This window comes from Ixodes scapularis, unplaced genomic scaffold, assembly GCF_016920785.2.
Source record: "Ixodes scapularis isolate PalLabHiFi unplaced genomic scaffold, ASM1692078v2 PGA_scaffold1__304_contigs__length_218370807, whole genome shotgun sequence".
NCBI lineage: Eukaryota > Metazoa > Arthropoda > Arachnida > Ixodida > Ixodidae > Ixodes > Ixodes scapularis.
This window is the reverse complement of record NW_024609846.1, coordinates 62,962,478-63,034,566: the sequence shown is the minus strand read 5'-3', so window position 1 is coordinate 63,034,566 and position 72,089 is coordinate 62,962,478. Positions and strand designations below refer to the sequence as shown.

The 72,089-nt window shown below is 45.0% G+C and overlaps 2 protein-coding genes across 2 annotated transcripts in view; both read left to right on the top strand.

The window, feature by feature from the left end:
- The window catches only part of LOC8025044 (monocarboxylate transporter 13-like), a 5,040-nt gene extending 2,741 nt beyond the window's left edge, over positions 1-2,299 (top strand). Inside the window, exons 4-5 of the mRNA XM_002407825.5 lie at positions 886-1,460; positions 2,075-2,299. Coding sequence (XP_002407869.3) covers positions 886-1,460; positions 2,075-2,292 — 793 coding nt within the window. The 3' untranslated portion in view covers positions 2,293-2,299. The remainder of the gene's footprint in view (positions 1-885; positions 1,461-2,074) is intronic.
- Positions 2,300-38,105: 35,806 nt separating this feature from the next.
- Positions 38,106-48,299, top strand: LOC115309976. Its single transcript, XM_029968245.2, has 5 exons — positions 38,106-38,343; positions 41,488-41,631; positions 42,337-42,562; positions 44,077-44,651; positions 48,082-48,299. The coding sequence occupies exons 1-5, from the start codon at positions 38,106-38,108 to the stop codon at positions 48,297-48,299; spliced, it is 1,401 nt and encodes a 466-aa protein (XP_029824105.2).
- The last annotated feature ends 23,790 nt before the right edge of the window (positions 48,300-72,089 follow it).

Sequence of the window (72,089 nt, the reverse complement as noted above, 5' to 3'; positions counted from 1 at the left end):
TTCGGTTCGTTCGCTAACCGCCAGCGCTTTATGTCAAAATAAATTTAGTCACGAATGTTAGATAACTGTATCAAATAGGATTTGTAGGGGGTTTTCCCTGGACGTCAATTTTGCGAGTACTTTTCGCAGCGCCTGGTCACAAGCACCTCGCATTCAATGTCTACAATGAATAACACTTGATTGGGTGGAATTTACGTACATCGAAGTTCAAGCTCTCTTCAAACCAATCAAGATTGTTCTTGGCTGAGAAAGTTAGTTCTTCTGGAAAATGGTGCAACGAATGTACTCGAGAATGTCGTTCAGTAACTACTACCTACTAAATCCAGATATATGAACAGGAATCTCAAGAAATGTAATCCTGATTAAAATTATTGTTTTTTTTTTGCTCATTGTGAAGTCGCAATGTTCTTCCGTCGGCGAGATATTCTAAAAAAACATCAACGTGCTTCATAAAAGATCTCTATAGCATGTTCCAACGCAAGAAGTTCAGGATAAGCTTCGTCTCCAAATTCACAGAGATGAAAGTTTTTTTATGCAAACCAGCAAAGCCACAAAATGTGCCAAAAACACGCAACGGGAGGAGCACAATTAAAATAAGAGCACCGACTTGACACAACAGAAAAAAAAGCATTTTTAGACGCTTAGCCTGGGTCAACAGCGACCCTTCTTGCAAGGTTGGTGTCCACGAAAACAAAGTGCCTCCCAATCCCGAAACCACCAGGCACATGCATCAGGAGCCTGAGAACAAATGCATGCTGCTGCATTGCTAAATTTAGGAATTGAGGTTTCGAAGGAGAGGGAGACGGGGGGGGGGGGGGGGGGGGGGGGCGGAGTGTGTTAGACTTCGACATGTTTTTTTATTCTGTTGCTTCGTGACTCCCACAGAAAACCGGCAAATCCCAAGATCAACAACACCATGTGCACGACTACATCCCCGAAGGTGTTCACAATAGACCAACCAAGTTCAAGTTCTTCATGCAGCAACCTTCGTTCCGGAGAGAAGTCCATGTTCAAAATGCCCATGTTTTACTTCACGGCAATATCGCACCTCGTGTTCTTCTACATTATCAACTTGCATTCAAGCATTGTGGTCGACACCATACTTAGCAAAGGAGTTCCGGTAGTGGAAGCGATCACCGTCGCTCCAGTGGTGACGATCTTCGACTGGATTGGTCGGGTGATCATACCTCTAAGTACAGAGAAAGGCTACACAAGCCGGACAACCCTGGTGATGATCGACTACCTCGTTGTGGGCGTCGGGCTCTTCGTGCTACCCTACGCCAACAACTACGGCACAGTGTTAGCTACGTGCGTCAGCTTTGGTGCGTTCAGTGGGCACGCAATAACAGTGCACAACCCACTGATGGCGCAGTACGTCGGGTTCAACCGGGTCAATGTTGCCAACGTCATTGTCACATGCTTTGCCGCCGCCACGTTTTTCACGAAGCCATACGTCATTGGTGAGTTCCACATTGATCCGATCAATATTTATTTGAAAGCCAGGGCCCTTTTAGCGGATATCATAACTCACGAACACAAAGACTTCATATCACACGAATATCTACTGAGGACCGCTGCAAAGGTGACTGGATAGGACGGTTCGTGCCTGATAATGTCAGAACAAGAATTGACCTTCGGCAGGACAATGCCGGCCCCGGCTTGATACCGGGTTGGCACGAGATAGTTTCTGTATTCCTTGACCGGGATTAAGTGGTTCTTTGGCGGTGGAACAATTAGGTCGTTTATATTTATCTACCCAATATATTAAGGGGTTTGAAATGCTGTATTGTTTAAAGAACACATTTTACCTTATACTAAACTCAACAAAGTACACAAAAAGCCTAAAAACCCTGCCACCAAAATTAATAGAACTCAGGTATAGAATTGATAAGGCAGTACGGATTATGGTATTTGTCTAGTGACTTAATATTGTTTGAGAAGGTTCTTAGAATACAAGCTGAGGTGCCATACCGTTCCACGAACAAAAAATTAAAGTGTGCGAAAACGACTTCAACCCTCGATATACTTCATTATAAATGAATGAATTGTATATATTTTTTCTGCTTTCTTGCAGGGTATTTCAGAGATCATCTAGGTTCATACGACGACCTGTATCGTATAATGGGCATTGTGACATTCTCCAACGCGGCAGCCTGGTTAGTCGTCAACTCCATAATGCGACATCGAAAAACAAGAACGTGGACGACGAGTAACTCCCAGCTAAAATTGTGTGATGAACCCGTGCTCATCAACTACCAGTCAATCTTCCTGACCTCAATGATGGCCGAGTAGAAAGTCGAACGTTGTAGTACGCAAGCCCTCGAAGAGTTGTTTTACGTGTGACTGCGCGCGTGCGTGTGTGAGTAGAAGTGACCTTCTGTCTGGGGGAGGGTCAGAATGAAAGACAAGCTAGCTGTGATGGGACGTTACGAGGGGTTAGATTTTTTAGGAATATAAACTGAAGGCAATGTATAAAAATAACTACATTCATTAACATATTTATTGCTCTCCATTAGGTCTGGAGTGTATCAGCGAAAATGAGAACTCATTACGTTGACTGTAAACAGCGTACACGCAGTTTAGTATTTCTTCAATTCAATGCTCCATTAGTACAATTATATAAAACGGTCTTTTGTTATTTTGTTAGCGCTTGTCCTGTCTACATGTTCTGTCTCTTGTCCTTTGTCTAACCTTTGCGCTATTTAATTTTTATTGCATGCATATCCCACTAGCCCACCCCAATATTTTAGTAGGCGTTTTGTTCCCCACTACTTTTGAAAAAAAAGAACATAATATAACTAGTAACAAGCCATCTCAAAATATGTTATTCTAAAGGGAAAATTTTAGCCTCTAACTTATCGGTTAATACTGCATATTGAACGAGTTGGTAATTGCTTCATCCACGTACCAGTGCCCAGTAAAAAAATCCCAAAAACAAAACAAAAAACACTAACATAGCGCTTCTTTGTGTGTTTGGATTTTTGAGTGAGCGTCTGCCTGGTGCGCTGGTACGTGAAACTTAATAGTGTCTATCTTTTGTTCCTATGTACTTCGAGTGATTTAAGCTGTATTTGTAAAATGAGAAAGCTCATGATATTTTTAAGAAAGGTCTGCTGGCAGATTGTTGCAAAAAGAAAAAAAAAACGAATGGAGATTTTAATGTTTATTTTTTAACAAAATAAAAAAAACATTTCGCAATTAAAATTCTGTTTTTTTAAATATAGAAGTCCTGCTGTACAGCACATAAAGCATCGAGTGAGACACAACAACGTGCTTCAACACACATATTTTGTTCGTCATCACGTTTGAAACCCTCTCTAAGCATCTGTGCAGTCATTAGAAAATAGAAGTTTTAGTAAATTAACCTACGGTATCGAACAATGAAGCGCTTATTCTCCAGCTGGGTAGTATTAATGTTTGGCATTGCGAGATGCTGTTCTGTTATCTGGAGCCTGATGTAGACCAATTTAAACTAGGACACTGTAAATCCCATGATTCACTCGTCTTCCAATAGGTAAATATGGCCACGTTAATTGCGTACTCATTATCGGTCTTAGCGTTTGTCCGTCTAGATTTTTCGGGGTGCCATATTACATTGACGTCTTCAATGAGCGTGTGGGACTGAATAAATAATGACGCTAAAGCATGCTTATTTCAACCGTATTAAATTTTACTTAAGTGATATTTTACTGTTTAGTCTCAATATGAGAACACTAACTATTATATAACCAAACTTCTAAGAAATGTAAAACATGCTCTATGATATAAAACCTGAACATCTTGGGAAGAAACAGCGGCGAAGAAACTTGGACAAGAGTAAGGGAACAAACACGACAGGACGGCGCTGAACTAACCACTATCGTTTATTACACAAAAATGGAAGGAAGAAAACAGGAATTATCTTAATCGAATAAAAATATAAAGACACACACAAACGTGCCAACCAAGCCTCATATTATGTCGACATAGGCCCAACCAGTGGCTACGTAATGCTCGTTATAGTCGATCGCATGTACTAGGACTCTTTGTCAGATAACGCCACTGACGGTTTGCTGACGCATCTCCCGCCAAGTTCCGAGGTAAAAAAGGTCTCGATAATTTTCGTTGCCACCCTGTCTCTATGTCTGTCCAAAACAGTGTCTTCACTAAAATTAGGCTGGCACATGCAGTCCCTGCAGTGTAAGGGCAGCAACCCACCCGACTGTAGCCCTGAGTGAATACGAATGCTCCCTAAGTCTATCATTTAGACAGCGGCCCATGTTTCCAACGTACACCTTGCCACAAGACAAGGGGATCTAATAGGCCGCGCCAGACACAAAGGCCACAAACGGCACTGCGTGCTTTTTGGAGCATTTGTTTTTTTAGCGCTTTTTGGCAATAGCACCCACCTTTGCACATATCTGACCAATTTTATGTGGGGCAGAGAACACAACCGGGACATCATAGTCACCTCCGACTTGTTTCAGGTTATGAGAAACCTTATGAAGATAGGGGACGACCACCATTTGTTTTGTCGAATTCAGTCTTTCTCTTCCTCCCTTTAGCTTTTTTTCAACAGAGAGCTAGACACCTTGGTCAAAAGGGCTGATGGAAATCTTGATAGTTTTAATCTGTTAACCTCGCCGTTCAAGCTATCCTTCATTAAGTGGACGCAGGACTTTTTTAGGGCGGACTCAAGACAAGAGATTGCTATACTCCTCTTCACCAATTTAGAGTGGCATGCATGACCTAGAATCCAGAATGACCTTTTTGTGCGTGGACTAAACGACCAACAAACACGTTTTTCTTCAAAGTGCCACTCTAAATTGGTAAAGAGGAGCACAGCGCTCTCTTGTCTCGAGTACGTCCTCAAAACGTCCTGCGTCCACTTGATCAAGGAAAGCTTCAACGGCCAGGTTAACAGATTAACACTGTCAGGATTTACATCATCCCTTTTGACCAAGCTGGTCAAAAGAGCTGGCACTGTAGGGACTGCATGTGACAGCCTAATTTTAGTGTAGCCACTGTTTTGGAAAGACATAGAGACAGGGTGACAAGAAAAATTATCGAGGCCTTTTTTATCTCAGAACTTTGCTGGACAGCGTCAGCAAAACCGTCAGTGGCGTTATCGGAGAAAGAGTTTGGGTACCTGTGGTCGACTATGACGGGCATTACGTAGCCACTGATTGGGCCTATCGCAACATGATATGCTGCTTGCTTGGCACGTTTGTGTGTGTCTATATATTTTATCTGATTAAAACGCTTCTTGTTTTCTTCCTTCCAATTTTGTGTAACAAACAACAATTGTTAGTTCAGCGCCGTCCTATCGTGTTTTTTCCTTTACGCTTGTCCACATTTCTTTGCCGCTGTTTCTTCCCAAGATGTTCACCTCAAACCAACTAGCCCAACGCGTCACATTGTTGATATAAAAACCCATTGCTAGGGAGGTGCTACAACGATGGCATAAAATCAGTGGCTTAACATGCTCTACAACTAGGGGTAGCTGAAAGCATACCGATATCTTGTAATGAATCGTGTAAGGTCTAAACACTGGCCGCATAATATTACTTTATTTACTTGTATTAACTATGCAAACGCACTGAAAAATGCCCTTGTGCTTAATCTTGTTCGTCATTTAATGAACATATTTTATGCCGTCCTGCGTGAACTCAAGTACAAATTACCAGAACAAACTGGTCAGAACTCGCTTTACTCGTATTGAGTATAACAGCACTGGGCAGTGTGCGTAAGCGTCGTTTCAGAGCATTATGTTGTGGCAGTTACAAAACTTCATTTTACGAGCCCTTGACGTCAACTTCCGCTCGTCGTCAGAGCGACGACAGATGTTCCTTACAATCAGTGTTCAGGGCGGGATATTCATCGGTGTTACTGACTTTTTCTAAACCTTTTCTAGATGTGTAAAGTTTAAGAATCTTAGCAAACGTGTGCTTCCATAATGGTCTGAAAGGAATAAAATCGATATCTGAAAAACAACGTAGAACCTGTCGTAATCGTCTCGTTTTTAGTGGGTCTCCAATCTGATAGCCTCATCATAGGAATCAAACACAAACCAACGAATGTAGTTATTATTTGCCCTGAAGAACTAGGTATTGTGTTCAACGACATTACGTACTGACGAACATCGTAAAAACGCATGACATCTTACCAACTGATTTTAGTATTCAGGAAGTTCTAGTAACTCTTCTAATTTTTTTAAACAACTTTACGAATTCCGTTTACTTACTTATTTGATCTGATATTTGGCACGTACAGTTATGTAACCAGCTGCTCAACTTCCAAAGTGCACTGTTCGCTCCTGCTTGCTCATGGATCCAGGTAAGAGCAGACTCAATCGGACTGACGACGCTCGTTGGCGGATTGCAAATGGTATGAAATCGCAATCGTGTAAAATGTACGGTGACCTGCAGGAACCCCAATACGCAAACTGTTTCCGACACATAAAAACAGTGATGAGTCAGAACATTTTATTTTTTGATAAGTTAAAAAGCGTATGAAAAAACTTTTTTTTTCTTTGCTGTTGTTTAAGTTTTTAGCTCCAAAAACGGCGATGTAGAAATAGCCTTACAAAAGGAGTAACTGTAATCGCTAGCAAGTGAGCAGTCGCGCAGCGTGAAATCAAAGTCGCAGAGAAGCTACGCCAAAGATAAGCAGCAGGATATTGCGCGAAAAGGGACGTCTATCTCCTACAGGCAGTTAAACGTGCCTTCCGTGAAGTATCGTATACGATAAAAAAACACCCACGGGTCGTCTTTACCGCGTGGATTTTTGCGGGAGCTTCGACAGCATGACACAAGCGGTAAGCAAACATCCTAATTATTCAGAACAAAAAAGGTCTTGTCAGTTTTATTAGTAAAAAAAGTAATGGTAGAAATATAATATTTGTGTATAGATGTTAACAGTAAGGGTTATAAAAGGGTTCTCGTTTGGTTGCTTTGCTTCGGAGGCCAATGTGCGGGCTTGAACAGGGTCGCACCTGCACATCCGTTGCCGCTGGAAGTTTTGCGCGTGGAAAATCAGGTGGCTTGTGGTTAGCAGCGTGTTTGGGAGTATGCCAACGGTAGCCATGGGTACGTTTAATAATATTTCTTTTGCATCTGCGCTCGGACTATACTTCGTTTCAGCTTCGGTCCGAGGGCGGCCAATGTTATGAGCCGAAGGGACAATCAAACACCGCAAAAATCGCAGCGTCATGTCGTGCTCTCTGCGCTTGATAAAACTAGCCGGCGGAGAAGCACACACAGAGAGACGGCGAATATCGGCTGGTCCTATCAACTGCAGAGAGCACGTCATGACGTTGTGCCTTTTTCGCTGTTTGATTGGCCCTTCGGCTCATAACATCGGCCGCGCTCGGACCGAAGCTGAAACGAAGCATAACAGTCAATGCTGAGATCACACCGTAAATGCGTGCTTTGCATCAGACTGGTTTCACCGGGAACAAAGTGAGCTTCGAAACTGTTAACATCACTCTTGTTCCTCTTTTATTAATTTTTTTGCATGGATTTTATTTGAGTGATTACATCTACACGAAGAAATTATTGGTGGCCGAGGGCAATTGTGGAATGCCTGTTGTACATTGCTCTGGAGTACTGGCTAGGGTGTCCAACGTATAAAAAATATATCTCTTGATTCTTGATAAAAAATTAAGCGTGTTCTTTCCGATAAGAGCTCTACTTTATTTCACGTCAGCTTAACTCAGATACGGTCGACTCTATGAGCTAATGAGACCAGTCTAGCAGCGTTTAAAGCGCAAGCAACTAGGCCGTTTTTGTTTGTGATTGGTATAGTGACGATAGAACACGTACAGAAACATGACGAACACCCTGTTTATTTATTTATCCAAGTTCCCTTAAAGGCCCTCATTGAGGGCATTATATAAGGAAGGGGGGGGGGGGGTACATAACACGAGAGAAAAAAACAGTAACAACGACATATGCGAACACATGGGGTGCTGCAAAGCAACGTGGCATCGCCACGAGCAAACGGCAATGCACAAATTAGTCTGGGTGCATGGGGAGCATAAGGGGATGACGCTGTCCGACTGGTCCCATCAGCTCGTAACATCGGCTGTGCCTGGACTTAAGATGAAACGAAGTAGTCCTTGCACTGTTAGTGAAACGTAGTGGTATCAGCGTTCCGTCCGCAGCCAAGGATATTGTCACGGGTGGTGACCAAAAGAAAACAGAAAATGAACAAGAAGAAATAAACGTTTAATGTGGCGAACTTGTGCCAAAAATAAAAGGGTACAAAAGAAAACAGCAGAGCGTCGCGGGCGTCGATATCGGCGAAACCGCAGGATCGAGCGCAGAGGCGAGACTGACTCGACAAGGTCGCGGGCGGCCTCTTATCTAGAGTGCGTCGCTATCTCGAAGATTCGGCGAAAGCGGTTCGAGCGTCGCGTGATCGGGGCGAGAATGAACACGCACTTTCTAGAAAACAAAAGCAGCGATAAATGATAGAAGTTACGTGCGGTACATGAATAAACGGGAACTTTCTGGAGGACCGTGACCGAGCGTTGCTTTCTCAGCCTTGCGCGCGGCATTACTCCCCCCTTTAAAAGTGCATCGCCCCGATGCAGTGTAAAACAAATCAAAAAAAAAAAAGAACGATAAATAAAGAGTCTTTTGGAGCACAAAGGGTCCACAGTCCTATCGAGCGTAGTACGGCTTCAGGCGCACGATGTGGACGACCTCAGGTCGTGGTGGGCGGCGTGACGATGTTCGTGTTCCGTCGGGCATCACCTCGTAGTTCAGCTCGCCGAGGCGACGAAGTACTTTGTAGGGTCCAAAGTATCGTTTCAGCAATTTCTCACTGAGGCCGCGGCGACGGATGGGCGTCCATACCCACACCCTATCTGCGGGCTGGAAGTGGACGTCCCTGCGACGAAGGTTGTAGCGGCCGGCGTCGACGCGTTGCTGGTCTTGAATCAGGAGTCGGGCGAGCTGGCGAACTTCTTCGGCGCGTTGAGCAACCGCCTGGGCGTCGTCGCTCTCGTTGTCAGATGGCTCATGGGGCAGCATGGCGTCCAGCATGGTTGTTACCTTCCGACCATGTACCAGCTGGAAAGGGGTGAAACCAGTGGTCTCTTGAACCGCCGTATTGTAGGCGAACGTGACGTAGGGCAGCACCTCGTCCCACGTCTTGTGCTCTACGTCGACGTACATAGAGATCATATCGGCGATTGTCTTGTTGAGTCGCTCCGTCAGCCCGTTGGTCTGCGGGTGGTACGCAGTTGTACGACGATGGCTGGTGTGACTGAGTCGGAGGATTTCTTGGGTCAGTTGTGCCATGAACGATGATCCGCGATCTGTAATCAGAACTTCTGGAGCGCCGTGCCGGAGGACGATGGACTCAATGAAAAACTTGGCAACTTCCACAGCAGTCCCCGAAGGAAGAGCTTTCGTTTCGGCGTACCGCGTGAGATAATCTGTGGCGACGATGATCCAGCGGTTCCCCGACGTCGAAGGCGGAAAAGGACCAAGTAGATCCATTCCGATCTGCTGGAAGGGTGCAGTTGGAGGAGAAATAGGCTGCAGGAGTCCGGCCGGCCTCGTCGGAGGTTTCTTGCGTCGCTGGCACTCGTGGCATGATCGTGTGTACAGGTGGACGGTCTTGGGGAGCTTGGGCCAGTAATACTTTTCACGAATACGGGCCAGTGTCCGGCTGTATCCAAGGTGTCCGGACGTCGGGTCGTCGTGACATGCTTGAAAGATCTCCTCTCGAAGGTCGGTCGGTATTACCAGCAGCCACGGCGAGTTGTTGTTCCCGAAGTTCTCTTTGTAGAGTACACCTTGCCGAATGGTGAAGGTCGGCACGGCTCGTGAGAAAACACGGGGTACGGTACCGCCGCGCCCTTCCAGGTGCTCGATTAAGGCTCGCAGCTCCGGATCGTCTCGTTGACGTCGTGCCATGTCATCGGTGTTCACTGCCCCTAGAAAGCACTCGTCATCATCGTCGTCGCTGCTGCCGGAAGGTGTTTCGACAGGGGCCCTAGACAGGCAGTCAGCGTCGCTGTGCTTGTGTCCTGACTTGTAAACCACAGTCATGTTGAACTCTTGTAGCCGGAGGCTCCATCGAGCGAGGCGTCCTGACGGGTCCTTGAGGTTCGCAAGCCAGCAGAGCGAGTGGTGGTCCGTGACTACGCGGAACGGGCTTCCGTACAAGTACGGACGAAACTTCGTGATTGCCCAGACGACCGCAAGGCATTCTTTCTCAGTCGTGGAGTAATTTCTCTCTGCCTTGGACAGTGTCCGACTTGCGTAGGCGATGACTCGTTCGGTGCCTTCTTGTACTTGAACTAGTACCGCGCCAAGTCCTGCGTTACTTGCGTCAGTGTGAATCTCGGTGTCCGCATCCTGATCGAAATGTCCAAGAACCGGAGGCGCCTGGAGTCGTCGCTTCAGCTCGTCGAATGCCTGCTGCTGTTCCTCGGCCCATTCGAACCTCTCGGCGTCCTTCGTGAGGTTTGTGAGCGGTGCGGAAATCCGTGCGAAATCCCGAACGAAGCGACGATAGTAGGCGCAAAGTCCGAGGAATCTTCGCACGGCCTTTTTGTCTGTCGGCACTGGAAATGACGCGACGGCGCGAGTCTTCTCAGGGTCTGGACGCACGCCTTTGTTGCTAACCACGTGACCTAGAAACTTCAGTTCGTCATAGGCGAACCGACACTTTGACGGCTTGAGGGTGAGTCCAGCGGTCCGTATGGCTTGAAGAACAGCTCGGAGTCGTCGCAAGTGCTCGTCGAAGTCGCTGGAAAACACCACGACGTCATCGAGGTAGACCAGACAGCTCTGCCACTTCAGTCCTGCCAGTACGGTGTCCATAACACGCTGGAAAGTTGCTGGCGCCGTACATAGTCCGAAGGGCATTACCTTGAACTCGTACAGCCCATCCGGCGTGACGAAAGCTGTCTTCTCTCGGTCCCGTTCGTCGACTTCGATCTGCCAGTAGCCGCTCTTCAGGTCCATCGATGAGAAGTATCGAGAGTGGCGCAGCCGGTCTAACGTGTCGTCGATTCGGGGGAGTGGGTAGACGTCTTTCTTCGTCACCGCGTTCAGCTGCCGGTAGTCCACGCAGAACCGAAGCGTTCCGTCCTTCTTCTTAACCAGTACGACTGGAGAGGCCCACGGACTGCTTGATGGCTGGATTATGTCGTCGTTCAGCATCTCTTGAACTTGCTCCTGGATCACCTCCCTTTCTTTAACGGAGACTCTGTACGGTGATCGATGCACAGGGCGCGCGTCGTCCTCGGTAATGATGCGGTGCTTCGCAACGGCTGTTTGGCGTACCTTCGACGACGTCGCAAAGCAGTCACGGTATTCGGCGAGGAGGTTCATCAGCTGCCGTCGTTTTGGGTCCGGAAGCTTAGGGTCGATGTCGAGTTGCGCTGGCGACGTACCGTCTTGCTGAGGCGGCAAGGATTCATCAGTAATGGCGGCGATTTCGGCGGAGTTTCGGAGATCCTCGACGTGGCCAACGGCTGCACCTTTCGTGAGGTGTTGCGTTTCATTCCGGAAGTTCGTCACGAGGACCACAGTGCGGCCATCCTGAAGTTCAGCTACTCCTCGTGCGACGCCTATTCCTCTTCCCAGGAGCAACTGGAGGTTACCTTCCAGAAGAACTTCGCTACGGGTAGCTGCATCGGTCACGACAGGTACGACAACACTTGATCGCGGCGGCAGATTCACGTGGTCGGCAGCGACTCGGACGGCGGCTGACGCAGTTTGGAGTTTCTCTGAAGGCGGAACAGGTGTTCGCAGCGTCAATCTGTTTTCTCCAAGGTCGATGACGGCGCCGTAATCACACAAAAAGTCCATGCCGAGAATGATGTCTCTGGAACAGTCTTGTAGAATGACGAATTTCACAGGACACGTCTCGCCGTGAATTTCGACGCGAGCGGTGCACCTTCCGACAGGCGTGATGAGGTGTCCTCCGGCGGTTCGTATCTGCGGTCCATCCCACGGCGTCGTGACTTTTCGAAGGTGGCGAGAGAGCCTCCCACTCAATACTGAGTAGTCTGCCCCGGTGTCAACGAGTGCCGATGCGTTTTGGCCATCGATAACAACGTTTAGGTTGTTGGACACCGTTGCAGGCGCGTCGGTGCAATGCGGGGCGTCGAGAGAGTGGGAGCGCTCCGGCGTTCTTGGAGGCTGTTTGCTTCCGTCGTTTTCGGCAACGTCACCTCCACGCGTTGCCGCACTCAGTTTTCCCGACGACGGAGGGGAGACAGGCTCTCTCGGCGGGATCGTGGCGCTGGGGAGGCTGAACGTCGTGGCGATGGGGAGCGGGCTTCACGGCGGAGTGACGACACTGGGGAGGGGGAACGTCGGAGGTACTCCTCGATGTCGTGAGGGCGTTCGCCGTACCTCGGGCGTGGGTCGTTCGGGTGGAACCCACGCAGGCCCATTTGCCGGTAGGGACAACGACGGTAGATATGGTCGGCCTCCCCGCAGTGGTAGCACAACGGGCGTCGATCGGCCGTCCTCCACACGTCGGTCTTTCGTGGAGCAGCTTGTTCTGGGCGGACGTACGCCCGATCTTCATGGCGTCGTGAATACTGCGGCGCTAGAGGTTCACGTCGAGGTGGCGCCGTATACGGGTGAGCAGGGGGCGGTGGCCGTCGGGTAGCTGCGGCATAGCTCAGCTTCGGTAGTTCAGGAGCGGCGCTGGCGAGAACTTCTGGCTGCAGCGCCTGCTGAAGTTCTTCCCGGACAATCTCGGCGACTGAGGGCGTATCCAGGCTTGTGGCAGCAGGTAGCAACTTCTTCAACTCCTCCCGGACGGCTTCACGGATAAGGTCACGGATGTCGGGGAGGGTGGTGCCCAGGTCGGATCCAGATGTCGCTAGAGTTGTTACGCCAGGGTGTCGTTGGTAGTGTCTGGCGCGGGCTAGCAAGGCCCGTTCCATATTTGTCGCCTCCGTGATGAACTCGTCGACTGTTGTTGGGGGATTCCGGATGAGACCGCCGAAAATCTCGCTTTTCACACCCCTCATCAGGTGGTGCAGCTTCTTCTCCTCGGTAGCCTGAGGATCGGCGCGGGCGCTTAGGCGGAGAACATCCTCCACGAAGCCGGTGATGCTCTCGTTGGGGCCTTGAGTCCTGGTACGCAGTAAGTCTTCGGCTCTCCCTCGGCGGTGGTGGTTGCTGAACGTAGCCTTGAGGTCGGTCTTGAAAATGTCCCACGACGTCAAAGAGGACTCATGATTCTCGTACCAGTGCTTGGCGGTACCCTCAAGCGAAAAATAGACGTTGTGAAGGCGCTGCTCGTCGGTCCAGCAATTGTGGCGGGCAACGCGTTCATACTGGTCAATCCAGTCTTCGACGTCTTCGTATTGCTCGCCGTGAAATGGAGCAGCCGTCCGTGGTGCGACGGGCAGATAAACGACGGCTGGAGCGGCCGGGGTCTCCGACTGGTTGGCCATCGTCGTCCTTTTGGTTTGCCTGGTCCTGGGTGGCAAGGGTCCTGATTCCGGGGGTAGGCCAAGGTTCCGGCGACTTAATCGGATCTCGGTCTGGTCTTCGTTGGGTTCTTGGGGGCTTGTGTTCGGACTTGCACTGCGAGAACTCGGGGGGGAGCGCTGCACGGGCATGCGGTTACCCCGCACCTCCACCATAATGTCACGGGTGGTGACCAAAAGAAAACAGAAAATGAACAAGAAGAAATAAACGTTTAATGTGGCGAACTTGTGCCAAAAATAAAAGGGTACAAAAGAAAACAGCAGAGCGTCGCGGGCGTCGATATCGGCGAAACCGCAGGATCGAGCGCAGAGGCGAGACTGACTCGACAAGGTCGCGGGCGGCCTCTTATCTAGAGTGCGTCGCTATCTCGAAGATTCGGCGAAAGCGGTTCGAGCGTCGCGTGATCGGGGCGAGAATGAACACGCACTTTCTAGAAAACAAAAGCAGCGATAAATGATAGAAGTTACGTGCGGTACATGAATAAACGGGAACTTTCTGGAGGACCGTGACCGAGCGTTGCTTTCTCAGCCTTGCGCGCGGCAGTATAGCGCATAGCGCGGCAATGGCAGCATTTTAGTATCAGCGCTATCAGTGAGGGTGCTCATAGTCATGACAGAATTTTCGGCGTTGAGGCATTAAGAATTTAGCGCGGTCGACTCATCCGCCAGCAACCCATGGCTCTACGGGTAGACGGATGGGGTGAACGCTAACTCTCGAGCAAATAAAAAAAAAAAAAGAGAAGGTAAATCCTGCGGAGAGATTATCTTGCAATTGAGCCACCAATGTTCAAGCCAGTGAGTGTGTGCAATCACCGTAATATCTTAACGCTCTGTTTCATCGGAATACGTCTTGAATTCGGTGTGTTCTGGTTGTGCAGAGGGTGGACGCTTAGAGGTAACGTCAAAATGCTGTCGGCGAGACACCGATACAACAGCTGCTACTTCTACTTGCCTGTCTGCCGAACGCGCTGCAAGGACCACATTTGTAAATACGAGGATTCGAAAGACCTAAACTACCGAATGACACCTAAATTTTACATTTTCGTGTCTATCGCTGCACACACTCAAAAGTAGAGAAGTGTCTGTGCCATTTTCGTTGACAGAATGAGTTAGCGTGCACAGCTATCATCGTCGTTCACGCACGCGCCGCCCAACATATGACTACATAAACACAAAAACTTCACTAAGCGCTTGGCGCATGCGTAAAGCCGCCATTACTTTAGTTCTCAGGAGGCAAGGTGCAGTGCCCGAGACGGCTCGTGCCGTCTCGACTCTGCACGCGCAGAGCTCCAGCAAGATTGTCGCACGTGCATAAAGACGAAAGTTCAGTCGATGCATTACGGCAACGTGCCGTAACCACTGATTTCTATTGTAGTAGGCTGGATGGCGGACCGTGGCCTCGGCAGGTGGGGCCGAGTGTCGCCACCGGCGGCCATTGATAGATGTTACCAAATGTAGAAGAGACTGTGGGAAAAACGAGAAAAAGGGCCGTCGTCCCCGTTTCTAGGTTGTTTTTGGCACTGAACCTTTGTGGTGGCTTTTCGATAAGCCCGTCAAATAGTTTTCGTACAAACATTAAAACTGACAGCCCTCGCAGCTCTTATAAAGAAAAAAATATATTGTGGTCGAAAGTGGCTCCGCTGGGTGAAAAATCTAGTGCAGCTCAATGAGGTTAGAGTTACCTAGAGTCACCGCGGAGTCGGTGGCGGTTTCGCTGAGCTGGGTTTAGCAAACGACAACCTCGAAGGCTTTGCTACGCGAAATTTGCTCACTCCCGGAAAGCGGCTCTCGAGGTGGAACTTCTTTGTCATTCATCAAATTCTGGGCTTCCCCGAGGACGGTCTTGTTGACGGCAGGTTTCGCCGTTTACTCCACTACGAGAGCGAGCTTGCCTGCTTAGCCGTAGGTGCTCCGGTACGTTTGATTCTTTTAATCAGTGTTTGAACGCTTGACAAATACCGATTAGATCCTCAAACACCCGATATAAGTATCGCGGCACGCCATGCACTCTTAAAAAAAAAGGAGTTCTACTTCGTTTTTCTTGGGGACTAAATCAATGTCACTGAGAGTGATCCCCCATAAACGGCCAAACCTCGGTTTAGTCCCTTCCTTTTCTTTTAGTCCCTTTCCAGTGATCCATTGACGTCAAACTTTTGATCCGTTAAAAGGAGTGTTCTTGACCTCTACAGCAGGGCATCAGGGACTAAGTTTAACTCTTCAGGGGATTAATTATGGTCCCTTGAGCGCCGCCGTGTCCAACGTTGGGGGAGTAACTTTGATCGCTTTGAGGATCAACAGTGGTGATTGGGGACTAACTTTCTTTTGATTGGGGACTATATTTCGTCCCTTTGGGAATTATGTTTTTCACTTAAAAGGATGATATTTATAGTGACAAGGGAGTAACTTTCGTTCCTTTCAGGATCAATTTTGACCCTTTTCGGGATGAATTTAACAGTAATGAGGGAGTAAATGTCGTGCCTTTGAGGATCAATTTGGACCCTTTGAGATTTTAATTTTATAGTAATGAGGGAGTAACTTTCGTCCTTTTGTGGACGAATTTTCACACTTTTGGAGACGAATTCGCTAGTAATGAGACCCTTCAGCTGTGAATAGGAGTGAAAGGTTTGCGGCATTGAACACCTTCCTATTCAGGAAAGGCTGGTTGTGCAACTTGTTTGAAAAGGTATCTCTTCTAAAACGTTGCACAAAGTTTCTTTTCCGAATAAGGAGGTATTCAATAGCGCAGACCCGTTACTCCTATTCACAGCTGAAAGGTGGAAATATTGCAGTGCATCTGAAAAGTCGCACACCTTTATTTGGGGAAACAACAAGCGTCCGAAGGTGCAGCCGATTAGCGAAAGAAAGCATACGACACGCAGACGAAATCTGTTGGCAGCAAAAGCACCGTCGTTATGCAGACGCATTTTTTTTTCTAACTTTAAGGTTTTGCTGTTATTGTCTGCATTTATTTTTTTTAACCAAAGGTGCATTTCAAAAAGATTATGTTCATTTTAATAAATCACGGTGGACGCGAGCCTCCGCGATAAGGAGGTAGCGCCATCTATCAATACAAACCGCCCGCCGTAGTCCCTGGGAAGTTCCTTGGCCCTATATTTTTCAGAAAGAGAGTGACGCTTTGTAATTTCACAAGGAAAGAACGACCTGTGAAATACACCTTTGACGAAAAGTTAAGATTTCTACGTGAAGGCGACGATTTTACGGTCCATTTTAGATAGAGCATGGTGACTTGGTGACCCTATAATTCTAAATTTAAAAAAAAGAACAAAAAATATGGTATGGGTTTTTGACCGTCAGGAATATATGTGCTCAAAAAAGTAAAAATAATGTTCACTTAAATGCGAATGAATTCCTTCAATGCATTACACAAGCAAAGAAAAGCGTTTTTTTTAACAGCATGTGTGGGTGGTCAGCAGCCTTGTGCCCATGCAGCCCAGCTTTGAATGTTTGAGAACTACAAGTCTCTCAAAACAAACAAATATGCGACAATATTTAACGAAGTACTGAAGGTCGAAAACCCATGCCAGGCAGAAATAAAGTGCCACAGCTTCCAGAGGGCCCTGTGTCATGGGCCTGATTTACAAAAAAACACACTGCAGCACTCTGCTGATGCCCTGGGACACAGTGCGATGGAATAGACTGGGGGGCATGTCTGAAACAGAAGTTTAGAATTAAGACAAATCATACAATCGAAGTCTTTCTACCAAAAAAAAAAATAAAAAAGGCCTACCCTTACGGCAGACGCAGGTAACTGATGATAGACTAGCTGAAACAGGTACAGCACATACTCCTATTATGTCGCAGCCCTGGTCGCCGGCATACCGACCACGAAGAAGAGATGCGTACGCCGCGAGCTTCGAACCCAAAATTTGATCTTTATCGCGATGTGGATGCTCTATATACAAAATGGCAATGTTGTCGACACAACATATTTCCTCCCTAAAAACAACAACCCAATAAACTAAATACAAGAAATAAAAGAAGGAACAGTGTAACGGATAATAAAAAACAGTAACATAGTTCATTACAAAGTCTCTCTGCCAGGCAGGCTTTCTCCTCAGCAGAGGTGTTCTCGTTGTCCTTGTACAGTGAAACCCGTTTATAACGAACAGCAGGAAACGCTACGATCAGTTCGATATAGCAAAACCCATTTACACAACCCAGCTACGACTTTCCTGACGATGAAAATCGATCTTTAAATCGCTGCAGCCACCCAGATCTTGCGGTGAAGCCCTCAACGTTCAGGAGGGATGCAGAATATCTAGCCTTGCTTCGCAACATCGGTCCGGAGACCGGCAGGTTCCGTGGACGAATGTCCAAAAACCATCGGTACAGCGCTTTTTCCACCTTGTTGTACGCCGGCTTGCGTATGCGCCTTCTGTCCGCGTTAGGCCGTTCACGGCCCTTGTCTCGGATAGCAGACTCAGCGTACTTCTGGGGATCTTGTAGGCGGCGGCAACGTCTGATTTCTTTTCGCCATGCTCCACACGACTGATGATGTCGACCTTGTCGGAAAGTGGCAGAGCCATCCGCTGCTTCGTCGTCATTTCGGGCGCGAACTAGCTGGCCCGCACAGTGAACAGAAAGTTCAATGGGAACAAGAAAGACGACAAAAAACGACGATTAAATTAACAAGAAGAAAGGAGGGAGGGAGAGTAAGACAGCTTTGCCTGTGGTTGACGCTTTCAACGGCATGTGACAATGCTATGGATTCTGAAATGCAATAGGCTTTTTGCCTCTTGGAGCGTGGCGTGTCAAGCCCCAAGTGAACCCGCAAGGTGAGGAGGGTGAAACTAGAGTGCCTACAAGCTCTCTCGGCGGGACATGAAGGCCCCCTAGGTCAAACTGAAGTGACTTTAGGTGAAACAGGGCCCGAAGGGAGAGGAGGCGAGAGCTTCTCTTTCTTTTCCATTCTTCGCTTCCGCCTTTTAAGAACGCGCTAGAAAGATTTTTTTAGCTTATCTCCGTTTTTCAATTGCTTTTCTTGGTAAGCAACCGCTTTGACCTTAAAATATTTTTTTTTCTGTGCCCCTTTGGAATTGCTTTTTTTCGCTTATTTTTGTTTGCAGCTCGAGCTTTTGGGATTTTTTTTCTTTCCTACACTTGGGGCGAAGTCATTGGCTGGAAGACGATTGCTTGCGCGTTTTTGGAAGCCTTCCCAGGGGAAAAGTTAGATATAGCAATATGTTGTTCCTTATAAAAAGTACTTTTTACATACATTTTGATTTAAATTTTTCGTGAGTTTGATATCGACAAAACTTCGCTGTATGTGGGTTTGTTCTAAACGGGTTTCTCTATTGACTGGGCTGAAGCTGCCTCTGACCCCGAACAAGCCACTGAGGTCTCGGGTACCGTCGGTAGCGTCGAAGCCGACACGGAATCCATCTCCGAGGTCTCGGTTGTCGCCGAAAAAGCCACGAGACCAGTCTCTGGGATCTCGGCTACAGCCGCATCAGCCGACTCTAGCGTTGATGCCGCTTGCTGTGATGCTGTCGACAGGCGCTTCCCCGCTTCTCCACAACCGGAAAGCGTCGACGCATTCCAGGTCCGGTTGTCGCTGAGGATGTAAGAACTTGGTCCATGTGTACCAGCGATAAGCATTGGGCGCGTATATTGCGATGTCCCTTTCTTCGGTATGTTTGGCTTGCGAACCCTGACGAAATCGCCCGGCTTGAAGTTGGGCGCCCTTGCTCCCCTCCTGGAGTCCGTGTAGCACTTACTGTAAGCCTGCCGCTGCTGTACTCGCGGTCTGAGGTCAGCTAATTCAGAGCTAGGGTTCGCAAAGAACTTTGATGACGGGAACCCCACAATGTCCAGCCTCGACCGAGGAACTCGACCATGCAGGAGCAGAGCAGGTGGCACCCCCGTTGTGGCATGAGGTGTGCACCTGTGAACGCCCAGGTACTCCAGGACGGCCACTTCAAGGGGCTTGTGCTCCAGTGCTGCCACCTGGATGAACCCCTTGAAGACCTTGTTAAAGCGCTCCACCTACCCGTTGCACTCTGGGTAATAAACCGACAAGCAGCGGTGACAAATTCCTCGTTCTTTCAGGAAGTCTTCAAAGGCTGACGACTTGAACTGCGACCCATGGTCCGTCAGAATTTCATCTGGTAGCCTTCTCTGCTGAACATAGCAGATAAAAATTTAATCACCGTCTGTGATGTCACAAGTAATGCGAAGCATACATCTGGCCACTTTGAGTAAAAGTCTACCAAGGTAATGGCATACTCGTGTCCACTCCCAGTTCTGCTGAATGGCCCAACAATATTCGCAGCCAGTTTCTGCCAGGCCCTTTCTGAAAGCGGAATTGGTTGAAGTGGTGCTGTGACCGGTTTGGCAGACTTGCCTGCAGACTGGCATTCACAGCAGTTACTGATGACCTGCTCCACCTGTTGGTCGAGACACGGCCACCAATATCGCTCGCGCAACCTTTGCTTGGTCCTGACAATGCCAGGATGCCAAGCAGATGTGCCAGCTCAATCATGGTGGCCATCAGCGACGCTGGGATGACCAGTCGTTCTCCTCGCAGCAGCAAGTTGTCCACCACTGCCAACTCGTCTCTCTCTCGGAAGAATGGAAGTAACTTGGAAGCCAACATTTCCCTGTCTGGCCACCTGGTTGAAATGTACTTCATGACAAGTTGTAATGTCTCATCCTTCTGTACAGCCTCTTGTAGTTCATGCTTTGTGATGCGAGATGACACGAATGATACAATTTCTTCCTCTTCTTCATGACCGGTAGGTAATGGCAACCTTGACAGAGCGTCTGCTACTTTGTTGTCGCTTCCTCGGTGATATGCAACTTCGAAGTTGTAATAGAGAAGGCGAGATGACCACCGTGAGATCCTCAGTGGCCTTCGGCCATTCCTTTGAGAGGATAGGAGAGTTACTAGTGCTTGATGATCCGTGCGTAGCTTGAACCGCCGTCCCCAGGGAAACACGTGCCAATGCGCGCTCGCGCACACGCAGGCAAGGGCCTTATTCTCTCCTACGGAGTACTTCCGTTCTGCCCAAAATCTGATCTTTATCGCGATGTGGATGTTCTATATACAAAATGACAATGTTGCTGACACAACAACTCCCGAAACCTAACACCCCAAACCAGTTACCCAAATATTGTTCTTGGCAAATCAAAGCTGAATTGGTCATTGGAGCAGCTGGAATAACGTCTCCAGGCTATGTCATCATCAGATGCCCAAACTTCACCACTTGGTTCAACTGGTAAACCAGGGAGTAGCACGAACAACGCAAAAAATGGACCATCTTCGGGCAACATAAAGTTTCGAGAGCACTGCGATATCTAAAACTCCTAGATGCGGTTGCTGTATGTGCAAAGTCTCTTAAAACGGATGCACCTAAGGCCTTGCATTAAAGACAGAAAGATATTTTGTTTATAACAAGAAATTCAGCCTTCAGGCTCAAAATACAAACGTGAGATGTTATTTACAGACATTGTGGATCATATGCAGCCTATTTATGAACACGAAGAGTATATTTCAAAGTTTGTTGAACTATCCCTTTAAAATATTTCCATACCACATAGCACAGACACTTCAGAATTTGTTTGTCCGACCCCCGTCTACACTTACTCCGTTTCACCTCAGTCAGGCCGAAGTGAATGCTACGTGCCATCCAAGCAAATCCAAAGCTGTGCGCGTGGCATGTGTCCTTAGAGAGCAGGCGCAGCGACACGTGTTATGCGCTATGTTCAAAGAGCACGATTGGCTGGGATTTCTCCTAGCATCCGTTGCGTCCGGACATAGGGTGAAAAAGTAATACCATGCAGCCCAATCCTACCAAGTGAGAAATAAGGGCCTGATTTTGTTTCAACATATACACACACTTAATGAGCAGATTAATCACCCATGCTAGTAGATTTTTTTTAAAAACTAATCTATTCAATGGTGCTCAGTGCCAAGTGTCAGGGCAATGCAACAACAAATATGAAGGCTGTATTTAAGCATCACATCAGTGATGCGAATTTATATATTTCTTTTTAACTGTAGCCATTGTCCAATTTTTTTAATGTCACTCATCACCAGACGGTCACTCACAATTTAAAATTAATGTACAGAAGCAATGGAAATTTCAGATGCGTACAGCTCCCCCCCCCCCCCCCCCCCCCACACACACACTCACTGTGAGATATCTCAAATTTAATATACATAGTTTGCACACACTTATGACATGAACTGAGTCGGCGCCAATTTGGTTGCAATAGAAAGATAGCTGGATTGGGACTTCCGCTAATAGTCAATGAAGGCTAAATTCTAAAGCAGGTTTACCTTGTTTCTCCAATTCTTCAACATCATCCATCCTTTCAACAGTCTGTTAGAAAATGTCGGGCTTTGGCTTGCCCCCAGTCAGTTCAAGGACGGTCGCCAGGTTTTCTGAAACAATTTAAAAAACAAAACAAAAAAACGTTGCTTGGCATCAAGGCTTGTGATGCGATAAAACTCAGCAAAAATTTGAAATAAAAACAGTTGATCTTTGGTTAACGTATAACTCGTAAACTATCCTGTAGAAAAGCAGCAGGCAAAAAAAATTCTCATTTCATTATCCACGGAAACGAGACAGCGCATGAGGCGGCCGCGAGGGAGCTAAACAGTCCTCACCCCTCGCGTGTCGCCGGAGAATCCGATTCCTCATCAACTAACACTGAAACTGCGAATACAACATACGACCCGGTTGAAGCTATGCGGATGCACAAAAAAGAATGGAAGCACCGACTAAAGGAATCCTGGAACCCCGAACCAAATTCCATTCCACCGAACCACTTCAAACGCAAGGAAATGGTGATATTACTACGAATTCGTACGGGTGGCGCAATAACAACATACACGACTCGAAAATTTGAGACCATCAAGAAAAGAAAATTGAACCTTGATTACGAACCTCCCGACCAAAGATATCAACTTTGCAAAAAAGGCGGCACACTCCCAAAACTTTACCACCTGATTTGAGAATGTGAGGCCCTCGCTACGCACAGAAGCGATGCTTGGGCCAAGCTGGGCCAAGACACTCCTAGCTCCTACGAGGAGTGAATCAGACCATTTGGCAAATCTAAAAGATGAGTCCGAATCTTACGGACCCTGCTCGATTATACGATGTCGGGCGACCTACGTGAGGACATTTAGAAGGGGAGCTTTCTAAGGAGAAAGTCCCGGGAAAGAAGTCACGCGCAAGTGCGACCACTTCTTTTTTTTTTCTCATTAAACGTTTTACACACACACATTATGAGCAACAGAATCGTAATTGCAAAAATGTCAGTAGGATAAAAAAAAAAAAAAACAAGACTTGTGGTGCTTGTTTTTGCCATGGGGGAAGTCCCAGTTAATAAGGCTATGGTATTGTTATCAGCATTCTGAGAGTAATTTTTTCCAAGCACATTTCAATATGTTTGTGATCACATTTATTTTTTTTCCGTGCTTCGACAAATGCTGTTAATACTTACTTTAAAATAAGCCAAGAATATAAAAAAGGATAAAGTACCCCAATTCTCCACATAAGCCAACTAATGTAGAATGCGTAGTGTTTTTGGTTGGCCAGTTTCGATCAGATGCATCTCAGCTATACCTAATCTCGCTCAGCATAAGGACCTTCCCGAGATATAAAGCTATTTGCTCGGTTTTCCAGCACTCCAAAAATATAACTAAAACGTTAGTGTTTTTTTTATATTACTGCTATAAAAAAGCAAGCATAAACTGTCCTATTAAGATAGTTTTTTAAAGGCATGTTTAACTTGAATAATTTCCACTGAATTGAGCAACAGGGCAAGAAGATTGGGCTTGCTCTCTTGTTCTGTTGAAAACTTCCAACAGGTTGGCCGGGCAGTGCCATTTTAAACATTGTTATCACATTGGGTATGCTCTCAAATCCAGCCAGCTGTCGTCATAAAACTGGTGGCCATGCTCTCTGCATATACTCATGTGCATTAGTGCAGGGTCAGGTAATGAAATACTTGTCCAGAGAGCCCATAGTTTCTGCCAACCCGTAAGCTGAGCCCTTAAAAGGAAATGAATAGCAAAAGACGAACAACGGCTTCACTTACTGCAAATGGGCTGAAAAAGAGAAGTGTATTACAACAAAGGGTAAAGTGCACCTTTGTTTTCTATATCTTCTGCATCATAAAGCCTTACCATGATCTCGCAGAACAGGGCCGGTCTTGGTTTTCCCTTAGTCACCATGAGAACAGTTGGCAGGTTTTCTGAGGCAACATCCCTAAATCGCTCCTTTGCCTTGACGTCACTACTAATACGAAAAAACACTGCAAAGATCTGCAAGAAAAATTGTTTTCACATCTTCAGTCTACTTGAAGATATTTGTAAACTGCTCTTTAAAAAAAAGCAAAAAAAATCCTGTTTTATTAGTTGTAACAAAATCGTAATTGATGTCAGTTGGATAAAAAGAAGACCCATCATGGTCCCAGGCTTCACCATGACAGGAAAAACGGCGCGTTTATGCCAGGACTGGAGCCGCAACCTGAAAGCAGATCTGCGCAACCGCCAAGCAGATGCGCCCGTTGGGGAACATTTTACCCAACCGCGTCACCGAGCCAAAGATATCTCCCTGCGGGAGCTCCCATTCGCTAGCAGCGCGAACGCATTAAAAGGGGGGTCGTTGTCTTATTAGGGTACTTACTGCTCCTAAAAGCATGAGCAACATCGTTAGTAAGCAACATATTACCTGGTCTGTGAGCTTTAGGGCTGGATAGTCGTCTACGACGTTAGAGACTGTAGGGTATATGCTGATGTACCCTCTTTGCCTAAGAATTATTTTCCGTGGCATCTTTCACCATCTCCATATAGGTAGCCGTTTCCCTCCTTTCTCTTCTCATTCTGTCTATGTGGCCGGCTATGAAATTTCAATCTTCACTCGTGGGCGAGGACGCATGCAGCTTCCTAAAATTAGAAGGAACGAAGTAAACGAATCTTGAACATAGTAAAACACTCCGAGATTGCGAAAAAGAAAGGACAGGCAGACAATCTTAATTAACTAGCACCAGTTTGTTTTCGCACTAAACTTCTGTTCATACATCAAGCATTTTTCTGTTCTTCGCCTGTGGTCGAATATTTTTTCTACATCGCAGGTATTTCTCTGATAACATTCGAGAGACAAAGGAGCCTACAAGCCCGAAATCAATAGTCTAAAGAGCTCAATAATCAGACACTACTCAGTTAGTTCAACACCTCCTAGATCGCAAGGCCTTAGTGTTGCTGGATTCTACCCCCTCTCATAGATCATCGCAAGGCAGACTAGAAAAAGTGCTGCATTAGCATTCAGCTGGAACACGTATTCTCACCAAGGGAATACGAGTTCTAGGCCAATGCTAACATAGCACTGTCCACTCTGTACCCTGCACTGAAATACGATAATCGACAAACAAAATCAAGTGCTAAGGTATTGGTATTTAAGAGGTGTTAGGCCAACTCAAAATTAAAGTGTCCTTCAAATGAAGCTATAGCAACATTTAGTGTCGTGATGACAACTGTTCATGGCATATGCAAATTTATTTTTACGTGACTTATTTTTATTTTTGTTCGCGGCTACTTCTGTTCCACAATGACAATGTTATGTAGTATAGCGCTATGCTTTATGTAAAATACTGTCATAAAGCATAGTGTCTGTCATAACCAGAAATTAATAATGCGAAATTGAATGACAGTCAAGACAAGAAAATTTAACCCTAAAGGGCCCTGAAAAAAAGTCTTTTTTAAACAGTTTGTAAGAGGCAGAAGTGTCAAAAAATAAATTTTACGCAAAAACAGTTTTTAGCAATATTGACGACGCGAGATTAATTTCAAAGTCTGCGTGCAAAGTCCATGACGTCCCGGAATGGTAATACGCAATTTCTCCCTCACTAAGATTGTCATACATTTCTCCACCTCAACGCGATGGCCCAAGGCAATCCACCTCTCCTCCCCGCACCCGAAATGCCGAGAAAGTGAAAAGGGTGTGACTACCGACTAAATCGCGTCTCGCGCAATCACTATTTTAGCAGTGACCCGTGGCCAGTTGTTTTTCTTTGTTTGTTGCATATTTAATATTGTTGACTTGTTACTATACGCCCTGTGCGGGAACTATAGGGGGCGCTTTGAAAAACGCGCGTAGCGCCGCTAGCGGAGGAGCTGGCGTTCGACAGTGAGGTGCGTTCAGCAGCCTGCGGCGCCTTTCCGCATGTCAAGCTGTGGCGGCGGAAGCGCGCACGGACGAAACTTTTGCATTTTGAGCCGGTACGTTGAGGGTGACGTTGCATGAGTGCTGAAGCAGAAGGGCATTTAGCTGTCCTCCACTTCTTATATATTGAGTTTGAGTCGTTATTAGGGGTAATTTCTCTAGTTGCGGCCGAAAAAGCAGTTGGAGCAATTTTCCGAAAAGCAAGACGGCCGCCACCATAATCGCTCTGAGTGGGAAATCTATTTCGCTAGTCGCTGTAAACGTAGGACTGCTGGAACGGTGATAATTGGAGGCGAGTGAGATGCTCACTAAGTTTGTGCACGAAGTGCTCTAAGTTTAATTAAGACAGCAGGTGTGAAAGTTATATACGTTTCTAACGAATAAAGAAATAAAGTTGTACGGGATATCCAATATTGAACCCAAAATGTTGTGTTATAGCGGGCTGTGCAAAGTGCAGATTTGGGCACACAGGTGCTTGGACTTGACAGTAATATGACACAGCACTTATTATACCAAAAAGATGTGGCATAGGGAAACCAGGTGGAAATTTGGTTTGGGCGGCGTAACGGAACCGGTGTTGACCATGAAACGGCTGTCAAAAGAATACCACTGGTCGTGGGAGGTGGAGACTTTACAGGTAGGAAGGGACTAGTGGACTGTACTTCCAATTGAAACAACTTTACGAAAGGTGGTTGCAAAGCCGAGAAAACAAAGTTGTCGGCCAACACACGGTTTGGCCGTCAAGGGCTTTTGCGCTCAGCGGTTGTGTAATAACCTGTCGTGCGAGGTGCTGACTTTCGGCGCATAGGTACTTTTACATGACTGTAACTTGACACAACGCTTATTATACCAAAACGAGTTGGTATAGCGAAACCAGGTGGAAATTTAGTTAGGGCGGAGTAACTAAATGGGAACTGGTTTTGACCGTCAAAGGCTGTCAAGATAGTACCACTCATCGTGGGAGGTGCACACATTACAGGTTGAAAGGGACCAGTGAACGGTACTTCCACTTCGAACCACTTTACGATAGGTGGCGCAAAAGCCGAGAAAAAAAAGTTGTCTACAGAACTCGGGGTGTCAACGTTTCCACATCCAAAAGCAGGCTGATCAAGAAAGAAAGCACACCCCATAAACTTCCATACTCAAACGTCGATCCTGTAGTGATTTCGAGTTTCATTGTTTTTTTCTTTAGATTCATATTTGTCACTTGTTTTACCGTTCGAATCTTTCTTCATGAAGTACAGATTGCGTGCCACACTTCTCGGGAAATATCATCGACACGTACGATGGGGACGAAACTTCTTTGGAAGGTATCCCTCCAACGAATTTGGCACTGCATAACCGCGAGTGTGGGATGGCATTTCAGTTCATCCCATCGGCGCTAACAGATGTAGACGTTACTGGTACGAAAACAAACGCAGAGCACAAAGCGGCAGTATAGAATATGTCAGCCGTGCCGACACAGTGGCAGCAGACATGATCGGGAGATCAAATTTCTCGCGTCGTACTGCACGGGTCCATCGTTGTCGCTGTGCCACAAAACATCGGCGAGGTGAAAAATTGTGAAACTTTGTCCCCACGAGATACGACCAGACTTGTACGTAACGCGTTACAAGTAATTGATTACTTGTAATCAATTACAGTTAAGTGTAATTTTGTAACGCTTCAATTACATTTGTCAAGCTGTAACGCTCGGAGTAATTCAATTACTTTTTTTCTGTAATCAATTACAAAATCAATTACACAATTACCAATTACATTTTTCATCCCACAATTCTTTTTTCTCACAAAAATCAGCATAGTCACTCAGCCATGGAGCAAAAATGATTGACATTTTTTTAACATCTAAAAAAAAATAAAACTTGGGTTAGTCGGCAAATCCTGTTTTCTTTTACGCCACGCTCTTCTACAAGCGCGCCACCAGCCTTGGCTGGGGAGTTCCGGATCTCGTTGCAGATTGCTGATAAAGTCGACGGGAAGCGGGTACTCGCTATTGACTTTTTAGTGGGCTTTGTTCCTTAGGTCGACGCGTCAGCTACACGACAAGGTCCGGGTCTGAAAACAAAAAAGGGAACAATAACCAAACAAAATTGTGTACGCAATATTTTACTGTGTATTTGTGTATTTCTGTTATCGCAATAAGAAGTAACGTGAAAGTAACTTGAAAAGTAATCAATTACTTTGCAGTAATTGTTCAATTACTTCTGGGAGGCAGTAATCAGTAACGGTAATCGGTTACTTTTTTGACTGTAGTAATTGTAATTGTAATCAGTTACTTTTTTTCAGTAACGTGTACAAGTCTGGATACGACGCATAACTATTTAAGTACTTAATGACGCAGCACAGGCAGCACTTCATGCCGTGAACCCAGCGCAACCGCACCGCTCCGACTGCAATGCGTACCAACGTACGCGGCGTGGTTTCGGCTTCGTTTTTTTTGGGTTTCTCACTGCCTACCTTCGGTACCGGCAGCGCGGCGGCGCGCCAGTCGCGTCGCAAGGAGTGTATATTACTGTCTTTATTTGATATATGTGCCTTTTCCCCTCTGTAATACTTTCGGGCCCTGAGAGTACTTTCAATAAATAAATAAATAAATAAATAAATAAATATTGGCCTAAAAAAATTATTTTTATTCGCGTAAAATTTATTTCTTGGCACGCGTGTCCTAACCAGACTTTTTGAAAATGCTCAGAGCCCAAAGCAATGAAAATGATCTGAGCCCAAAGCAAACACAACTATCAAATGACAACAAGCATACAAAAAAAAAAAAAAAACATTTTAAATAAAGTTTACAAGAGCAGCTTTGAACAATACAAAACACATATCGAAGCAACGAGCAAAAGATAAGTTATACATAGGGCGAAACCAAAATTCGAAGTGAGGATAACAAAATCAAAAGTATTACAAGACAGAACACCTCCACGCTAGGCTTTATAAACAAGTGTATCCTTACAGCGTTCAAGTTCAATTCCAAATTGGTGATTCCCGACCATGGTTGAAACCAGGGATGGGCAGTATTCCAAATACAAGTATTTGAAATACGTATCTTAAATACTTTGTGTATTTTGCATTTGTATTTAATTACAAATTGGGTAATGTATTTGACGTGTGTATTTAAATACTAAAACGTGGGTATTTCAAATACAATTTTGTGGACAAAAATATATCCCTCAAATTTATTGTCACTGTCCAGAGCAGGAAAACTACGTTCTGCACCAAATGCAGTGTCTCTCAATCAAGCACAAGCGTTTAGTGACTTCGTGATTACGGTGATAGTCCAGGGAAAGAATAGTGACGAAATCGACGTTCACAGGCAGACTGGCTAAATAAGTGCCTGTGACAACTTGTGATGCTTTCCAGCCTGATTTCATTCATATTTTTGCCTGCAACATTCTAAATGCGCGGGTCGTCCAGATTTTCGTAAATGGTGCGATTTGGAACAATAAAAAATTCTCTAGCTAGTGCTGCGCGTCTTGGTCGTCTCGGTGTTTGGTTGGTCTATACCAAAATGTAATCGGCAAGGAAAGCTGCTTGAAGCTCTGTACTTTTATCACCGGTTACGTCCAAGATGATTACATTTTTTTGTGTGATTATATTTCTATTACGTTACTAGAGCCTCGCACTCTAACTCCCGAGTGTGCGATGCAAAATTAAAATGAGATACCCAGAAACTCGCTGCAGGTGCCCTGAAGTCACTGATGCACGTTTTGAGGAATGTATTTAAAAAAAGTATTTGGAGGAGACCAAATACATTTGGTTGTATTTGTATCTTGTACTTAAATTCTTTTTTGAAGATGTAATTAAATTTGTAATTAAATACATTTTTGACGAAGCATTTTGTATTTGTATTTCGATACATATTTTCATGTATTTTGCCCATCTCTGGTTGAAACTATAAATCGTGCAGCGGAGCCGACCAGCATCTGCCGAAACATGGAGGGCCGAAAGACACTCGGAAACCCGCAGAGAAAGTAAGAACATAAAGTAACACTTAACTAAACGCGTGCGAGCACGACTTCGCGGCACCGCTCAATTTCGTGCACACGGGATTCTACAACGTTTCGTCCACTTTCTTTTTTTACCACGGGAATTGCATTATACGCCACAAATGAATTCGCGATCGCCGCTTTCAAAAAGTCCGCACTACGCGCTGAAACCCCTCGCTCCGCTCGTGGAAACTTCAATATTGATGAAGAACATGTTTATTTACGCATACCGGATACGACCGTACCTTTCGCCTAAGAGCGCAAGGGTGAAACTTTACTCTGGAAGCGCGAACTCGCACCAGGCCTCATACGAACCGCAACGGTTTCGTTAAGCTCGCATTACCTTGGTCGCCGACCGAGGCAATATGTGCCGAAAGACGCTTTCGATGAAGCGTCGCAAGTTTGGTCGATGAAACGAACACGGGAACTTTTCGATGAACCTAAGTTGCATTAAAGCGCTGCTGCGTCGACGAAACGATCTGCCGGTGTAACATCCTTTGTTTGATGAACTGACTGCCGTCGGGCATAGTGTTGAAGTGCTAGGCCTCGTTTGCACGCTAACATGGGCGAGTACGCGCCCGACCGCGTCAGAGAGCGAGCGCCTATCGTACAGGGTAATACAGCGACTTTATAAAGTATACTTTCTGAAATGCATATAACATTTCTGCTGCTCTACAAGTAGCCAAAGCAATCAAAACTCACCGTTCAATCGGTCGCCACTCCGACTGCATCCGACGAGGCATCAACCGGACCGCCACTGGTCAACATTGTCAACCGTCGCCTCTAGTTCAAACTTGGGTGCGGGAGAGGCAGTTGTAGAGCAGGTAGCCTCGTAACCAGCGCCTCCGCGTCGCTCGGATTCCGTTCTCATGTTTTTCGTGGTCGGAAACATTCACCAGGTATGAGCGTGTAGCCACAATTTCTAAACCCCGGGGCAAAATTCTTGGCAGCCATCATTGACGGGGGGACTAAGGTATTCATTAGGGAAGCAACTTCAGTGGGAGCAACTCCAGTGGGAGCAACAAAATGCCCGCGGGACCAACTGATAGAGTTACCGCTTCTGAGTAGAGGGCGCTGGGGTCTTGGGGATGAAGGATGGCGGTTGGTCCCTTTGCGTACCCTTTTTTTTAAGAGTGTGAAACACTCGCCTCCCGAGCACAGGGTACATGCTTCAATATTCTTCCTTTTGTTTGTTTCTCCCGTAGACTTGCATGTATTGCCTGGTATCAAGCAATCACCGCCGGTGGCGACACCGACGGGCTCCCGATCCACGATCCAGTCTACTACTGTAGAGATCAGTGGGCGTAACCAAACTGGCTGGTCAGAGCCGTATATGTAGAGAGTTTGGTCAATGGGAGGCGCGGGCAGAGCCAGGGCGTCCACCAGACTCGGAAAGGGGGCTTGGCATGCTCTCTTGACCAACCAGAAGCCGAAAAGAATCCCCTAGCGGTGGTAGCGAGAAACAGTTCTGATCAAAGGTCTATGTTCGTAAATGGTTTTAATAAGCGCGTAAGAGTGAAGTGTAGTAACTTTTCGTGGTTGAAAATAGGGTGCACGTGTTGTTTTGATCATGATCATGCAGAAAGATGTAAACAACGAATGCCCCGCTCAACTCTGTTTAACTCGGACAGAGTGTGACCGCTCAGACGGCAGATTCCCGACCCTCCGCGCTTGGCTTACGGATTACGTCGATCGTTCCGCTAGTCACACTCCTCCACCATCATTTCGGATGAGCGTGATTGAAACATCACGTGTACCATATTTTCAGTCATCGAGAGGAACTCTAATGCAGTTATCAGGTTTGTTTCTAGCGACCACCGCCAGGGTATTATTTCCGGCTTCTGGTTGGTCACATTCGAATTTCTGAAGACGCCCTGGAACACGCCCAGCCCTCTTTCAGCCAATGGCGCCTCCTCATTTGTCTCCTATACTTCCCAACGAATGGCCAAACTCTCTACATATACGGCTCTGTGGCTGGTGAAACCTGTCTATTCCAAGCAGGTAATCTGGCCGCCGCCATGTCTCTGCTCGTGCGGGCATGTGCGTGCAACTGCAAGCTTTGCCAAAGCCAACGCTACTAGATTACTAGATTACCTCAGTTGTGGAACTCCTGCGCAAGGGGAACCTCCCTCCCCCCCTTCAATCCGCCCTCCGTCGTTCGAAGAGCCACCTAGATTTTCGTTTCATACTGTGCGTTCCAAAGAGCACAGCTGAAGCGCCGTAACGCCGTGCTTCGAAACGGATTAACGTTACTAAAACCACTCAGCTGGAAAACTCATAATTTACTGCTCTGAAATAGTGGCACCGATTCGTCCTTGAGTACCGAGCTAATGCCGATCACAACGCCGCCATTTCTCCCACAGTGGCCACTCGAGGAACTGCGCCTGGCGTTCAGTTTGGCCTTAATCGGCCACTTCAGATACGAAACAGATACGGGGGAAGGGGTTTCAGGGTGCCGCCACCGTCTAACAAGCAGCCGCGCCGCAAAATACCACCGAAGGTAAGATGCACCGAGGTCGGGACGCGCTACCTGCAATTACCGTTGAGGCATGGTTGGATAAAAACAATATTAATTGTGCTGCAAAATCTTGCAAACTAAAGATTTAGAAAACATCATGCGCTCCTCATTTTGTACTAAACTCAAATAAAGGTTGCTACAAAAAGAGTTTTTTCCGTTTGTTTTTACGTTTCTAGTAACGTTCAAACATACCTATCGCGATTCCCATTGAATACACAGTTACCAAAGCAGCCGTCCGGCGGCGCGTCGATTGACACAAGGCAAGTCGTGGTGAGTGAGAGAGAGGGGGGTGTTCTTCGTGCATGCAGCCTCTATGAGCAGTTCCGTAACTGAGCTAATCTAATAACCCTGGCCAAAGCAATGTTGACGCGATAGCTGTGCATGCTTGCACGCGTGGGGTACCAGTGAGCCGCCATGCTTGTAATAGACCCTTTCCGAAAGTCAGTATACCCACCCCGTGCCGAGCCAAAGCCGACGCTATAATGGCGGCGCTGCACATCTTCCCCACACCATGAAAAGCGAACGGCTTCCAAAGCTTAGACCAGAAAGGGGAAAAGATGTAGGTCCTTTTACGTCACCTTCAATTCACAAAATCGAGGGTGCTTGATTTAGTCGAGCATGATTTTCTATCACCTCTACTAGAGCGGCAATATGGGAACTTTTGGGGCTGCCACTAGGTGACTCCGACTATTGAAATGATATATTGTCGATAGACCTTTCCACAAGAAGGCTCTCGGCGAGATTAGTTTTCAGTGTTTGTGCGTAGGGCGCGTGATTTTCTCGCTTTTCAAAGCGACAAACCTGAGCGTGCTGGGCTGATGAGATCGCAAAGTGGGCTGAGAACTTGTAAACACTGAAATGGTGTTTAATTTGGCGATCTACACCACGTGCCTGACGTGAGACGCTCCGGTTTAAACACTTTAAACACAAATTTTAGTATAGTGTACTTTCGCGTTTACGTCCTGTAGTTGCAGAACGTGTCTTAGGAATCGACAAAAACTGGGGTCCACTGCACATACAACATACAAAAGAGAGTCTGCAAACATAAGTCACCGCAATATCCGTGGTCCGAATGCCATGCGCCAAATTTTCTCGAACTCGTTGCCACTGAGCATTCCAAGCACAGATAACGCGGTCACTCGCGTTCGAATTTGTATGGAGACTGTCTTTTGTAAAAATTGGGTTGTGTGTGTGTTTATACAGCCTAGAACTTGGTCTGCCTCACAGGGGCGACGAGTCTCCCAGCTGTAGATGAGAAATTTAGCCAGTGCGGTACAGCCGCTAGCCTGGGGTCTTTAACGTGCATCACGCAGTAGTGATACACGACCGCACGCCGGTACGATGCTCATCCAGATCGAAACGGGCAGGGGTGGGGCTCGAACCCAGGATCCCTGGGTTCTGCAGCGCGAGCCTGTCGTATGATGCATAAGCATTGTGCCTCCGGCTTAACAGAGCAAGAGCTGTGGCATAGCCTACTCTATACTTATGGTGAATTCCACTCGTAGATCTGGAGTGCTTTCCAAAATCCGCGAGGGAGGCAGAATTCCGCTCCGTGGGACCCGCTCCGAATCGACGAGGGGAAGATAAACTTGCATTTTTGGAGCGACCTCCCCCATACCCCTCCCCACCCCTTCTCCCTCCGCCGTACGAAATGGCCGCTGCTCGAACTTGACAAGCCCACCAACGCCTCAGCCGGCTGATCTTTCCGACGACCAGTGACGACTGTCACTGCTTATCTGCAGAAGTAACACGCGACACAAACCGGTCGAAATTATACGTACCGCGGCGCCCATGTCACAAATAACGAAGACGTCCGCGTTCGGCACCGTCACATACCTTTCGGCCGCCTCGAAGCGGCGGGGCACGGACATGCAGCGATTGCCAGCGGTAGAGTTCAGATTTGTAGTACGACTTTAAAGGGGCGATGCAATGATTTTTTCTATTTTGCGCAAATACCGCTTAGAACGGATCCCTGACGTTAATGACCTGTGGAATACCCGTTCGTTTTTCACCACACGCAATCGAAGTCGCAGAAGAAAATAAAGAAAAACAAGCAGAGTTAACCCCCTCAACTCGCAGCCAGAACAAGTGGCCACGTGATCTGGAGCCGATTATATGCCGCCAATGTTGATCATAGCCACGCACTGGGGTTGGCAAAGCACAGGACACCCGCTGAGTTCCAGACATTGTTATGGTTCGGCTGTTGTCGTCGTCAGCGATTGGACAGAGGACACTACCCGAGTGCGTCTCGAGCTACCGATTGTCACGAGCCCAAATCGAGTGTCCACGCCATGCTCGGGTCCAATCTATGCGCCGCATTCAAACATCGTCAATGGGCGGCACTGCTACCGCCCAGCTACGTCATCAGGTTTTGCGAAGGAGAGATTGAACGAAAACACTCGGTTTTGCCCTCGAAATTACAGCGCAACAGATGAGTTCTTGGTCAATGGCGTTGCGGACGAGTATCCTTGAGTCCCACCAGTGCCAGTAAGCTCGTGTAAAGTAAAAAACATTGCAAACTGAATATTGTTGCTCCGCCCCTTTAATAAACACAGGTAACAAACCATCACTTGCGCGGTCGTTGCCTAACCACTTCTTGCTTTATTTCACGGGAAAACGCCGACGGAATGCAGTGTAAAAATTTAAACAATCACTGACTGCAGAATGAATAGGCCTAACCTTGCGTCTGCCTCCGGCTTTTCTGTCGTCCTTTTTCTCGTTCTTCCTCTCACGATCACAGACGTCAGCGCTAACGATTTGCCTCGCTCCACATCCCCGGCTTTTTATCCCTGATCTACGCGAGGTAGAAGCGTTCGAGCCGTCACAATCCAGAGTAAACAACCGACGCACCCGAACAGATCGAACTCCACGACCCGACCGGCCCGCCGATCTCTCTAACCTCGCCGCGCATGCGCACCGCCGATTTAGACGGAAATCACGTGGGCCGCTCTGTCAGCTTCCGGAGGGATCCGTGAAAACCCGCAGAGCAAGTTCGGCGGAGTTTGGGGCGCTCCGTGGAGCGGGCGCTGCCAGAGATCTACGATCGGAAGATGACAAACTTGAGCCAGATCTGCGAGCGGAATATGCGCGCTCCAAATGGAGCGCTTTTGGAGCGCTCGAGATCTGCGAGGGGAATTCACCATTATAAAGCCTGGCAGATCGCCACAACACGCGGCCACCGAATGTGAAAAGAGCGGCAAATAACGAGCGCCCCGTTGCGGCGAGACGCCAAAAGATACTAGTCCCGAGCGATGGAATGTCCGCTCGTGCTTCTCACGTTCCTCGGGCTACCTTTTCGTTTCTCGTCGGCTTTGAAAGCCATGATTCGGGTCCTCGCCGCTGCAAAAGCTGTGCCCTGACTACAGGCTCCCTGATAAATGCTGTGTGCTACCAGATCCTCGCACTCTAAATCTGCGACTGGGCACTCCATGGCTCCGTAATCGAACTGCCAGGCTTTGTTAGTAAAAAGGAGGCAACGTTACTAAAACACTCAGTTGGGAAACTTCCATAGAGACAGCTTTGAAAAAGTGGCTCCAAACTGTCTCCGAGCACCGAGCTAATGACGAACACAACGCCACCATTTCTCCCGCAGCGGCCACCTGATAAACTGCACGTGACTTCTTTTTTGGCTTCAAGAGCAGATACAGCGGAAGAGGTTAGAGGGGGGCCACCCCCGTCTCCCCGGCGGACGCGCCGCGTTGAGCTGCCGAAGTTAAAATGCACCTAGGGCGGGACGTGCTACCTGAAAAGCCCGCTGAGGCATGGTTGTATAAAAACAATATTAATTGTGCCGCAAAATCCTGCAAACTAAAGATTTTAGAAACATAACGCGCCCCTCTTTTGGTACTAAACTCCAATAAATTTCATACAAAAAGAGTCTTTTTCGTTTGTTTTTACGCAAAAACAGGCTTTCAAAAAGCTCAAGGTGACCACAGTACAGACAAATGATAAAGAGTAACGCTGTTGTCGCATTTAGCTCGGTCTCGGTGGACGCCAGCGGCCCAGGTCTCGACGGGGAGTTCCCCAACTGAGTGTTTTAGTAACGTTGAAAGGAGGCTATGTCTAGGGCTACAGTTGTTCGACTGTACTAAGGAAGTTAAGCGGATGTTTAGCGGCTTAACACCAAGCATGGCTTCTGTCACTCTTTCGACTTATACGAAATATCGAGAATAAATTAGTCTCGTCCGAAACCCCGCATTATGCGGGATGGGTAGAAGCCACTAAAGCGTATTAAGGAGCTAACTTTGCAACTCCGCAATATCGATTCGCGGAGAAATGTTTTCAGAAGCCTGCCGCAACATCCATCCTAGCTGGGGAATCGGTGGCCGAGTGGGCTAGACCACACTAGAGGCCCACACCAGTCCGGAGCACGTGGAGCAAAAACCCGCGCTGCAGAACCCAGGGATCCTGGGTTCAATCCGCACCCCTGCCCGTTTAGATTTGGATGATCATCGTACCGGCGTGCGGTCGTGTATCACTACTGCGTGGTGCACGTAAGAGACCCCAGGCTAGCGGTTGTACTGCACTGGCTATAAATTGCTCATCTATAGCGCGTGACTCGTCCGAACTTTGAAATGGCTGACCTACTAAACGCTGCCATAAATATCCACACAACCACAATTAATATTCCAACCTTGCTTCGTTCACAAACCTTTGACTCGGTCTGCAAATTAAGGTTGAAAGATGCTTGAAACATTAATGCAAGCAACTGCATCTGTGCACTTTTTGTATTGTGCAGGCATAGTTCCATAAAGGACAATTCTAAAATAAATATTTAGAAAAATTACGTCCGCAAAATAACATCGTCTGCCGAAATAGGGTAATAATCGGTGAAATCCCCATGCATTCATAGCCGAGCTATCAGAGTGTGTTATATATATATATATATATATCTATAGTGCAGGAACTTTGAAACTCAACTTTACTTGCCTGCAACGAATTAAAAAACAAACATATGTTAGTGTATGATAATTGTATCGTGTAAGCGCGAAATTTAAATTGACCTCGAAGATATCATAGCTGTGTTGTTCCCACTTGAGAAAATAAACCCGGTACTCGGGAGCTTCACTCCATTTTTCTCCCCCTGATTGTACCGCAAGGCAGGGGTCCCTCATTTTTTTTAAAGTCACTTCCGCTTGTTTTAACTACATGATCACCTAATTCTGTCCTCCAGGTCTGAGCTCGTGCACGCCATATAACCGAATTGCTCCTTAGTCACAGGCTCCTTGTCTTAAGTCTCGACTGCTTAAGCAATTCTTCAAAGTTTAAAACAATTCCAGTTGTTCGAGTTTGGTAGATACGGCTGTGTGTTTTGAATACGATATAGCATCTGGCGTGGTTCGCTGCCATAAAATAGTGATTTTCATAATTGGTGACCGCAGATGTGTTCTAGTATTAAGCCTGGTAGAAAACGAAAATCTGACTTGTAAGAAATGAGAGTGTGCAGGCGAGCAGGTTCAGAAACGACAAAGTTATAAGCTATGAGAGGTGGGAAAAAACAAAAGAATGAGAACAAGATCAGAAACTGAGTTGAAATTCATTGATTTCAGCACATCAAAAAATAGACCTCCATACAAATGAAAAGGAGGGAAGGAAGGAACCCAAGTGCGTAAAGAGGGAGTATGCCACATTCTACAAGACAGACTAAACCACTCTCCAGGGTCAACATCTGGAAGATAAACTTAGTTGTTACAGTGGATTTAAAAAGTCGCTATTTACTTTGCCTAAGGTTTTACGGGCGAATTTTTTCAGCAGTCGAAAAACGGTATACACTGCATAGAAAAAATTTTTATAAAGGTTCCGCACTTTATTTATAGACCTAACCTAGATAGAAATAAGACTAACAGGAGTTAATTTGCTAAACCCCTTTCATTACTTTAGAATTTGATATGTGAAAGCTGGAATTATGGCAGATTCTTTATAACGTTTTGGCATGTGTGATACCCGCAGCGATGACTTCCTCAGGGCACAGAAACGAAAATGAGAGCTCTCATGACTCGAATCTTCAAAGCGATGAAGCTTCACCAGGACGGGCTGTTCTGGTCGCCTGCATCGCGATCACTTTCATCACGGGTATGACGCTGAGACCTCTGGGTTTTTACTTCGTCAACTTCATTTCCCATTTCGAGAGCGCAAGAGAACCGGTCGCATGGGCGGTGAGCTTGACGTCGGCGTCCGTCCTCTTTGCAGGTAAGCAGTCAATTTTTTTTTTTGTATAAAACGGGAATTATGCAAAGCTAGCGGATATCAATCTTTACGACCTCCGGTTGTCTTGCTACGACGATTACCCTCTACATACTTCTTTATCGACTTATTTGATTTTATTCGATATGCCTTGACCTACTCATTTGATGGCAGCTGTAAGAATCGGCTTTCCTTGGGCTCGTGTCTGCGTCATTCGATGAGATGCAACGGAGGTGTCTCCCTAATAATGCGTTGGCGTCGCCGTTAATGACCATTAATTACTAGGGTGAAGGTGAATCCCTGAGGCGCCCTGTGCAGAGCCTAGACTGTATGTCTCACCATGACGCATCTCGTACTATCCTCGTTCAGGTTCTGTGTTCAGCAAAAAACAAGAACCTATATATAAGGGGAGAGTTGAGCTAGTTGATATGATGACATGATATTACAAACAGCGTACAGGTAGTGAGGCTCCATAATATTAGCTTTTTAAACTTTGCGGTCGGAACAAAAGCTTACAGTAAATTACTACTCCTCCTTCCTTCCCCCGCTTTGTAAATTATAAACAGGTATACGAGAGTCAGCTTCAGAGTTACTCCCAGCTTCATGGCGATTACCTCGGAGTACAGCTGACAGGTTCTGTTTTGAAGCTTGCTTGCATGGCGGTGAAATGAAAGTCGAATACAGACTGTATTTGCGGCTACGGGTTCCAGGGTTTCTAGGCCCCATTTCCTGTTTCTCATAAAAAAAAAAGCCCCCAAAAAACAGCACCTCTTTAGGCAACCTTACTTTGGAATAAGTTTTAGAGAACAGTGAAAGTTACTATTCAATATTAATTCGAACGTACTTTTATTTTTACAAAAGGGTGAGAGTCAGATTGCGCCGTATTTACATTGATTTTATCAGGCTCGGCGGACATTAGATGAGGGGATGATCGTCGTCGTGAGTTGGACAAGTAACTAAACCCTGCCAATTACTTTATTAATTGTTGGCTTTAGGGGTCATCTTAAAATTCCGATATCGACGGAAATTCATTGAAGTGCCATAAATATGACCAGGCAATCTCCTTTTAATCGCAAAAAGGTAATGTTTTTTCTAATATTAATATAAAAAGTTTCCCCTTTTTCTTTACCCAATTTTAAATCGCATTTAGCGAGAGCGCCGCGAGCCCTACACCCAGCTTGACGCTTGGAAGAGTGACCTACTCGCTTTAATCACGTTATCACTACCTAGGTAGCGTGTCCTTGATGTGGGCAGACTGCACAATTGACGAAGTGACTGAAACTACTATATGGCTTTACTAAGCGTCACAATGGGCACGGCTTGCGGTGCTCCCTTTGCGCGCAATTTTTTATCGTGTGGAAAAAGCACGATAATAGATGGGTTAATACCTGAAGAATCATTACCTATTTGCATATTCAATAAATTAATGTGGCTTTATAGAGTAGTTGCCGTCAGTACTTTAATTGCAACGTGACCCTAAAACGAATAATTAAAACGTTCATTAACAAAGTTTAGTTGATTATGGTCAACTTACCTTGACTCTTATGACCCCAGTAATTTTCCGCCGGGCCTGATAAATGCATCGTGAATGCGGCAAGACTAACTCTTACATCCGTTTTTTTTATGTATGTTTGAATTAAAATCAATCACAGGCTTTTTGTTTATTTGCCCTACCATACAATTTGAATAAAAGTTGTATTTCTACTGGTTGCTCAATTCAGCTTATTCCTCAATTTTAGAGTGCTTAATCTCGTTCAACGCATCATTCGGCCTAATTTTAAGGCTGGCGCGATGTCTCCTTTCTGCTGTGGCTTATTCACTTTCCTTGAGCTTAACCGAAGTTTTCCCTTCTTATCGAAGATGAGGGCATCTCAGAAGACCAAAAGGTTTTTGCTTTCTTTTGAGATTTTTGAACTTTACCATTTTAGCCTCAGGTATGTTTTCACCGTGCTTCATAAACTTGATTTTAAATCAATAAATTCTCTCAATCGAGAGGGCGTATGGCTCAAGATGGTCATATTCGGCTATGCATTGGACTGTCTATCTATTCTTTTAAGACTCCGCTGTATGCTCGGAGCCGATCTGGTGTATTTTGAAGGCTGCAGAATCAGGAGTGTCTCGGCTATTTTCTTTTCCTCGTTTTCATCTGCCTTTACAATCGGCTCATAAGGAAGAGAAACATCGTAATATAAGGCAACCAATTGGATGCTCTTCCGAAAAAGTCGCGAAGATGGTTTTGATAGTTATTTTTTCTCGCTTTTTGTCACTGCGATAAACTCCAGCGTCCAGAGTCATATAAGCAGTTAATTCTTTCAAAACTTAGAGAGGCATGTACATTGAACGAGTATTTGCATAGGCTGTTCGTCACTAAACCATCCTCACGATGGGCCTTAAATATTCAAGCCAAAGGTGATTTCGTCTGCCGATCGTTTCTCTCTCTTGTCTTTGAGGGGCTAGCGTTGCAGTCGGGTCTTAATTTTTTCAACTCCCGAGATTTGGCACTAACATTTAAACATTCTAGAATTTCGAAAACAAACTCGTTAACGTGTTTAAAATTTACAACAGATATAGTTTGTTTAAAGTAAAAAGGCGCACGCAAATAAACGAATGACTTTCTCAATCTGACATTTGGGACAATTCTTTTTTTTATTTTGTCTTGTATGTGGCTTAGACTCGTGCCTGTGCTTGGCTTGGCTTTGTGCTTAATTCGCTTCCCGCTTGATTTAGAAACTGAAACCATTCGTTGTGACAACAAAGAACGTATTTGTTCTCCAGGAGTCGATGCTTCGTCACCGATCTGTTTCACTGGCTGCTAATAGGGGGCCAAGAAGTCTAGTGCGCCACGGAAAAAAATGGGCGGTGGCAGTTTAATCAAATGTAACCAATTTTATTTTGTAATATGTTTGTAATTCACATGATACTTAAGCAAAAAAGTGGTGCTCTGGGCTGTATGACTAATTCTTGTTCGCAAAGAGTTTACTATAATAGGCACAATTCATTCAGTACATTCAGATATCATAAAAATCCGTGTATAAAATTAAAGTCAATGAACAGGCAAGATATGGGTTATTTGCAATCTTTGGACATTCAAAGTGTGGTATACAAATTTTTTTTCATTGACATACACACACGCTTGTCGCTCTGTTCTAGGCGTCCTGCCAAAGTTGCTCCTCCGTTGGTTCTCAGCAAGGTCGTTAATGATCATCGGCAGCCTCTGTCAAGTGACTGGCGTCTTTTTCGCTTGCATGGCTCCAAATGTGTACATGTTGGCCCTGTCCTTTGGATTCCTACATGGTAAGACAAGTTTGTGTTAACTACCAGCATACGCCATATGGAGGCGTGTCTGTTTGAAACAATCAGGAAGCCATTTTAAAATTTCAGTCAAAATGATTGCAATAAGCAGTAATTCCTTTTGCCTGGAATACAGGAACAGCACAAATTGCTTTTTGACCCCGCATTATAACAGCTCCTTTATTCGCGGGACCATTTTCTGAATTTCAGTTATTCATCTTTCGTATGTTTGCTTACGTTTTTTAATGGGTTATGAAAAACTCAGTAAAAAAGAGATAATAGTATTGCTTCGATTTAGCGTATATATACCACGAATAAAGAAGGCGCTTTCAGCCTCGACTCAACCCAACTAAGAGGAATATGATTTTCATTATATCCTAGCCATCTACTTTATAGAGTCTCGCTCACTTTGCCATCTGAATATATTCTAGATGCGAAGTTGCTTTTTGCATTTGTATAATTCCTAGTAGAATATTAGTTATGTTCAGCGCAAAGTCTTTTGGAGCTTAAGAATTGGAAACAAATCGAGGCAGAGTAGCGTGCAGTGATCGTATATAGTTCTGTACAATAAGAAAGTTTAATTTCATGCAAAAGAATGAATAGAAAGACTTCTTGTGCAGAAAAACTGCAGTCTAGATGCCGGTCGGAGGATTTTGAGGTGCACACAATCGTGAGAAAAGGGTGCTGACTCTCATGTCTTTGTTTCAGGTATTGGTGCCGGTCTCGTATTCATTCTCTGCGGGACATTAATCGAGGAACGCTTTAAGGAGAATCGCGCACTTGTGATAAGACTTAACGTGACAGCTTCATGTGCTGCTGGTATCGCGTTCCCACGCCTACTCCTGTTCATACAGCAGACCTACGGCTACAAGGGGCTGATGCTTATATCTGCCGGATTACTCCTGAACGTCCCCGCCTTATGTTTTCTGCTCAGGTGAGAAATTCGCACGTCTTCGTTTATCCATGCCTAAATACGTTGTCTTTTTCACTCGCCTGCGGATTTCACGGAACGATATCTGCTTTTCCCCAACGTTTTTTTTTTATGCGTGTCTTATAGGGTGCCATAACTCGTTGGACAAGTGAACCATTGTACCAGTTACTCTACAAAAAATAAATAAAGGATTGCTTTTTAAAGCAAGCTTTTACTATTTATTGTAAACAAATACATTAAAAACATTAGGTTTAAAAAAGGCATAACATTTTGATATGCGGCAGGGACTTTAAGTTGCATTAAAAGCTCTTTCACCACGTATGCAAAGTATCTGACGAATGTTCACGTTCCAAAGTACATTCTTCTACTATGCAATACCATGTGATATAAGAAAATGTTTATACCTACGCTGCTCGTCGCCGAAGGCACAAATATGTGCTACTGCAATCAGTCGTCGATATCGACCATGCGTAGTAAGTAGCTCTAATCAAAATGAAAAGATAATTTCTTTAAGGCGTTAACAAACTGAACTGTTTTTAAGGTAATAGCGGTAGAATAGCAAACAGATTTATTACGCAGGCTATTTTCGCAGGTGCAGACGCCATGCCGAAGTCTGCAAAGGCTGCCTCGAGTACTAGTCTTGCTCATTTCCTTTCGTATGAGATGCTATAATTATTATTTGCTTAATGTCTTCACACTGATAATGATTAGGAACCCAGTGCTTTGTACAATAGAACAATTCATATAAATATTACTACCACACGATGCTCCGTAGGTGTTTGTTACGCCTCTAAAGTCCCCTTCTACGGCGTGAGACTATCTAGGGACAACAGAAACACTACCAATCTCAGCATTAAATTAAACGTTTTTTACAAAAAGAAACAACAACAAAAACATTGCCGTTTTTTTTAAATTTAAATGTGGATTTCAGTGACATACACATGATTGCTTGATATAAAGAAGGCAGCCGACGTTCATGTTCACTGTATGTATTTGTGGCGCAGGCCGCCGCGTCTCTTTGAAACTTCGCCTCGTTGTTCTTCTCTTTTCTTTCTTCTTTGAGCTTGGGACGACACCGAGAATGCACATCTGAGAAGCAGCTGATAGGGGTTGCGCCGTTCGCAGACGCAATTGATAGGATAAAAACAGTAGGTTGATTTGAAAATGGGATTTATTTCCGTTCTGCCATGGGGCCCCATCCCTGGGTCGGCGATTACAGGAACAGCCTGTATGCGGTGATCAAAAGAAAAGAAAAATATCATGTCTGCCTGTTAAAAACGACACACGCACGTTATTTTGAAAACAAGAAAAAAAAAAGCTGTAGGCACCAAAACGAATCCAATTGTGTGTAAATGTTTATTTTTACCGATTTTCTATGGGTAAGTCTCGCCGAGAAGAAGAGTATTCGAACCTTTTTATATGCTACAATTGTAGTATTTGTACTTTTGCTAAAATATACTTCGTCTCATATAAACACTCTATTCTTTTTACACATGATCACCCTTCATTATGCGCAGGCAATCCAGAGAGAATGATACAAACCACAACATACCACAACAATCGCGGTCGGAAGTCTTCACGATAAAGCCACAGAACTCCAATCTCATCCAGAGCGGCGTCCAATGCCATCGAAAGACCATCTTCAAGTTGCCTGTGTTCTACTTCATCGCTGCCTCGCACCTCACCTTCTTCTACATTATTAACCTCTGCACGTGCATAATGGTGGACACTATATTGAGCAAGGGTGTTCCTGTAGAATACACGATCACTGTGGCCCCTGCAGCAACCGTGTTCGACTGGATCGGTCGGATTGTTTTCCCCATTGCTACGGAGAAAGGCTACCTTAGCCGGTCATCCCTGCTGACAATTGACTACCTTGTTGTGGGCCTAGGATTGCTTATGATCCCTTTCGCCTATAATTATTGCACGGTCCTGGCAACGTGTGTTAGCTTTGGAGCTTTCAGTGGTCACGCCATCACTGTTCACAGTTCATTAATGACTGAGAAGATTGAAGCCGATCAAGTAGCCCTAAGCAACGTCATCGTCACGAGCATCGCAGCTGCGACGTTTCTTACAAAGCCGTTCGTTATAGGTGAGCTTGAATTTGGTTTAATATTTACATCAGTACGAAACCATGGTGCTCAGAGGGTGTCTCCGTCTGAGGCATTTACCACGTTTTTAAACTTGGTTCTTAGATTTGCGCCTGCCAACGTTACAAGAGTGTCATATTGTTGCCTGCTGTGACCCTAGTTGTATCACTGCAGAAGATATGAATGCGGCAGATGACTACACTGTTGTAAGTCGCTCTATCACCAGACATTCGACGGAAAGCAGAGCATAGAGGAAATGGGACGCGCCGTACTAGCAGTGAGCCTTGCGTAGGGTCGCCTTGTTCGCAGCATTTTTACAGCCAACCACAAAAATAGCGAATCCAACAGCATAACACACCGGCGCGTGTCACGCAATTTGTTGTCACTCGGGGACCAGATGGGATGTATGGGCGAGACAGGACGGTAAGCAAACCTGTCCAAGATGCGTTAAAGCACTCTTGTCTGAATAACAACTTTACTGAAATTCGCCGCAGTTTGACCGATGACACGTTTGAAAGTGTAATGAACGTTACTCTGCTCGCGCTCTTTATTAACAGTTTAAGGTCAAACCAAACATTTAGCCTAACCATCAAAGTGGAAGCGCAACTGTCAGAGTCCTATATGGAAGGGATTCAGAAAAAATGACCAGCGAAGGGATGGCAACAGTAGCACAGCCGCCAGCCTGGACCTCTTTAATATTTTAGTAGTTGCAGTGCCAAACGGTATTAAACGAAATCTAAATATATTTGCCGCAATTAAAAGTAACATTATATTGGCGAAGTCTGAACACAAAAACGAAATTGTCGAAAGGAGGGTGATTCTAAGCAGAATTTTCAAGATTGATGACTGAAGGTCCCAAAGGATTTGGCTTCCGTTTATAAGCTTTTTTTTTTTTTTTTTAACGTTGACGGGAACGCTTTTTAGACCCTACAAATAATCTTGAACAGTAATTAGCTCAGAATTACGAAATTCATAACTTGGTTCCTGAAATCTACGGAGGGCTATTGGGCTGATCATGTTTGACAAATAAATTTGGAAGTATATATTTGTCAACTTTTAATTGTAGCCTTCCAGAAGGGCTGCAAAAAGTAAAATGAAAACTACGGTAGCGGGATTTAAACCCCGTGAGTCCTGGTGGACGAGTCATGAGCTGCCAACTCGACCGCGGGTCACGCGGTATATATCTCGTTTCGGAAGTGACAATCGTTGTGGGGCTGATATAGTTTTTTTTTTTAATGCACTCTTTAGCTACTTCACCCGTTTCTCGCAATATGCTCTCTGGCCTCGAATGCGCCGTGCCTATGCGCGGCGCGCGTATGCGGAGGCGCCAAGCGGTGGCGCGGCGCCTCCACATACGGAAGACGTCCGCATACGCACGAGGTCTTCATACTCAGGCGCCGCGCGTATGCAGACGACGTCCTCGACGTCGTCCTAGGAATAGTTCTTGAGGTCGCCATGGAGGTCGTCCCAAACGTCGTCATTGACGATGTTCGAAGTCTTCCTTAGGTCGTCCTTGAGATCGCCCTAAAGGTCGTTCTAGACGTCGGTTTGACGTCATACTCTAGGCAGTCGTCCTCGACGTAGTATTTGAGGTCGCCCTAGAAGTCGTCCAAGAGGTTGTTCATGAACTCGCCCCAGAGGTCGTCCTAGAAGTCATTCTAGAAGTGGTCTTTTATGACGTTGTCGTCGACGTCGATCTAGATGTCATCCTTGAGGTCGTTTTACAGGTCGTCGTAGACGTCATCCTCGACATCGTCCTAGCAAGCAGATAAGCCCGCACCACGCGTATACGGAGTGGCAGTACGCACACACTCACATTTGCGCCCAAGCTAGGACGCAATCATCGGTTTCAGTTGATCTAGTTGGTGCATGGCCAATGATGGTGGTGAAACAGCTTGAGCATTAAACGATTACACAGAGAGAGGAACAGATACCAAGCTGCAATGATGGTGGGGAACAGCTGGTACAATAAACGATTACACAGAGGGAGAATGTTATACAATTACACGGGGACGAAGCGATCACTTAATTTCCAAGTGGCGCACTGCTATCGCGCTGACGTCAATGATTGCGTCGGGAACCATTTATCAAATCGTTTGTTTACTGAAAACTTGCGTCGAGCTATTCATAGTGAGCTGAGACGTGAGGCTTAAGAATGAGTGCTACACCAATTCACAAACAACCGGTTGTAGTGGCTTCTGCAGACATTCTGTTTTTTTTTTGTTTTTTTTTTATACATTATATGTTGTCCAAGTACTAATTATGGTCGTACGTGTCTCACGCGAAATATTGTGGCTTCTATTTATGTTGTGTGAAGAAAAAAAAATTCTCAACGAAGAAATTGTTTTTGGCGTCGGAAGGAAAATGGTTGCGAGCGTCACGAGTAGTTCTGGCGAAAGGCGTCTCCCTCATTTAAAGGATCGCAACTTAGCCGTACACCATATCAAAACGTCCAGATCACCAGGCACGCAATCAAAGCTTTAGATTCCCTAACTTTCTATATGGCACCAGCTAAACATACAGGAACAGCAGGGAACAAAAGAGACAAAGGATGTAAAAAAGAAAGTATATCTTTATGGATTCTTCCCTTATGTTCAGCAGTCAGCATAAACAAGCAATAGACCAACTTGCTCAGTTTAAAGCCGTCATATAGTATATTCCTCAACCAAATGCAGCATGAACCTGACAACATCTAAAGTGGTGAATATAAGATATAAACATACCATGATTTTTGACGTTTAAAATATATAAAATTCGGCTATTTCTGCTCTGTTAGTGATACATAATTTCTAATTTAAGCGATTTTTAAACTTTTAAATTTATAGTAAATTTTCCTTTCTCTTTTTTAACAATTTCCTCCTTTCTTTCATTAAGGACGTTGAAACTTTTGAGGGGTATTTTTATATTTTGTGACTTTCTATGATGTTCCTCAATTAAAGAAGTCCTCTTTACGTCCCCGTCTTCGGTGTTTTATCGTTTGAAGTATTCGTATCAAGACACCAACACGCTGGTTTTCAATTATTAATATTTTCCGTATTGTTTCGGTAGGGAATAATGAGTGCAAGGATTCACGGGTTGCAGAAGGGTATTCATTGTTGAGTTTAGGTTACTCATTAATATTAAATTTTGATTATCTATACGTACCTACCTTATATTATCTTATTTAACGCCTGTCTCAAATAACAATGATTTCCTTAAAGTAAGATTCGCCCTGGATACTTATCAAAAAGTCAATAATCGGCGGTTAAATTAAAAATGAAATACTAAAATGAAGTATGTGAAGACCGGGGGCGTATATTTCCTAGTTACGCAGATAGCATGGTGTCTGGTAATCTTATTTATCAGCTCGAAACAATACGACTTGAAGAGGGAAGGGGGGGGGGGGGAGCGGTATCTTTAGGACTGACGTGCTTTTTGACGATTTCTTTTCAGGACACTTCAGAGATCACCTCGGGTCCTATGACGGCCTTTTTCATATAGTCGGTCTTGTGACTCTCGGCAACGCTGGAGCGTGGTTGGTGGTGAACTGTCTTACGCGGCACCTGAAGAAAAGAACGTGGATGACGGCCAACTCTCAAATCAGACACTACAAGGATCCTGTGCTAACTAATTACCAGTCCTGTTTTTTCACGACCATGATGGCCGAGTAGTATGGGTAGAAAATAATTTTACTAAAATGAAACGTTGCTTAAAGTGTTACGCTGGTGAAAGGTTGCACCAAAATAAATGACTGATATCAATTTTACGCAGACTAAATACAATGACTGCCTAAATATTACACTAATAGGAAACCACGATACACTCTAAAACCGACGTTAAAAATGCTACCACCAGCTTTTGAGCGGGCATTCAGTAGTTTGGTTTTCGTTAAGCAACCTTGTGCTTCGATGTCATGTTAGCACTGAAAAGAGGTTCCTTGTTTGTACTGCTACTCTTCCTTTAGCGTGGTTTTCTGTTGAGTTTTCAGCCATCCAGAGAAGGATTTCTACTACTTATTATATTTTTGCGGCCATGGTTTTTAAGTGATTCAAAGTAATTTCGCACGAAGATTATCGAGAACTTTTGGTAGATCCTACGCTTTTCCTGATCAGTGCGAGCTTACGATTAGCTTCCAAGCTTCTGCAACGTGCATTGCACACTTGCAATGTATGTTGCAAGTGTGAAGATTACATTGTTGTTCTGAGTTTGCGCTGAGCCTGCATTCATTGTGGCGAGCTCGCTTTTCGGCCGGCAACTTTATCAATGTGTGTTAATATGTGCTACAGATGTTCAGTATCTACGATGTAAAGTAGTAAAACAGCCGTAGCATCTTACCTAACTGGTCAGGGATGCTCTTGTGACTGGGCCAGTCGTACGCTTTGCATTACCGAGCAACATTATTAGATTAGCTGAGTTACGGAAGTGCTCATAAAAGCTGATTGCACGACCAGCACACCCCCTCCCTTACAACGACTCGCCTCCCTTAGAGGGACCTTAGCCTCCCTTCGTTCGACGCGCCAGACAGCAGCTATGATACCTGGAGTGTACTTGATAGAATTTGTACGTTTCTAAGCACAGCATCTATAAGGTGTTACACCGTACTATATGAAACACACAGTTTTAAAACGAATATTTAGATGGCGCTTCAAACGATGGTAGGCGGACTGAACTGAGTAAGGGAGAGAGTATTCTTTCCGCGGGAGTTACGCAACTGAGGCAATTTTATCACAATGGTACCGGGGTATGAACTTTCCGTCCCACGATAGCCATGCAGCTGATTTCAACGGGTTGGCATCGTTCTCGAGCTGGTGGTTTGGTTTAAGTCACATATCCCCGAAACCAAACTTTGAGATAAGAGATGTACAAAACTATATAAACATCGGAAGAAAAATGATACCCCGGAATTCAAGGACCCTTCCTTAATTAAAAACAATCCTAACCCTAAAATCAATCAAATAGACCGGAATTACCCTTAATAGCCATTTGTGTGCGCGCTAATCTATGAGCGTTGATTTGCTTGGACGGTACTTGCTGGCAAAAATCGCGCATCAAAGTCCGCTGTCGGACATACGCTAGCTATCTTTCTTTTTGACAATGATGAAAGTCACATATTGTCCGTCCTGGATTCTTATTTTGCGCAACTTGGTGCATGCTAAGTTGAAACAATAGCCGTATTACTCTAAAACTCTAAACCGGATTTACTTGTCACGTGTAATGAAAGTGGTTATCTTTCCAGCGTGAAGTGTGAAAAAATGTAGTTTAATTTATGAATTTTGCCATTATGAGACATAGTGCTGGCGCTTTTCATTTTTATTTCAAACTAAAACTATTATAGGAGCATACCATTGTGCTTTAGAGAAAATAGGGGTTGTGTTTTTGTAACATTGAAAGCTATGATCCACAGAACTTTCATAGAAGGGGGAAGAGGGAACGGGCAGTTGAAGCATCTTTATTACACCCTTCACCTCTCCACCCCATGAAGCCACGGTATAGGTTACTGGAGAAGATGGAATAAATACGAGCTTCCCAGCGACTACCTCCAGGGTTTTATTGATCTTAAGATACCGACACCTATCGAAGCAACACTTGTTTGCGACGTTTGTTGCATGAAAAAGTAGTATTCCCAATGGCAATAATGCCAACGCCAACTCCAGCAGAAAAAAAATATTGATACAAGCGAGTTTTCTTCAATTTAGCATACGTTTACACACGAATATTTTTTATTATTTCTCTGAAAAATAGGCATTACACAACAAAGTTAAGCTTTGAATTTCGAAGAATTTGGAACCTAACAAAAATAAAGTCCGATACACTCCAAATTTTCGGAAAAAATAGATTCCGAAAAACATCCTCCGAATTTGACGAAACATGAACTCCGAAAGCACATAATCCTACTTATAACCCACAACTAAGCATCACTATAAAGGAATTTTCATGAAATATTAAGTTTGAAAAGTTTGAAATCGTTTAATCGTGCTCTACAATCGAAAGCTTTATACATGCATGGATCTGAGATGGTATATTGAATACATGATAACTCTATTGTTAAATATGTAACTTGGCATTTAATGGATTTGAAGAAAACAATTGGGGTGTCTGTTCTTAGGGGAAGCTTTGGCTTCGCCAAGGAATTTTGCGTTTTGTTTACGCAGCGTCATTCCCAACAAACGAAAATGCTCAAAGAGAACGAAACCACGAATCAATGGGGAGAACATGTCGTCTGTTTTTTGCGCAGGAGTAGCGCTGATTGGCTCTGACTGAAGGATAGTGCGTGGACATAGAAGCAAGTTGCCTGGATGTCGACCTACTCTCCTTCAATCGGAGTCAATCGGAGCTCTGCGTTCTGACCTCACCACAACCACTGCAAATGAAGCAGGCGAACTTTCGCTCCGCATAGACACATGATTCATTTAAAACACTGGCTCTTAAGAAAACGAAAAAGGAAAGCGTAAGAATAACTTCAAATGTATACGAAAGTTTCAGCTTCAATATAACAAACGCCGTTACAGACTTTACAAAACGTTATTTCTAAAATGAACTCTCGGCAGTCTTGCAGAATCATCAAGAAACCATTTGGCGGTATCTTACCGATAATTAGAAGCCCGTTGAAAATATTAAGATAAACGACAGTCTTGTTTTAGATGAAAATGAAATTGCCCAACATTGCATACGTTACTTTCAATCCCTTCTCGGAGGGAGGCAAGGGGGGAGGGGGGTGTACGCAAGTGAGTACGCATGTCGCGCGTCGTCGTTATCTTCAGATGCTCATTTTATTTCCAAAAGCGGTGTTTTGCACTGCTTTTAAATCCGAAACATAAATCTGGCTTGGGCCCCAATAGGATCCCAAGCGCTCTTTTTCCAAAGTACGCGGAGTCCTTGGAACGTTTCTTGATCGTTATATTCCAAACATCGCTACCTCCTTATCCTAGACTGGTGGCGATTACCGTGGCCTATTGAAATAAACAAAATCATTTTGTAATGTACTCTTGGTTAAAAAAAAGAAACATATAACCTCTACTTGCTTGGAGTTACGAATCTCGCCCCTACAGTTTACTTTATGAGAAAATTTCACTGAACGTTTTCCTTCATACAGGTCTACTCGTTCACGTCTACGTGGTGAAATTGTTGACATTTTACTTGATATATGTGTGTCAAAGTTTAACAAATTGACCGTATAAAAAATTAATTTTGTAAAAAGCGTTACTCGATTATCGGTAGGTTGATCGATCAAGTGCCCAGCCCAACTGTTCACTGGGTACGGAACCTTGTCATTAAAGTTAAGTCATTTGTAATAGAAACCCACGCAATCTGAATAAGTTTGTTACTAGCTGACCGATGCTAACAAGGTTTTGTGCCTGATCATATTAGAAACCTTCTACTGGAATTAGCCCAAAAAGATATTCCTTATCCATTTCATTTAGTCTAAATATTGAAAATATTTTTTCCTAAAATCGGCATGGCTGTGAGAAAGTCTCTGCGCGTTTTGTGGTGTTTTCATTGTTGTGGTATTATAAATAGAAGTCACGTTGCATTGGAATTTCAAAACTTATAGCTTCACAGGAAACACGCGGTCCGTTCAAAAAGTGCAGCCCTCTTCCACCTATACTACAACGACATTGCATTTGGTTTAGCCAAAATTGCAGACTTTTGGTTTCTAAAGTCACAGCTCATTAAACAACAATGTTTAGAAGCCGTCTATTCTTGGGGTATGTCTTCAATGCCATGATACGCTCTCTAAGATTACTTTAAGGACAAGCTATCGTACTTGCGTCCCAATGCAGACATTAAAGTTTCTCAGATTTCTCCTGATTTATTAAAGGTATGGATATAGTATTTGATTTCGTACAACGCATTCGCAAACACCAGCTCGTGTATAGATGGAAACGCTGTGACATCCGAATTTGCTGTTAAAAAGCAATGAGAGTGAATGACGCTATTAGAAGCGAAGCCCTTCTGGTTGTTCCCTCTTCTTTTGGCCTGAGGTTTCTTGTAAGGAAGGCGACTACCAAGACTTAAAGTTTTCAAGGACCAGCTCGGGGCTGGTCCTCCATAATTCGGTCTTTTGTGCAGTGTGCTGTAAAACATTTCTACGCGTTCACTTTCTTCCAGATAAACACTGACCAACATCTGTGAATGACAAGGCCAAAAGTATGTTCGTATTGTTATGTTTTTCTCTTTTTTACCGGAAACGCTATCTGGAGAGTTTCACACAGTACGTATAACCCGTGTTTAGAACAAAATTTTCTTCTGTTTTTTTTTATTGTGGGCCTTGTTTCTCTTGACCTCATGAGGTTTTATCCCGACATCGCTGGTTGTTAATTTTTGTCAAGCCAAAACAAAACAAAGAGTGAGCGAAATTTTCTAACACTGCAGACGACAACTTAAATTAAGAAAAATAAGTTAATAATTTTTTTCTTGGTTTTACCTTACCCCGATTCTGGTGGCTCTGCTACCATACGATACATTGTTGTGGTTACAAGAAGAAATGATTGCACGGGAGTAACAGCTCTCAATATCAGCTTTTTATCTTTTTTTTGTGGTTTGTTACAAGTAACACGCTATCAATGAAAGGCAAAGCAACTTGATTAATAAATAAATCGCAAAAGAGGAAGAAATAGAATGAAACGAAGTTACAAGCTTTATTTTCGCCTAGACTCAATCGAGGGACGGTTTCCCGGAGGAAAAATCCATCAATGGATTTTTCCTCGCTTGTAATTGTCCCCTGTGTCGCGCAAAAAACCTCTATACTGCATCATGAACCAACTAGGCCAACAACAAGTTTTAATGTAACCCTGTTTGGCAGTCAATGTTTTCTAGTGGACCGCTGACTGTGCCTGACTGTACGTCAAGCATGTCTGATTGGCCAACAAGTTACTCTGACCGACAGTCAAACTCCAGTCAGACTCCGCTTGTCGGCTTTCTGGTGGTTTCCTGGTGGCAGTCGGCCGCCGCGAAATGCCATCAGGATATCTTGGTGGCGATTCTGACTGTACATCGATTGTCTCTGACTGTACGTCAAAAAGCTTTGATGTGCAGACAGACGTACGGTCAAAGGACGTAAAGTTTGTTCGGATACCACTATTTCGTCAAATCTATGAATACGTACAGTAATCTATGCACGAGAAAACGATTTCGGGACGTGAGCCCATAAAACCGCTGACGTTAGAGATATGACACACAACCGACCGACAACCTTGATCAGAACCCGCCGAAGCGCCGAACACACTTCGCTTCGCCCATAGAGACTTCACCGAGCTTTCATGAACGATCGCTCTCGACTCGTTTTGTTTGCCCGCTTGCTCCAACCTGTCGATCCTGCCCGGGCTCTACAATGTCTAATGTTTTAGTAGAATTTCTACTCGACAAGACCCAGCCTGTTGTGAGTTCCGACGATGTAAGGGACTTTAGCGGTGTAGTTGAAGACGACAAGGTGCACCAGGTCTACTGGGCCGGTGACGCGCGAACAAAAGGATCGTTCTACGACGCGAAAGTACTCTACATGGCAGGTGAGTAGAACTGAAGTACGGCGAGTGATGTACGAGTGCTTTGCATAACATGCTGACGGCTTAACTGCATTTGCAGCCGAAGCATCTCGTAGAAAACGAATGGTCAAATCGAGTTTCCAAAGCGGTGGCATAGCACAGGGGTTAAGGTGCACGATTTGTACGCAAATGGTCGCGGGTTCGATGCGCGGTTGTTCTGCTTTTGTTTTTCTCGAACATTTTGTTTTATCGAGGCATTTGGCGATATTTATGAGTGCGTATAGCTTTACTCTTATATAAATGCTGCCCTTGTTGATGAAATTCCCTTGGCAGCGGCAGTCAGACGTCATCTGATGGACCTTCAGATGACGTCTGATGGTCCATCACGTTCCACCAAGGATGCTGACTGGCAGTCAGTGTCCCAAATTACGTACCTTGATGGAATTTTCAATAGGGTTGATAAAGCTCAAAGCTATGTCTGCGAATTCAGTGAGATATCTTCAAATATTTGCAGTGTCAGTAGTTACACACATGTGGGTTCAAAGATCATTGTTTTCGTATTGGAACTCGGACGCAAGACCTTCAATATCAGTCGGCAACCAATGACAATGGGTTAGAGAACTAAATACAAAAATAAAGTTCATCTCGGGCAAATACAGATTTATAAAAATACCCTTTTATAGATAGTAAGTTACCCTTGTGGGTGTTATATTTATTCCGCCGTTTATATCACGGCCTTGAGGTGACAGTCCTCGCAGGTTTAGCAGATTTATGGGAGAAATGTTTTTGGTGTAGGAGAAAGTTTCACCTTGTTTCTAACCAATTTTTTTGTTTCCTGATTTTTGTGGCGTCTAAATCAAGCCAATTTGTTGGTCTATTTAACAATATTGTTAGTTAATCCCTTATTTAGAATTCTTTAAAAATATAATTTGTTTAGTTTGCAGTTAAGAGAGAGGAAATAACAATTGGTGACAATGAGGTAGTTCCTCGAATGCCTAAAGGAGCAGTGCAACGATTTGAACGGGGAAAAAAATTGCGGTTAGTATTTTTATATTGCCTGTAGGGCCACAAATACAACAAAATCACGCTACCTTTCCCCTATGTACTGCAGTTCCGTTGCAGAATCGCAGAAGAATCAATTAACTATTTCCCGATCTGCAGCCGTGTTGAGCGGACTTTGAAAACACGGTGTGACGTCATCAGGAGGTACACCATTGTAAGCTAGCAAGTTGCCAAATTTTTCGCTCAGTTCATGATTACGTTTAGAAATATTGTCGGTTAAGGATGGATAAATATGTCAAAAGCCTCGCATATGGGTAAACGCTTACTAAGTTATCGCGGCGCCATTGACCCGGTATCATCCAGAGCAACGCCTCATGTACTAAGATGCCTGTTAGGTGGCTCGCTCTCCCATTGCGGCCGGTCTGCCATCGTATTGTAGCCAACCGCCACAAGGTAGCGCTCGCCTCCGACCCCATTTTTTTGGCTAGGCACGAGTATGTTTCGGTATCGCCCGACTCAAAGGGAACCGCTACAACATCATCATCATCAACTCGCGCAGGACGCTCGGCCATCTCGGCGCAACTGGCGCAGCCGGGCGCTCGCAACTGAGTGTTAATTTTATATATTTTAAGATTAATTTATTTTCAGTTTTTGGTTTACGGTTTAGCATCCTATTGAAGAAAAAGACCCCATTATTCTCTGTAGCCCTAGTCCATACTAACAAAAGGAGACGGAGACGAAAGTATAAATATGCCAAAGAGTGAGGCAACGCTGCGTAAGTTTGTCTTTCATTTGTGTACGTAGACTTGAGTAGCTGTTTTGCGGGTGCGCTGTTCCGCCTCTACAGCACCACGTCATTCATAGCCTATGCGGTTCAAAGGAAAGCCGACGCAACGGGCTCTCTGCGCTGTTAACGCCAGGGATGACACTGCACTATTCGATTTGAAGCACTATTCACACACTCCTACTAGTATCACAATAGCAGATGTCAAATCTCCCACGCTCTCGCGGCTGCGAGAGATAGTGTCAGTCGGCAGCGCCCCTCGCGGTCGTTGGAGGAAAAAGGAAGAGGGCACGCCACGACGCGCGCGGCTTACATGACAGGCATCTTAGCACAGGAGGCGTTGACCAGACCATCCGTGATGTACAGGCGAAACAGTGCACCCGGAAAACAGTCACCTGAGTCAACATACACACAAAAGAAGAGACATTTACGGAGCGCTGGCTGACAACTCTCGGGTATATTTACACATTTGCCTCTTCTTCCATTTGTATTATAGGCTATGGCCCGGGAGAGTAATTGGTCTTTCTTCTTTTCTTTCGATATGAAGCTAGATGTAAAGCTAACTAAATTGGAATTAATGTAAGGCTAGTCAACGCCTCCTGTATTAAGATGCCTGTCAGGTGGCTCGCTCGCCCGTTGCGGCCGTTCTGCCATCGTATTGTAGCCAAACGCCACGAGGTGGTGCTCGCTTCCGACCCTATTTTTTGAAAGAGCATTACGTCCACCTCCGTCAATCTGCCACACGGGGAGCTAACATCCTGCGTAAGCGCAGCCTATGGAGCTGTAATAGATTCATAGTGAGCCGCGAAATGTGGAAGGCGGTGGTGGTGCCAGGTTTAACATTCGCCAACGCAATGGTGTGTGTACCAGGTGACACAAGAACCGCCTTGGAGCGCAGACAACGAGAAATGGGACGCCAAGCGCTGGGCTGCACGGCACGGTGGCGAATGAGGCAGTGCAGGAGGACCTGGGCTGGTCGTCTTTCGAAGCGAGGGAGGCGACAAGCAAGGTTTCCTATGACGGGCGACTTCGTCTCATGGACCGGTGCCGCTGGGCGAAGAGGCTGTTCATATACACACATATGACTTCTCTGCAGAGCCGTTGGCGAAAGCGCCTTTACCAGCTTGAGAAAAACTTTAGCTTTTGTACAGAACCGGTGGAGGCGACCACAGAGGAAGAATGAGAGTCTGTGGTGCGGAAGAGGGTCCGCGAACAGGAGAATGTGCAATGGCTGGAGGCTGCCCGGACAACGTCAACCCTTACCATGTATGCAGAGTTAAAACAGCAAATCACGGCACAGACGCGGCTGTACGACAACAGCTTGGGCAGCCGCCTATTGTTCGAGGCTCGTGCTGGAGCTCTGCGCACACTGGTGTACAAACAGCGCTTCGGCAATAGTGTGCAGTCGACTGTATGCCAAGTATGCGAGGGTGAGAGCGAAACCGCAGAGCACATCATACTCCGTTGTGGCGGAATCCGACCTTCTGCCACTTCTGCCACCGAAGAGGCGAACCGACTACACGAAGGTGTCCCGCCTCTATGCGGCAGCGTTGGGCTTCTCGTCAACAAGCGAGACAGCCGATACTACTGAAGCCTTTTGGAAGACCATCGAGCAGACGAAAAGACGACTTGAGGATTGGTGGCATCATACACAACAGAGGGGGCGCTGAATTCACCCCCAGGCTTGGGCACGATTATTCGAGCCCGCCCGTTATAAAGGGAGCAGCCGCAGTATCATCATCATCATCATCATCATCATCATCATCATCATCATTTTTTGGCTAGGCACGAGCATGGTTGGGTATTGCCCGATTCAAAGGGAACAGCTACAACATCATCTTCATCAACTCGCGCTGGGCGGCGCAACTGACGCGGGCGGGCGCTCGCAACTGAGTGCTAATTTTATTTATAATAATATTTTTTTTTTCATTTTCATTTCATTTATTTAGATACCTTCATAACACTATAAGGTGACGGGTCGGTCGAAGCCAGTAGAGGCTTGAAGGACAGAACCCAGCAAATGGAATGTCACAGATAGCATAGAAGAAGTCCGTAGAGCACACATTTAAAACATGTATCGCACTATGTGAGAAACAGAAAATAATCACTCACAATATCCCAGCAAACATATTAGATACAACATATAACACAACAATACATTATTGAAATTGTACAATGAATTAAAGCGTAAAACTGTTGAATAGATTTTTCAATTTTCTCCTATTTGTATCTTGAAAGAAGTGGTCGGGGAGTCGGTTAAAAATGTATGGCACATAATAAGAGCGCTCTCGATTACCATATCTTGTGAAACACCGGGGGATTATGAAGCGATCACAGGTACGCAAATCTCTGCGGGGCTCAAAGGGATGTTTAAATTCGCTACACCAGAAATGAGAAAGAACAACACATTGCAAAAAAAGTGAATGGAAGTTAGGTAGTTGTAGAGCCTCAAAAATGTCAGCTTCTGGTGCAAGATCATAATGATAACCAACACTTCTTAACAAATTCCTAAGGATGCGGTCAATTTTAGTTTGCCATATTTCTGCACAGTTACCAAATAATGTGATGCCATACCTTAGTATACTATAAGCAAGAGCAGTAGCAATTGATTTTCTAACGGCAAATGGCATAAACACCCTATTATTGTAAAGTAAGCAGCACACACTGCGAAGCTTGCCAGAAACATGGGTTAAATGCGTTGACCACGACAAATCTGAATCAAAGAATATGCCTAAGTACTTAACAGTGTCAACATATTTCAGGGAGCTACATGTACAATCAAGGCAGCTGGATCTGTGTAACATAAATGATGAGTCCAATTCTACACTCTTCAGCGGATTCCTGAAGCAAACAAGTCTGGTTTTGGATGTGTTAATAGTAATATAATTGTCATAAAACCAGTCCATTAGACGCGTAAAATCATGTTGCAATAACTGCACACCTTGGCGGTAATTAATGTGACTAGAGACAAGTAAAGTATCATCCGCCATCCCATCAAGTACCATCAAAGTATAAAATAATGATATTTTATCATTAATTTTAGTTTCAGTTTTTGGTTTGCGATTTAGCATCCTATTGAAGAAAGAAATCTCACTATTCTCCATGGCCCTAGTCCATAATACCAAAAGAAGACGAAGACGAAAGCGTAAATATAACAAAGAGTGATACAGCGCCGCGTAAGTTTGTCTTTCTTTTGTGTGCGTGGACTTGAGTAACTGTTTTGCGGGTGCGCTGTTCCGCCTGTATAGCACCACGTCATTCATTGACTTTGCGGTGCAAAAGAAAGCCGATGCAACCGGCTCTCTTTGCGCTGTTAACACCAGGGTTGGCACTGCACAATTCCATTTGAAGCACCATTCGCACACCCCTACTGGTACCACACTAGCAGACGTCAAGTCTCCCGCGCTCTCGCGGCCGCGAGCGATGGGTGGATGGATGGATGAATACGGCTGATCCCTTTGGATCGGGCGGTAGCTTACGCCATCTAGCCATTTTGTTTTACCATTTAGGCTTAGAATATTTAAATGTGAAATCTATATTCACTCCACAGTGCAAAGAAAGTGAGGCTATGAAACCCCCTTGCCATCAGTGAATAAGAAAATACCTAGTTTTCTCTCGATTTCTGCCACCATTCACTTAATCTTTGCTTGGTAATCTCTACAGTCTTGAAATTCACTCTCCCTTCGCTGTCTCTAAAACCCAATGACTTTATTAAATCTATGTTGTCTTCGGTAGGCATAGGGACAAGCCCTTTACAGTTGAGTATCAAGTGCTCAGCCGTCTCGTCCTCCTCTCCACAAGCAGTGCACGCTGTATCCATTTCCTGGTACTTCACTCTGTATGTTCTGGTTCGCAGAACACCCGTTTTCGCCTCAAGCAACAATGAGCTTCCCTAGAATTGTCATAAACGCTTTCTTTGGCAATAACTCTTTTGTTTAATCTATAGCTTTCCAGAGCTGTCTTTGTCTGCATTCCCTCTAGCCACCGATCTCTTTCTGTGGCCTTAACTTTCTTCTTAACTGAGACTTGCTCTTCCGTATCTTCGCTATAGCCCCAAAACTTTCCTCTTAATTTCCTAGTGCGCTGTCTCCACTTTGTGTCTACACTCCTCATGTATAAATAGCTGAAAACCTTTCGTGCCCATTGCTCCCTATCCATTTTCCTCAACCTGTCCTCAAATTCTATCTTGCTCACCGCTTCCCTGCTCTCAAATGACGCCCATCCCATGTCTCCTTGTACTCCCTGGTTTGGCGTTTTGCAATGTGCCCCCAAAGCCAGTCCACCTACTCCGCGCTGTTTTATTTCTAGTCTCGAATGCACCTCGGATTTCATGCATAGCACTGCGTTTCCAAAAGTCAAGCCAGGCACCATGACCCCTTTCCAAATCTCTCTCACCACCTCATACCTGTTGTAATTCCAAAGTGCTCTATTTTTCATTACAGCTGCATTTCTGTTGCCCTTACCTACTATATACTTTTCATGCTCTCTGAGATATTCTGCACCATCACATATCCATACTCCTAGATACTTGTATTTACTAGCTCTCTCAACTGTAATATTCTGTATCTTCAGCCTCTCAACTTCATCCTCGTTAAAAATCATGACTGCTGATTTTTCGCTACAGAATTCTAAACCTAATTCCTCTGGTTAAATGCCTCCTGCACCAATCAGTCATACTTCTCAAATCAATATTCCATTTTCAGGAAGGACCGGAGTTACACAGAGAAGATTAAAAATGGAGGCGGTGTCCTCATAGCGTGTAAATCTTCATTTCGGGCGGTCAGAAGGGGAGACCTTGAAACGTATGAAGAGTGTGTCTGGGTTGAGGTTCCAGCGTCTGATGGCTCGAATTGCCTTCTTGGCTGTTACTACTTCCCGCCTAATTCTGATACTCGCGTTTTTGTAGAGCACTTCACAGATCTTGACAGCAAGGTTGACTTTTCTAACTACAAGGTACATATTTATGGCGACTTCAATCTTCCGAAGGTCGATTGGTCAGCTGACTTAATCCAGAGTGACTGTATTCGCACTCATGATAAGGCACAACGCCTATTTGAGTTTATCAATTTCAACCAACTCTTTCAGCATAACACAATAAAAATGTGTCCGGAAACATTTTAGATTTGATAATAACAAATGCTCCTGTGTTCGATATCGATCAGGCATGCGACACGCTTGTGCCAGTCGACAAGTTTCACCCACCGTTTTCCCTACATTTTTTCCTGTCATTCCAAGCGCGCAACACACAACCAGTGGCGAAGTTCAGATATGCTTATGGTGATTACGAGGGGTGATGTGGTCGTCTGCTCAGCCATGACTGGTCTGGCTTCTTCAGCATTACGAACATCGACTCTTGCGCCGACATGCTGACCGCGATTGTCCAGGATGCTATAAATGAATTTGTACCCAAAAGTTGCCCAAAAAGGTCAAAATTCCCTAATTGGTTTTCTGCAGATTTGAAATATTACATAAGCAAGAAGCGACGTTACCATAATCTCTATAAGAAACTAAATTGCGAGTATTGGTACTACAGATTCTCAATCTGTAGAGCAATAGTTAAAAAACTCCTTGCTCGAGACGAAAGGCTTTACCAGGATCGTCTGGAACATGACTTCAAAGGACAACCGCATCGTTTTTGGCGTTACAGGCCAACAAGTAAAGACAATGTCAGCGCATCGGTGCTAAAAGCGGACGGCAAGCTTTGTTGCACACCGCAAGAAGTATCCGGGATGTTCGCTCGGCATTTCAGTTCCACTTTTCTGCAGTCGGATAGCACGCCTCCGGTTTTTGACATCGAAGAAAGTTTTGATGGTTTAGCTTATGAAAGTATAACAGAAGATGAGGTATTACTTTCTGTACGTAGGCTCAAGTCAAAACTTTCCACAGGCTGTGATGGTATTGCAAATTTTATTATCAAGGGATGGGCTGAATACCTTGTTCCCGCTTTAACTCATGTATTCAATTTGTCGCTACGGCGCGCGGAGTTTCCTTCTCGATGGAAAATGTCTGTGGTCGTACCAATATTCAAATCTGGCGACCCCTGCGATGTCAACAACTTTCGCCCAGTGTCACTGTTGTGTGGTTTTTCAAAAGTTTTCGAAATGGTTATTTATGAACGTCTCTATTTTTATTTTAAACGAAAAATATCACCATTACAGCATGGCTTCCTGAAAGGTAGATCGATTAAGACTAATATGAGTGTCTTTCTTGGATATACCGGCCCTTTAGTAGCCAACCGTGGACAAGTAGACATATTTATTTTGACATGTCAAAGGCTTTCGACAGGGTTTCCCACAACATACTTTTGTCAAAATTAAAAAAAATATGGCTTATGCCCTACTTACTGTTCATGGTTTTCCAGCTACCTGGGAAACCGCCAGAATCAAGTCAGTTTCTCAGATTGCTTGTCCGGGCCGTTTTCATCATCATCTGGTGTGCCCCAGGACTCTAACCTTGGGCCGTTGTTATTTTTAGTGTTCATCAACGACTTGCCGTCGCAGGTGCTGCACTCCAAAATATTATTGTACGCAGATGACTTGAAGCTGTTCAGGAGGGTAGAGAATGTACAGGATTGTCTGTTGTTACAAAACGACGTCTGTTCAATTGAGCAGTGGTGCATAACAAATAGACTACAACTTAATCTCAAGAAGACTTCAGTCATGTCAATCAGCAGGAAACACGAGAGCATAGTGTTCAGCTACAACCTTTTCGGAGGGCACATAAAGCGTGTATCTCTTGTACGGGATCTTGGTGTTCAAGTGGACTACAGGCTGTTTTTTCATCAACATGTGTCACAGATAGTTAATCAAGGCCTGCGATGTCTTGGTGCGGTGTCACGGATAACTAGAAAATTTAGAAGCCCTCATTGTGTTCTTTCTTTATAGTGTTTACTTGTCCGGCCGCGTTTAGAGTTCGCATTCGTAATATGGAACTCTGTTTCTCTCGGCTACAGCAATGTAATCGAAGAGGTACAGCGGAAATTTATTCGTATAGTATACGATAGGCACATTGGTCGTCGGCGTTTTTACAGCTATAGCTCGGTATTAGCAGACATAGGCCTCCAGTCTCTTCACGACAGGAGGCTTGCACATGATATGAACTTTTTGAGAAAATTTGTGCATGGCACTCTTGATTGCGACGAGTTGTTGTCATCATTGTGCTTCCGTGTCCCATCTGGGAAGGCGTGTAAATGTATTCACACATTTTATACAGATATTCATTCAAAGTGTCCAATGACTCGCTTACAAGATACATACAATTCAATGTTTTTACAAGATGACATATTCACTTGACTTTATCTTAGTGTGCCCGTGGCAACCACTTTTATTTTTAACTAACTAGGATTTGATGACGCGTCAGACTGATTTCTACTGTGCTCCTCGGCAACTACACTGTCCTATGTAATACCCTTTTTATTGTTAACGCCACTGTGCGAAACATGACAAAGTGTACTGTCCTGTAGGCCTCACGGCTGTTGACCGGCACTAAATAAACTATCTATCTATCTATCTCTCCTTCCCTACCACGGATGCTCATTAATTCCTGCAACTCTGTCCTGTTGTTAGCCATTAGTACGATATCATCCGCATACATCAATCCCGGTAAGGATTGCTGAATGTTTTGACCTAGCTTACTGTAAGAAAGGTCGAATCCAAGCCCACTCTTCTCTAGTCTATCCTCCAATCCTCCCAGATACAACATAAACAGCAAAGCCGACAACGGGCACCCCTGCCTAAGGCCTCGTCTTATCTTTATTTTCCCTGTCGCCTTTCCTTCTCACGTTATAATGGCCTTGTTATCTTTGTAAATGTTCCTTAATAGTGCTGTTAGTCCTTCATCTAGGTTTAAGCTCTCCATTATGTCCCGCAGGTTCCTTTGGTTCACATTGTCATAGGCACCCTTGATATCCAGGAATGCCAGCCAGAGCTGTCTGTTTTCTTTTTGCGCTATTTCTATACACTGTGTTAGAGAAAATAAATTGTCCTCCAACCTTCTTTGTTTCCGAAACCCGTTCTGTAACTCGCCCAGTATGCCCTCGCAATCTACCCATTCCTCCAGTCTGTTCTTTATATTCTGCATTACCAACCTGTACATAACCGGTGTCACGGTTATGGGACGAACATTCCTAATATCAGACTTATCTCCCCTTCCCTTATATATCATACTCATCCTACTAAGCCTCCATTCATCTGGAATATTTCCTTTTGTTATCATGGTACTCACTAATTCCCTTAGTTTTGCCTTAGATTTAGGACCCAAATTCTTCACCAGCTTGATAGGGATACCATCTGTGCCTGTCGACGTGCCACTAGGGACTCTTCGTACCGCCTTTTCCTATTCTCTTTGTCCAAAATCCGTGATGTCACAAACTGGACTGCTACTTTCCTCGGTTCTCCTACCTTCCACATGTACCCGTTCCCGAAATTTCTCCTCCATCACTGCTCCTATATATTGTATCACATAACCTCCCTCTAATTGATCTCCCTCATGCGAGAGTATGAACCCCTGTCTAGCTTGCGTCGTTTCACCGAGTGAGTTAAGTTCTCCCAAAACTTCTTGGCAGCGTTTCTATCTTTCTTACTTACATTACTCATCCATTCCTGACCCTTTCTCTGAATTTTCGCATTGATCAAACTAGATGCCTCTCGGCGACATGTTATGAAATAGTCCCATTTTCTTTTTACTTCCGTTTCGGACTCCCCACTAGGCTTGGAATACCTGTGTTCTGTAGAGGCTTCCTGACGTTTTTGCATCGCTTGCTTCACTTCTTTGTCCCACCAGCTTTTTAGTCTATGTCCTTGCTTCCCCTTTCGTTTACTCTGAACTTTGTCTAGTTAACTTCTTAGTGAGCGCGTTGGTAATGATGTAGGTTTAGAAAGAGTTATACACGTAAAAACAGTTATACACGTAAAAAGCCTAGTTAAGCTCTCATAGGTCCAATCTGTATACCGTTGCCCTGAAACTGCTGCCTCTATTCTTTCAACAACTATTTCCAACTCTTTGTCGCTGCAGAAAGTTTGCTTTGTATTACGTTGTCTAGTTTCAACATTTACTTCTCTGGCAAAATTCAGCTTAATACGTTTGTGATCACTACCAAGACTTTTGGAACCTTCTTCATCTATTTTCATTACTTGTAACTTACCATATATTTTGTGTGACATGAGTACGTAATCTATAGTTGAATGTAGATTGCCAGTTTCCCAAGTTATGTGCCCGTCACACTTCTGACTGGTATTACATAAAACTAAGTCATGTTTTTCCACCAGTTTTAGTAATATGCTTCCAGTTGAGTCCGTATACCCATCCAAACCCTCAATATGGGCATTCATGTCTCCCATAATAATTATTTCGGAGCCTTCCCCTAGTTCACTAGTGTCTCTTGATATACAATCAATAATTTTTCTGTTTTCCTCTTTAGCACCTGCCCCTGCCCATAAGTAAACAACTCCAAGGACTGTTGATTCCCCAGCGACTTTTCCTTTCAGCCACAAATATTCGGCGCACTCCTTTCTGATCCTTTGAAAGTTCATATTCTTCCTAATAAATGCTCCAATTCCACCTCCCTTCCTCGTTCCCTCCATTCTGTTGCATTCTTCCCACACATAGTCAGGGTTGCAAGGTGGCTGCTCCATGTCTCTGAGATGTGTTTCCACAAACCCATACACCATTAAATCCCCCTTTCTTAGTTGCTCCTCTACCTCTACCCATTTTAACCTATTTCTACCACCCTGCATGTTAATATATCCAATGTCTGATTGTGCTGTTTTTTTATACCTGTTCTTACGTTTTCTCCTCTTTTTAACCCTGGGTGCCTCTCCTGACTTCGTTGGGTTTTCAATTACTTCAGTGCCCCCAGGGCGTTCGGTCCCCCCAAAAAAGCAGTCACCGTGCGGCCCATCCTATCCCCCACCCTCTAACCCGTGGCCTCACTGTAGTGAATGCCATCTGCAAAAGGGCGGGAGCCAGCCTTGTACACTTCTCTGTTTACTTCCATTACGTCGTACCGAAGCTGTCGACTCATACCCTTAATTACTCTGTTGGCTTCGACAACCCTTCTCTCCGTTAACCCGGACTGCCCCCAAAGTTCTGGAATGTTGCACACAACCACATGCACATTCTCAGACACGTCCCTCAACTTACGTATTCCCACGTTTAGCTGCTTTCCGGGGTTCTGGCTCCTACCCTTCAGCACATCATTAAGCCCCGCATGAACTATTACTAGGTTCCTTCCCTCCCGGTTATCCCACACCCCCTCACGTGCCGCGGTCATAGCATCCACCATACACTTCCCTGGCTGGACCTCTACGGTTACCCTCTGGTCTCCCTTCACCCTGTTATGTACACCCCTCCTAACCCGTGCTAAGTTAGAGCTCCCCACTACTAGTATCCTAGATCCCCCTGGTGCCTGCGCGCCTTTGTCCTGCGACTTATCTTCTGTCACCTGACTGCCCGACGCCTGCTGCTCGAAGGCGCCATTCAGCTGAGGTTCAATAAGGTCTCCAGCGTCGTCGAGCCCGCCAGCCAACAGGCCGGACTCGCGACCACCAGGGACCCGAGCCTGCAGACTGGTAGTTCGTCGCGCTAGAACTGACACTTCCTCCTTCCTTCCCTCTCTACTCTCACTCGCTCGAATTACCCCTTCCAGGCGCTCTACCCTACTGTCACACTCCCTCTTACGCTCCTCTAAACCCGCTTTCCATACTTTCCTCCAGCTCTTCCGCCTGCTTCTCGAGGCCGACCCGCGGCTCCCTCTCATAATTAAGCTGCCTAGTCAGCTCCTCTACCTGGGCCTTGACACCCACCCGCTTCTTTCCTTCTGCCTTAAGCTGGGCCTCAATCTCCCGAACTCTACCCTCCCATTCCCCAGTTACCTGCTGGAGCTTCACACAAAACCGACACTCGAAACTCATCCCCGCCGCCTCCTCCAGGCTCCCGAAACCCGTCTCCTCTAGGTAACACCACCTACCACACCCCTCGCACTGCACCAACCCGTCCCCACCCTTGTCATGCCGACCCAAATCTAGACCCATGTCTAGACCGGGAACAAACCGTCCCTTCCCGCCAAAAATTAAACAGAGCCTACTTTGCGAAACTAACGTTAACTGCTGCTGTTCAAACCTAATACTGCTACCGCATAGTCACTTCCAATCAACTCTCAAAAAAAGAGAGAGAAAAGAAGAAAAACTGGCACTTAGCTTCGGATGCTCGAGGAGAACCAGGAAACAGGTCCGCTCACCGCAACTGCCGCGATAGTGTCAGTTGCCAGCGCCCCTCGCGGTCGTTTCGCTGAAGGGAGGAGGAAAAAGAGAGAATTGACGCGCGCCGCTCTCATGAAAAGCATCTTAGTGCAGGAGGCGTTGGGCTAGGTAGTGTAATTATTTTTGGGCCCTAGCCTATAATACAAATAGAAGAAGAGGAGAAAGTGTAAATATACCCGATATTTCTCAGTCAGCGCTGCGTAAGTGTATCCTTCTTTTGTGTGATTGTTGACTCGAATGACTGTTTCCCGGGTGCGCTGTTTCCCCTGTATATCATGAGCAAGCAACTCGCCCGAACCTCTTTGTTAACAGACCATCCATTTCCGCTGATATTGTCCCCGTTGTAAACTGGAGTTGTTCGATGATGGGAAAATGTCTGCATCTCCTGTTTTTTTTTTTTTTGTCTGGACTTTGACCGGCCACCGGAACGATAAGAACACTGACCAGACGCGGCGTTCTGTTGTGCTTTAACGGAAAATTTAAAACTCGTGAATCAAAGGGAACGTAGAGGGCGGTAAAGACGGAACTCAACCGGAAGCTTTGTGTCCTCTCATAAGATCACTACGCACGTCATTCGGAAGAGGGCGTAGGTGTTGAGAGATTTCACGAACTTCCAATTGTTTAATTTTGAGATGAAAAAAGAACAGAGCGCGCCCAAGCGAAAATGGTGTTTTGTTCTTCATTCTAGAATTGACAGAAACTAACTCCCATAACTATTCCGCCGAAGGCCGAAAATTGTTGCACGTGTATTTTAAGGTTCCACATACTTCGGCAACATTTTTATTTGCACCGCGCGTGGGCATTTACGCTGCTATCTTACGCCTGTGTCCACTTGTGTGCCCGCGCGCTGAGACCTATACAGTGCTGTTTATAGCTGACGGAAGTCCTGGTGTCTTTCTTCTAGCCTCGAATGGTTATTAACTTTGTTATAGAACCTATTCTTTTTTTCAAGATATGTTCACACACAGTCGAGTATATACAAGCTGATGGAACCAATCGAACAATGTCAAAAGCGTATAATCAGGGTGTTTATGCTTCTTTACGTGTTCTATTCTTGCTGAACCTATTATATACAAAGGAGGCCCACTGACTTTGTTTTTGGCACTGCTTGATTTCTTCCATTAGCTCGTAGCGGCGGCTGCGTCTGCACTTAAAGGAGCTATGCAACAATTTTTGTACTTTGCGCAAATACCGCTTAAAACGGATCCCTAACGTTAATGACCTATGAAACACGCGTTCGTTTTTCACCCCACGCAATAGAAGTCCAGAAAAAAAATTTAAGAAAAACGAGCAGCGTTCACCCTCTCAACTCGCAGCCAGAACAAGCGGCCACGTGATCTGGAGCCGATTATATGCCGCCAGTGTTGATCATAGCCACGCGCTGGGGTTGGCAAAGCGCAGGACACGCGCTGAGTTCCAGGCATTGTTATGGCTCGGCTGTTGTCGTCGTTGCAGCGATTGGACACGGGTCACAACCCGAATGCTTCTCGAGCTAGCAATTGTCACGAGCCCAAGTCGAGTGCCCACGCAATGCTCGGGTCCAATCTATGAACCGCATTCAAATATCGTCACTTGGGTGTACTGCGATCCCCGAGTGACGTCATCAAATTTTGCAAAGGAGAGATTGAATAAAAATGATCGATTTTGTCCTTGAAATTACACCGCAACAAAGGAGTTTCTTGGCCAATGGCGTTGCGTGTGAGCATCCTTGAGCCCCAGGTGTGCCAGTAAGCTCGTGTAGAGAGAAAAACATTCCAATTGAATATTGTTGCACAGCTCCTTTAAAACGAAATATAGAAGCTTCGAAATGTTATACAGACGTTTGTCGTGTAGATATCATTTCGCCACCGACGAACACAGCCAGCGACGAACACAGTCGCGTACAAGACAGCAAAACCCAGGCAAGCGTATGGTTCCGAAAATCTGCATAGCTATCTTTCAGAGCAAAGACCAAACATTACGGATGCTTCAGCGGCTGTGCAATTATAGTTTTCACTTTCTGCATGACCAGCTATCGCTGAGTCCATGCTCATTTCAGCGCCGAATGTAGAGGCATTCCGCGACAAACGGTAAAATCATGCGTGACTGAAACCGCCAGCTCGGTAGGTTTAGCAATAAGCATTTGAGGCATTCGATAACTAGTTCGTGGAATAAATAATTGTAAGCTATTTAGTTTTTATTTCGCCCATCACTACTACTTTCTATGTTGATATGAAAATCCTAAAATCGGGGCAACGACAAAGATCAAACAGCCGCTAAAATGCTGCTATCACACGATATCCTCGAGTACAAATGAGTTTTCTTCCGTTGGAATATTACCAGAGATCTTCGAAGCCTGGGGCTCGCTTGAGTTTTGTCATATCCTACGCGACTGTAGAAAATTAAATTATTTTGTATTTATTAACACAATAAACACTTTGGTGATTCTAAAGCAAAATGACGGCCTCTAGATGTTTGGCGGTTCAAAATCTCGTCAATTAGACATTAGACATTTTTTATTTGTTTATTTATTTATTAATTCAAAATGGGGGGATTTGGTCAAATTACAGTATAGTCAACACTTAAAAGAGAAAAAAAAGAAGAGTGCCAACACGATAGCAATATCACCACTGAAAAAAACACTTTAACAAATTAGGTATTATACAAATTTTAGGGTCCAGGCACATATAACCCTTCATTGTGTGGGCAAGGGAATCACTGTAAACCGAAACTAAATAGCACTTAAAGAATCTAAAACAGCTACTCGGAATGCCGTATGGTCGCAAAGTGCGGTTATGTGATCAGAAAAAGAATTCTAGTGCATGATTGCGCGTGGCAGTAAGGAGTTATTGAAGGCAGATAAATCATCAAAAGTGCGCTTATAACGTCGGCTGGTAGCTAGACGGCAAGATTTTCGGTTAGCGGGCTCAAAGCAGGGGGGCGAAAACGTTAGGGTTAGAATAGCGTCATTTATGAATGATGCCTAAAAGGGCAGCGGTGCGGCGTATTTCAAGTGGTGGCAAGAGGATAGGGTTTTTAAGAAAGGAGACACTTGTTTGGCGAGAGTAGGTTGATGTTATAAAACGAACTGCACGATTTTGGATGCTTTCATTCTGATTGATAAGGTATTTCTGGTGGAGGTTCCATACAGCGGAAGCAAATTCAAGTATAGGGCGAACGAAAGTCTCGTACGCTAACTTGCGTAGAAGGAGGGGGGGCTGAGAAAAGGTGGCGTCGCAAGTATCCACGTGTTTTGGATAGAGAACTTGTAATGACATCGATATGGTTAAACCAGGGTAGGTTGTCAGAGAGATAAACGCCAAGGTATTCGTAAGAGGATGAGGATGAGAGGGGTGAGCTGCATAAAAGATAGGAATGAAGCGATAGCGATTGTTTGCGACTGAAAGTTACTAGATTACATTTTTAACCATTCAGAGACATAAGCCAATTGTTTCACCAAGCACTAATGGAGTTTATGTCTTGCTGGAGGATGATGTGATCGTAACATAGTCATCTGCAAAGAGGCGTGTTTTGGACGAGATGGAATCGGGTAAGTCGTTCACGTATATTAAAAAAGAAGAGGCCCGAGCACGGTTCTTTGTGACACACCAGAAATTACCTGAGACGTGTTAGATTGGCAGTTACCACACACTGTGTATTGGCGTCGTAGTGCTAAGAAGTTACATATCCAGGAGAGTGTAAGAGGGTCAATGCGAAGTTAAGAGAGTTCATCGAGTACTCGGCAATAAGGAAGACGATCATATGCTTTGGACAAAAATAAGAAAATGGCATCAGTTTGAGTGCACTGGTTCATGTTTATGTGAATGTCCTGAGTGAATTCCATTAGTGGCGATTCGCACGAAAACCCTTTACAAAACCATACTGCTTCTCATAAAACCAAAATTGTTATTTTCTAGATGAGATACTGTGTGGGAGAATTTGATGTGCTGGAAAAATTTGGATGCTACGCTCGTCAAGGATATAAACTAATAGTTTCCAAATAGGCCACGGTAAACATTTTTGTGCATCGGGATAATCTTGGAAATCTTCGAATCAGTGATAATTCGACCTGCGGCTAGGGATTGTTGAAAGAGTACACAGAATTTTACTGAATATTTCTTTGGTGTTCTTTAATATTTTTTGAATTTATATTGTCGTGGCCAGTGGACAGAGATATTTTTAAGTTGTCGATAAGCATTTCAATGCCGTGTGCAGAGATAGCGATAGGCACCTTTAAAAAGGGCAGTCGACTTCAACAACTGGAGGAATGTTGTCCGTGTCTTCAATGGTGAAGACTGATTCCAACTGGTTGTGAAGGACCGTCGGGTTATCAGCGTCTAGAATACGCGTAGCTTCGTCACTTGTTAATCGCATGGCACAGGGGTTTTCGTTAGGTGATATGAGTCGCCAAAATTTTCTAGTATTTCTTTTCAGTATTTGAAATTAGATCATCATAAAAACGCGTTTTTTTTTATCTGTCGCAAGCGTGTGACATATTCTTTGTTAACACTGAAGTAGCGTGACTAAGCGATGTCTGTTGCCAGTCGCTTAGCTGATAGTAGAGTCTTTTCTTTTTATTCCGTAGGGTCTCGAGTTGACGATTATAGCAGGGATGATTCGTGTCAGACCTATTCTTGACAAGTGGGATAAAGGTATTAATTAAATCGTTTATTTTTGTTTTGCCTAAGGTCCAGTTGTCGTCAATAAATCTTGCAGAGAAAGCTTCAGAAAATGATTCAATGAAGGACCAGAGACCGGTGTTAATTCCGCCGTAGTTATAGTCTTGTTGTACACCCGAATTTGTTTTCTACTAGGGCTACGGGTATGGGGACGTAGGGAAAGAAAAAATTGAAACAAACAATGATCACAGAGGCCAGCTGAGCAGGAAAGGGAAGTGATTGTTTGAGGTGCGGATGTAAAGACAAGATCGAGAAGTGCAAGTTCCTAACAGTTGGT

Excerpts from the sequence above, each read along its gene's own strand:
- LOC115309976 (XM_029968245.2), top strand. The coding sequence starts at position 38,106 with ATGACTTCCTCAGGGCACAGAAACGAAAATGAGAGCTCTCATGACTCG. Across the intron at positions 41,632-42,336 it reads GTCCTTTGGATTCCTACATG|GTATTGGTGCCGGTCTCGTA; the intron begins GTAAGACAAGTT and ends TCTTTGTTTCAG. Across the intron at positions 44,652-48,081 it reads TACAAAGCCGTTCGTTATAG|GACACTTCAGAGATCACCTC; the intron begins GTGAGCTTGAAT and ends ATTTCTTTTCAG.